The sequence below is a fragment of the Dromiciops gliroides genome, chromosome 5 (genome assembly GCF_019393635.1).
Source record: "Dromiciops gliroides isolate mDroGli1 chromosome 5, mDroGli1.pri, whole genome shotgun sequence".
NCBI classification, from domain to species: domain Eukaryota; kingdom Metazoa; phylum Chordata; class Mammalia; order Microbiotheria; family Microbiotheriidae; genus Dromiciops; species Dromiciops gliroides.
The window spans coordinates 267,327,715-267,399,803 of NC_057865.1; the positions used below are offsets into that span (position 1 = coordinate 267,327,715).

General features: G+C 38.3%; 1 protein-coding gene and 1 pseudogene across 1 annotated transcript; both read right to left on the reverse strand.

Moving 5' to 3' along the window:
* Nucleotides 1-4,993: 4,993 nt before the first annotated feature.
* Nucleotides 4,994-37,569, reverse strand: EPYC (epiphycan). The gene is made up of 6 exons (XM_043969166.1): nucleotides 37,405-37,569; nucleotides 12,523-12,685; nucleotides 10,273-10,431; nucleotides 7,907-8,109; nucleotides 6,948-7,043; nucleotides 4,994-5,211 (listed from the first exon to the last, which is right to left on the reverse strand). Exons 1-6 carry the CDS (start codon nucleotides 37,567-37,569, stop codon nucleotides 5,041-5,043), a joined length of 957 nt encoding a protein of 318 aa, XP_043825101.1. The 3' UTR covers nucleotides 4,994-5,040.
* Nucleotides 37,570-68,607: 31,038 nt separating this feature from the next.
* On the reverse strand, nucleotides 68,608-69,113 carry LOC122729031 (annotated as a pseudogene).
* Nucleotides 69,114-72,089: the final 2,976 nt, after the last annotated feature.

The window sequence follows — 72,089 nt, forward strand, 5'->3', positions numbered from 1 at the left end:
ACATTACCTGGGAAAGAACAGCTCATGCACTGGATGATAGAAGTCAATATTTCAGGTACTTTGAATAAGTCAATGCAACATTTTCAATATCACACATAATATTCTTGGACATCGTAATTTTCTTTGTTGTTTTCCACAGAATAATCATGCAAGATATATGGGGTTTTTGTGTGTGAATGAACTATTCTAGTGAAAAATTGTCTATATCTTAAGTAAAATCTTTCCAATGGATCTAAAAGTCCCCTACTGCTGATGCATTTCTGTGGATAAACCAACCAATTTATTAAGAAGTTATTTTGATGCAATTTGCATATTTTAACCCTTCAAGCTACAGTTTGCTTTCCCATCAGCAAAGTGATTACCTCATACAAATAGAGGAAAGGACCCTAAATGGACATTTGTACCATTTATACAGATGAGATCATCTCATCGTGCTCTTAGTAGACCACAGAGGAACTTTAGGTGCTGACTCATAACCTAGCCCCCTTCTGCCTTTCCAATATTTTTACACCAATGTACTCGCGGATCTAGTACCACTGGCCTTCTGACTTTCCACAAAAAAGACATTTCATCTCTCAGGTCTGGTCATTCTTTTCTGGTTCTTCCTCATGCCTGGAATTTTCTCCCTTCTCATCTCTGTCTACTGGCTTTCCTTTAAGTCCCAACTAAAATTCCATCTTCTACAAGGAGCCTTTTCGAACCCCTCTTAATTCTAGTGCCTTCCCTGTGTTAATTATATTTTATGTATCTTGACTATAACTTGTTCCTACTTATTTATTTTCTTGTCTCCCACATTCGATTGTAAGCTCCTTGAGGACAGGGACCATCTTTTGCCTCTTTTTGTATCCCCAGTGTTTAGCACAGTGCCTTCGTGACTTTGTGAGAGTAACTTAACTTTTCTCAGCTTCATTTTCCTCATTTGTAAAATGAAGGGTTTGGAAGAGCTGAGAAGATGGAAGATGAAACCTACCACTCTTCCACTTCCTGACAAAGAGAGATCGATAGAAAATGAAAAGTGAGACTTACAGTTTTGGACTTGGACAATGTAGAAATTTGTTTTGATGAACTTTGCATACCTGTTATGAGGATTTTAAAAAAGACTATTAGGGGCAGCTAGGTGGCGCAGTGGATAGGGCACCAGCCCTGGATTCAGGAGTATCTGAGTTCAAATCAGGCCTCAGACCCTTGACACTTACTAGCTGTGTGACCCTGGGCAAGTCACTTAACCCCAATTGCCTCACCAAAAAAAAAAAAAAAAAGACTATTAATGGGGAAAGGAATGTCAATAGGAGGGAGAAATAATAAATGCTTATAACATATTCACCAAATATAATATGGTATGATTTGGGGATGGTGTGGTGTGGTGTGGTGTTGATGTGGTATGAGGTGATGTGATGTGATATGATATAATATGGCATCAAATCATATCATATAGTATAGTATTGTAACATATTTTTGTATCATATCATGCATGCTATATCATATAATAAAATAACATGCCATGTATATTATCAATATATAATATTGATATAATGGCTATATCAATTACTAATATATTTAATATATTACATTTACTTTGTATTATATTATATAACATTATATTATATCACATTACAGTATTATATTGCATTATACTGTTATGTTGTATTATATGTTATATTACATTATTGTAAAATAGAAAATAGGTCATCCCATCCCATCCCATCCCATCCCATATGGTAGAATACAGAAAGGGTTAGTCTAGTTGGCCTTTGAGATCACTTCTAACTCTATATCAAGGATCTTATGTTATCCAGTCTCTTCCAATGCTCTATTCAGGTCCCACTTCCTAGGGAAGGACTTTTCTTATAGCCCACTTCAAATTATGTCAATATTTTACATACTATATTCTTTTTGCAGACCCTCAGTAGAATTAATAATAATTATTATAATTATAATAATAATTATAAACAGATGGGGGAAGAGAGATCGCTTTAAAGTAGGCATAAAATTCCCTTTACCCATGTTATCTCATTTCATCCTCCCAAAACTCTGTGGGGTAGGTGCTATCATTATCCCCATTTTATGGATGAGGAATCTGAGGCTGGGAGACTTGAGCACTGGGGGAGGGGGAGTATCACATAGACAATAATAAGAATATTGAAGTGTATATTTATACAGGGTCCCAAAATTATGAGTGCAGTTTTAAGCTAGTAAAGTTTAAAACTACCTACCCCAAGACTTTGGGGACATCGGGTATAGCTCTTTAAGGTTTGCAAAGCACTCTACAGATGTTGTCTCATTCTCTCCTCCTCACAACCCTGAGAGGCAGGTGTTCTTATTATCTCCATTCTGCAGATGAGGACACTGAGTGCAGAGAAGTGATTTGCCCAGCGTCACACAGCGAGTAAGAATCTTGAGACAGGATCTGAGTTCAAGTCTTCCTGACTCCATGCCCAGGGCTCTAGCTGCTGTACCACTGATGGGCCTCATTTAAGGAGAATGTAAGCTTCTTGCAGGCAGGGACTGTTTTATGTTTAGATTTCTTCTGTATCCTCAGAGCCTAGCACAATGGGTGCTTCTAATGAGCAGGTGCTTCATAAAAATTGAATTGAATGAAAGTTACCTCCCTACTATAAATGTCCTTAAAGTTTCCCCCAAAGAAAGATCCCACAGAAACTGGAGTTGGACAGATTAAATAGGCAAAGCCTATGCCACTTCCCCCTCTGTCTACTGGCTTCCTAATTCCTCTTAGATCATTGAACATGAACCAAGCCGGATCTTCATGTATTCTAAGTGGTAAGCTGATTTGAGTACTCCTAAAATCACAGGATGATAGAATAGGAACTGGAGATCATCCAGTGCAGGGGCTCTTAAGTGTCATATGCTCCATTGGGAGAGTCTAGGAAAGCCTTTGGCCTCCTTGGCAGTCTGTCAAAACCTAAGCATCCCTTCTCAGAATCAGGTTAAAAGCATAACATAAACCACACAGGACTACAAAGGAAACCTATCATATTTAAATCAAAACCCTAAATTCCTTTGAATTAGCTTAATAGAAAATGGTCTGAGGATTGCGTGGGCTAAGTTTAGAGTTAAGAATATCTGTATTTCTATTTTCCTATTTCCTTATTTTTGATTTTTATTAGTTTCACTTTTGTTGTTTAATTAATTCCCAAGTAATAAAACCTGATCCTTTTGTGAACTAAAGCTTAGAGGCTCCTTTCTTATTGGCCTGGGAGAAATATCTAAAAAGGGCAGTTCAGAGGGGAGGGTTAAACCTAAAAGGTCCCTCATATTTCCGGGACCCCAATATTAAGGCAAGTCACCCAAATAATGCTCCATATATCAAATTTTGGCCCTCACAATTTTTTTTCTTATTCTAGATCAGGGACCCCTTGTAGATTCAAGGACACCACCCATTTCCCCTGCCTCTGCACCCCAGCTAAGAAGAACCCTTGATCTAATTCAAACCTCTCAGTTTACAGGTGAGGAAACTGATGCCCAGGTTAGGGAAGTGAATTGTCCAAAGTCATGCATCAAAGCTGGCATTTCACCTGGGTGTTCTGACTAAAGATCCAGTATTCTTTCCATTGTACCATGCTGACTTCCTAATCCTGGATCGAGAGTTGGATGGGTCTTCAAAAGTTGTCTAGTTGTGTAACAATGTGAGAGTTGCAAAAAAAAAAATTGGCAACAATAAAAAGTTATGCATACCTGTTTTATATACCTATATACCTGGGGTGGCATAAAATTTTCTTGGGTAAAAAGGGGTCACGAGTGGAAAAAGTTTAAGAAGCCCTGGTCTAGCCCAACCCTCTTATTTTCTAGTTAAAGAAAATGAAGCCCCGAGAGATCAAACGATTTGCCCAATACATCACTGGGACATTCAATAAATATCCTTTTATAAATGCAGCTACTTCAGCTTTCTAAAATAGTCATCTCTTGAATAAGAATACAAAAATATGATCTTCCTGACTCCTAAGTTGACACCTTTGTAACCACTGTGGCACTCAGCTCAATCAATCAATCTGTAAATACTCATCAAGGGCCTACTATGTGCCAGACACTGTGCTAAGTGCCAGGGATACAAAAAGAGGCAAAAATACAGTCCCCACCCTCAAGGAGTTTGCAATCTAATGGGAGATACAACATGCAAATACATACAAAACACGCTTTGTACAAGATAAATAAGAAGTAGTTAACGGGGGAAGGAAATAGAATAGTGGTCCAGTAGAAGAAGGGATTATTAGTTGAATCTTTTTTTTGGTTTGTTTGTTTGTTTGTGGGTTAAGTGACTTGCCCAGGGTCACACAGCTAGTAAGTGTCAAGTGTCTGAGGCCGGATTTGAACTCAGGTACTCCTGAATCCAGGGCCGGTGCTTAATCCACTGCGCCACCTAGCCGCCCCCTTTAGTTGAATCTTAAAGACAGTTAGGAAGGCCAGGAGGCAAAGAGGAAGAGGGAGAATATTCTGGGTATAGAGAACAGCCAGAGAAAATGCCCAATATCCTTGTCTGGGGGATATTGATGTAGAGTAAGAGTCAATAGTTGCAGTGAGTCACCATAATAATAAATGTCTTCCAAATAAGGCAGAATAATTTTCCAGTACTTTTATTTGTTCGCAACAATCCAGAGTCTAATGATTTGGGTGAAACAAGATAATTGTTTCATGAAGAGAATAGAAAAGTCCGATTATGATAACAAACCGTGGATAAATATTGAAAGTGTATGTGTGTTTTTTAAATCAATTTTCATTTATTGAATAATTAGCTTTAAATCATACATATTGTAAATTAATGTGAATACTTAAGTATAAAAAATGTTACATATTTTCTATTGAAATTTGCTCAACCTGTAAGTTTGATACATTTTATATATGTCTATGCCGACGTCATGTATTTTGAAATTTTTTTTTTCATTTCATCTGTTTGTGGTTTATTTTAACTTATAACAAATTTCCAAATGCAAATTTGCAAACAATACAGGGCTTTTTCTATGCTAGCACATTAATCACAATTCTTTTGCTGTTAGCACAGGGCATTGCCTGAGCCATGAATTTGGCTTAGACAAGGCTACCAATTGGCAGACGAGGTAGACACATGTACGCCTGAGGAGTTTTACTCAAATTGATGGGGTTTCCGTCCAGACGAATGTCCTCCAAAGCCTTGCGTACATAGGTCAAGTTCTTAATGTTGCAGAAAGTATCTTCGTGCATCTCCAGAATGTTGTTGTTCTACAAGGGAGGATACAACCAACCATGTTATAAACTCAATTTTTGTCCTCATCTTTGACAATGTAGTGCTTGTCTCAATTTCCCTTGCTTCTCAAGAAACCATGGTGATTGGGGCACCTAGATGGCACAGTGGATAAAGCACTGGCCCTGGATTCAGGAGGACCTGAGTTCAAATCCAGTTTAAGCCACTTGATACTTACTAGCTGTATGACCCTTAATCCTTATAGACCCACAAAATCACCCAAAATCCTTGAATTTCAGTTTCTTCATCTGCTGAATGGAAGGTAGATGATCTAGCTAATTTCTCCAAGTACTAACATTCTATCATTCTATGAAACAGTAAGATGCTATGGGGCAAAGGAATACGGGGTTTGTGGTCAGCAACCCTGTGTTCAACTCCCAACCCTGTAACTCTCTACATCTGTTACCTTGGTCAAGTGGTAGACTCTTTGGGCCTCAGTTTCCTTAACTGTAAAATAAGGAAACTGGGCTGAATGGCCTCTAAGGTACCTTCTTGACCTAAAACCATGGTCCTATGACATACAGACAGAATTTCTCTGTTATATCAATGCTATCTTGTTGTTATGCCATTTTAAATGTGTCCATTTTTGTTATTATGGGCGTAAATGGAGTCTTATTGCCCACATATCTAATAAATATGATAGGAAGTAATTATGAGGGGAGTGTGACAACCTGTGGGTTAGAAATTCCCCACACTCAAAATGAAGGAATGATTTATTTGATCATGCCTTAAGCCAAAATATTTGTTTTAGATGAGCATGTCTGTTATTCACTTGAGAGGAAACAAATCTTTATTTAGTATCTGTTGGGTCAGTTAACATTTTGGAAAATGTGTTTCTAGTGATTCTCCCAAAGGCAAAGTCATGCCTAACCAAAGAAAGGATGACCCCAAATCTTACCATTATGTCAGTTTGTGAAAAAGGAGGTGGGGATTTCTTTACACAAACAGCTATGGATGGGACTGCTTCTTGCCCTTCCCTCAAAAAGGAAAAGGGATGAGGAGTGAGTGTGAATTCTTGTACAAAACATGAAATGGCATCCTAAAATTGGAATTTATTTTCTAGAAGCAAAATAACAAAATGAAATTGTAAGTTAGAATAATCTCACTGTGTGGCCTCAGCCAAGTCATTTCCCTTCTCTGGGCCTCAGGGTTTTTTGGTTTTTTTTTACATTTGTAAAATATCATGGTTGAACCAGATAGCTTCTGACATCCCTTCTACCTCTAGATCTAAAAAACTGTGGTCCTATGATCTCCTTACCTGTCCCTAAAAGTGAATATCCTTCCCTATTTGACTACCCTACCCAGTGCTGATACAGTTGTTTTGCATGTTTTCCTTCAGAGAAATGTGTCAAATAACAATGGTAGATATAGAGGGACAAATTTATAAGGCTTTAAAGTGTTACTGGAAGTTAACAGATGGACAGAACAACTGTTATGATAACTTCTAGTTTTCAGAATGAAAAGAAGTAGAATCATAGATTTAGAGTTCAAGGGAGCTTTTGTTCATTCAAACACCTTGCTTTTGTCTAATGTAACAAGATAACTATGAGTCTTCTGACTCATAAGTCAAGAGAAAAGAAAAATATAGCATTTCATTCTACCAAATCATCATGGGAAGATTAATATATGAATAAATAAGTCACTTTGCCATCTGTTTTCTCTCTGAAATGGGACATCATTCTTTGTCCCATCTATTTTCTTGCTAAAAGCCTACCTGAAGATGGAGAGCTCGGAGGTTTGCAGGCAGTGGTAGTGGGATGTGGTCCAAGTTATTATCCGTAATGTAAAGATGATGGAGATCATACATATCCTATTAGAAAATTATAGACAGGAATTTGGTGAAAAGTGAGAGCTATTATAATTTGACTTTTACTCTCATTCCTCATTAAATCCTTTAAGAAGCAAAAAACCAAAACAATGTACACTGCAAATACAAGTATGTCTTAGACTGAGAATTATGGCTAACAGTTACAGCAGCGATAAGGTGGCTTTTTATAGTCAGTGTTCATTTCAGATAAGCCCAGCACTGCCTAGGTGCTTTTTTTTAATTAAAATTAAATTTTTATGTATGTATGTATGTATGTATGTATGTATGTATGTATGTATGTATCTATCTATCTATCTATCTATCTATCTATCTATCTATCTATCTATCTATCTATCTATCTATCTATCTATCTACCTCTATCTACCTACCTACCTACCTACCTACCTACCTATCTATCTATCTATCTATCTATCTATCTATCTATCTATCTATCTATCTATCTATCTATCTATCTAATATCTATCTATTTATTGGCTAGGTGCTTCTTGATGATGATCACAACAATTGTTTCCCAAGACTTTCAGGAAGACCTCCTTCTTTGAATGTTTACTTTTCTGAAATTGGGGGAGACACATAGTTCTTCTTTCTTAAAAAAGAATAAAACAAAACATCTATAGGTTATTTTATTTTTCCAAAAGATGTTTTTAAGCTAGATAATATATGAGAAAAAGGAGAGGAAAGAGAAAAGGAGAAGAGAGAGGAGGGGAGGGAAGTAGGGACATGGAGATTGGAGAGGAGAAGAGAAGGGAGGGGAAGAGCATGGGAAATGAAGAGAGAGACAAACGGAGACAGAGACAGAGACAGAGAGAGACAGACAGAAATAGAGACAGCGATTCTAAGCTTACTTTAAATGCTTCTTGTTTTATCCCTTTCCGGCCCAGCCTATTGTTGCTGATGTCGATGAATGTCAGTGTGGACGGTAACTCTGGGAGCTGCCTGATTCTGTTGTCACGAAGGACAAGTTCCCGAAGCTGGGGCAGTTCTCTGAAAGCATCTTCATCAATCTCAGATATTAAATTGGATGTCAAATCAATCCTTTTTAAATCACCTACAAGAGAAAGTGAATAGAAAATATCCGTGCATATTCTCCCTTTTTTTGCCTCTATAAAAACAAAGAAGAATTCGAGAGATTATGATTGTTCTTAGAGATGGGCAATTAGTGAATTTAGCCTTCTGTCTCTAATGAGCTATCATTCAAATGCTATACTGTTTTCTGCAATATTTAGGCTTCCCTCTGGTATTATACATATTTATGCAATTATAAGAACATTTAATTTCAGCAAAGAAATGGGCCTGCTATCTTTTAAAATAGCCCATTTATTCTTTCATATATTGCGTGAATATCCTTGGGCACTGCTCTTCAAAGGAGCCTTTTCTCAGCAATCCTCTGACAGTCAAATTTGCAGAAAGCAAAATCTCTCAACAAAAACATTTCATGACCACAAAAATGCCTTCTTGTTAGTTTGAAGAACTAAACAACAGCAACAAAAACAACAAAAATGACAAAAATAATCTATTGGAAGGCATTCAGTATGGTGACTACAAGATTTACAGGAGAGTGTTGCCAAGAGGTACACAGGTGGGCAAACATGGCTGGGCTACAATCTGCATCCTCCTGGAGGCTGTCGCCCATGAAGGAAATTACAGATGCATCCAAGAATCAAAGGTGTTTTGAAGGAAGATCATCAGTTCAGGTTTGACCTTGGCAATTGTGGTATGTAGAGGTTGGCCATACACACACACACACGTATGCGCACACACATATATGAACACATACACATGTGCACATACACACAACACACACATACACATGCTTATGCGTTTATATGTATAGAATGAATATGAATATATGTATATGCATGCATATATGCATGCATATATGCATATGTATGCATATATGTACACATAATTCTATACCCATATTATATTATAGTATATTTTCTTTCTTTCTTTCTTTCTTTCTTTCTTTCTTTCTTTCTTTCTTTCTTTCTTTCTTTCTTTCTTTCTTTCTTTCTTTCTTCCTTCCTTCCTTCCTTCCTTCCTTCCTTCCTTCCTTCCTTCCTTCCTTCCTTCCTTCCTTCCTTCCTTCCTTCCTTCCTTCCTTCCTTCCTATCTCTCTCTCTCTCTCTCTTTCTATCTATCTATCTATCTATCTATCTATCTATCTATCTATCTATCTATCTATCTATCTATCTATCTATCTATCTATCTATCTTCTATGTCACTGGGCCCAGTGAATAGAGTGCTGGGCCTGGAATCAGGAAGACCTGAGTTCAAATCTAGCCCCAGGCACTTAATAGCTATGTGACCTTGGGCAAGTCACTTAACCCTGTTTGCCTCAGTGTCTTCACCCATAAAATGATTTGGAGAAGGAAATTGCAAATCACTCCAGTATTTCTGCCAAGAAAACCCCAAGTGAGTTTACAAAGAATTGGAAATGACTGAACAACAACAATCTACAATTCACATATGATTTCATTATACCATTAATATATCATGCAACTCTCTAAGAATATTGGTTTTTGTCTCTTATTCCCAAAGAGGGCCATGACATTGGGGTGATGTCATGACTTGCACTGAATTGCATTTAAGTGAGACAGGGCTGTGCAAGATCATCAACCTCACTCCTCCAGAGCCATCTGGCTCCAGTGGCAAGATATATATCAGGACTACTGGAGATAGCCCTGGATGCTTAAGGCAACTGGGGTTAAGTGACTTGCCCAGGGTCACACAGCTAGTAAGTGTCCAAGGTGAGATTCGAACTTGGGTCCTCCTATATTCAGGACCAGTGCTCTATCAACTGCACCACCTAGCTGCCCCCTCTAAAAGTATAAATTGCTGAGCAAGTGCTCATCTCCATTGTTACAGGCTGAGCCTGGAGTCAAGAAAAACTGAGTTCAAACCTGGCCTAGCTGTGTGACCCTGAAAAAGTCATTTAATTCCTATTTTCCTCAGTTTTACCATCTGTAAAATGAAGATAACAAAAGCACCTTCCCCCCAGGTGTTCTTTGGTTGTTGAGGATCAAATGAGATAATACTTGTAAAGAGATTGGCACAGTACTTGACATGTGGTTAACATTATACAATATTTCCCTCTCCACCCCGAGCCAACACAACACTAAAATCACAAATCTCGTACAAAACAGAGAGAGCAAAAACAGCAGCAGCAAGTTAAAGGAAATGGGAACTTCGGTCCAACATCCTTACTTACTCAGGTGCGCAAAGTCATTTTTGTTGATCTTTTTAATTCTATTAAATCGGGAATAGAAATAGGCTGTGTTCTTGGGCAGAGGAGGGACACTATCAAGTTCATGGTCATCACAGTAGACTGTGGTGCTCATACAGGTGCACAGCAGGCAGGTGGGAAAGTCTGAAAAGAGAAAGAAATACAAGGAAGGCAAGTAAATTTTATTATATACACACACATGTATACATATATATACATACACATATACATATGTGTATGTGTGTGTGTGTGTGTGTGTGTGTGTGTGTGTGTGTGTAGTGGGGCAATGAAGGTTAAGTGACTTGTCCAGGGTCACACAGCTAATAAGTGTCAAGTGTCTGAGGCTGAATTTGAACTCAGGTTCTCTTGAATCCAAGGTCAGTGCTTTATCCACTGTGCCACCTAGCTGCCCAAATGCAAGTACTTTTAAAAAATTCTAAGGAAGAATGGGATGGTGTGACATATTGTTACAAGATATAAATAGCTGCACATCTTTGTAGATTTTATCTTTTTTTTTTTATAAAGTCTAGTGTTTAATTTTTTTTTTCGGGGCAATTTGGGTTAAGTGACTTGCCCACAGTCACACAGCTAGTAAGTATTAAGTGTCTGAGGCTGGATTTGGACTCAGGTACTCCTGAATCCAGGGCCGGTGCTTTATCTGTGTTTAAATTTTTTAAAAGGCAAGATCAAAGCATGTTAGAACCAGAAAGGGGTCATCCAGTCCAGTGGTCCTTATATCTTCTGGTCTCAGGACCTTGTAATACTCTCAGAATATTTTCTTTCCATACTTGATGCAGTGGCAAAATTCTGTATTTTGTATCAAAAGATAGTCAGGGGGCAGCTAGATGGCGCAGTGGATAAAGCACTGGCCTTGGATTCAGGAGGACCTGAGTTCAAATCCAACCTCAGACACTTGACACTAGCTGTGTGACCCTGGGCAAGTCGCTTAACCCTCACTGCCCTGCAGAAAACAAAAACAAAAACAAAACAAAAAGATAGAATACAGTTTCCCTTCTAACTGTCACAATCCCTATATGACCTTAGATACTTCTCTGGGCCTTAGTTTCCTCATCTGTAAGATAAGGGGATAAAGAAAATGACCTCTCATATCCCTTCTAAGACAAAATCTATGATTAGATGATTTCTAGAATCCTTCACAATAAGAAAAACAAAAGGGCTAAACTCATCCTGGTAAAGTTGATACGCAAAACTATGTGAAAGCCTTTGTTCCATCTCAGAGATCTAAATCCCAAATACTATGAGGAAAGATGAGAGGCAGCCATGGCAAAGGGAATAGAGGGGCTTTGGAGTCAGGCTGAGCTGGGGCTCTGATGCATACAGGGTGGATGACCTTGGTAAGTCATTTAACCAGTGCCTCAGTGGTCCAAGCAGCTTTCTCAGGCTCTTAAATTGCAAAACACTTGCTGAGCTGTATTGGAAGATGGTGGTTCCTTGCTGGCATTTCCTTACACTAATGAAATCACATATGGGCAATTAATCCATGAATGAATGAATGAATAAACAAAGAATAAATGAACAAGCAAATAAATAATAGATGAATAAATGAATGATTTATAAATGAATGGATAGCTAAGTAAATGAACAAATAAATGAAAGAATAGATAAATGGATAAAGAATAGATAAATAATATATAAATAATAAAAATTAAAAAGGATAAAGAATAGAAAGGATGGATGAAAAATGAATGAATAAGTAAGTGAAGCGATCAATCCATAATGAGGGATGTCTAATGGAAGATAAATAGCTCTATTGAAAGTCATGGCATCAGGGCAGCTAGGTGGCACAGTGGATAGAGCCCCGGCTCTGGAGTCAGGAGTACCTGAGTTCAAATTCGGCCTCAGACATTTGACACTTACTAGCTCTGTGACCCTGGGCAAGTCACTTAACCCTAATTGCCTCCCCCCCCCCAAAAAAAGTCATGGGAACATCTATCTAAATCTGAAAGGAACATCAGAGAACATCTAGTTATCTCCCTTATTTTACATCTGAGGAAACTGAGGCCCATGGTTGAGAGACCTAGTAAATTATCAGAAGCAAGATTACTAACATTTTAGAGACAAATTACCTATTTGAAAAAAATATCATTCTCATCTCTTGCTTCTCTTCTCTATTCTGAAACTCTTACCCTATTCTTCTTTCCTCTAGAACTCAAGACCTCTAGCATCAGTGGGGGCTAATGTGATGTAATCTAGAAGTTGGCTCCATCTACCAACCTTCATTGGTTTGAGGACCAAGGACACCAATGAAATCTGGCCCATGTGGGGAGGAACCATCAATCAGTTTGGCTGTAGATTCTTCCTCCTCTGGCTCCTGGGGCAGCGGTGGTGGGCTGGGAAGCTCCCTATTCCCAGAAGGCATCACAGTCACGATTTCAATCTGAGGGGAAACAGAGGGGTGAGTGCCCACCCTTCATCATTCAGAATCATCAGCATCATAGACATCCATGTCTCACTTGTAGCCACAAGAGGGCGCCCTTGCCCTGGGGTTCTGGGTGATTCCACCAGAAATAATTCTCTTAGAATCATTTTTTTACTCAATTTATTTTCATTATTGAACTTTAATATTTTCTCCCCTAAAAACAACTTCCTTGTTTTCTTCTAATTGTCCCTCAGTGGAAAATGCTGTATTATATTTTATATATACATAGGTATAGACACACATACATATATACATATATATGTGCGTGTGTATATACATATACATACACACATGTATGTGTGTGTGTGTGTGTGTGTGTGTGTGTGTGTGTGTATATAATATTGACTTGAAATCAGGGAAACCTTATGTTTCAAACCTGATTATGACCCATCCATATTAGCTGGGAGACTCTAGTCAAGTCACTGAGCTATAATTTCTTTATCTATGAAATGAGAATAATAATGTTTGTGTAAGATAGCTCAAATAGTTGTTCAGAATGAAATTTTTTGTTTTGTTTTGTTTTGTTTTTTGGTGAGGCAATTGGGGTTAAGTGACTTGCCCAGGGTCCCACAGCTAGTAAGTGTCAAGCGTCTGAGGCCGGATTTGAACTCAGGTACTCCTGATTCCAGGACCGGTGCTCTATCCACTGCGCCACCTAGCTGCCCCAGAATGAGATTTTAAATTAGAGACAAAGCAATTTACAAGCTTTGAAATATGATTTAAGTATACATTATTATGTTTTTGATGACTACTGTACAAGTCACAGGGATGTTATGTGCAAAGTGCTTCATAAATGTTAAGGTATTCTATCTTAGAGATAACATGGAGTGGTAGATAGAGTTCAAGACCTGTCTTATGGAAGACCTGGATTCAAATTCCCCCTCTGACATTTTTTGGTTGTGTGATCATGACTGATCCAGTTCACTAAGTGTACAAATCTATAAAAAGAGAATGATAATACCTAGAATAAAAATACGTTGGCTTGGGAGTTCTATTTTGAGATCCAAATAAGACAGTGCATCCAACTGTCAGTAATTATATATAAATGTGAGTTTCTGCTTCTCTTTCTCTTTTTTACAGTATATGCGTTTCTTTGATCCATCCCTTCTATTTCTTGCTAAACAGTGGCATTTCCTTTTAAAAGACTTTTTATGGGGGTACAGGGTAAGGGAAATACCTTTTCTTCCTGCATAAAACTTCTATACAATCAATACTCTTAATACTTATTGAAGAGAGAATGACACTAGTTAGCAATAGAAAATAAACATAAATATTAAATGATAAATAACAAAATAAATGATAAATTAAATAATAATTAAATAATGAATAATAAGTATATAATAATAACATTTGTATAGTGGGTTTTTTTGTTTATAAAGTATAGGTTTCATTTGACCCACATAACAGCTCTGGGAGGTATTACTATCCCCATTTTACAGATGAGAAAAGAGGTGATGAGGCTAAGAGGTGAATGACTTGCCCAGAATCACAGAGCTAGTCAGAGGCAGGCTTTCATCTTAGGTGTTCCCAACAACAGGACATTGTGTATGCCTTAAGGATCTCCTGACCTCAAATTAATACATACATATACACACAAACATACATACAGAGAAAGGGACAGAGAGGGGAGAGAGAGAGAGAAATTAAGAAAAGTCTCCAGCAGAAGGTGGGATCATTTATATGGGTATGTATATGGGCATATGTATGTATGTGGCAGGGGCAATATTCGAACCCAGATCCTTTGAGTCCAAATCCTCCCCTATGCCACAGATGCATAACATTTTTAGGTCACATAACCCATGGTATAAGGAGCAGCATGACCTGTTAGAATGTCCTTAGATCTTTTCTCATTATAAAGATCTATCTATCTATCTATCTATCTATCTATCTATCTATCTATCTATCTATCTATCTATCTATCTATCTATCTATCTATCCATCTTCCTTCCTTCCTTCCTTCCTTCCTTCCTTCCTTCCTTCCTTCCTTCCTTCCTTCCTTCCTTCCTTCCTTCCTTCCTTCCTTCCTTCCTTCCTTCCTTCCTTTCTCTTTCTTTCTTTCTTTCTTTCTTTCTTTCTTTCTTTCTTTCTTTCTTTCTTTCTTTCTTTCTTTCTTTCTTTCTTTCTTCTTCATCATCATCATCATCATCTCTGCATTTCAGCTCTGGGCATTTTGTCCAGCTGTCGCCCATGACTGGAACAATCTTGCAAAATCTCCCTCCTCTGCTCTCACTACTGACTTCCCTGCCTTACTTTAAGTCCCAACTAAAATCTCTCCTTCTACAGGAAGCTCTCCCCAACTTCTCTTAATTCCAGTGCTTTCCCTCTGTTAGTTCCTATTTATCCTGTGTACATGTATATGATGTATATCTGTGTATGTACATGTGTATGTGCGTGTACATGTGTATGTATATATGTGCATGCAAATATGTATGTGCATGTATGTGTGTATGTTAGTACATGTATGTGTACATGTGTATTTGTGTGTGTATGTGTGTTGCATATGCATATGTTTATACACACAAAGTTATATAAATAGTTTACTATATATAAATAAGTCGCAAAAAGTAAACTTTAAATAGGTAATATGGTATTTATATAGTATATAATATGGTAAAGATATAGTAAATATACTATAGTTGATATAGCATAAATACTATAGATAGTAAAACATAAATAGTGATATATATGTGTGTATGGATATGTATATGTATCTATGTTTGTATGGTTTACTTTTATATATTGTTTGTGTGTAGTCTACCCATTTTTATTGTATGCTCCTTGAGGGCAGGGACTGTCTTTGGCTGCTTTTTGTATCCCCTGTACTTATTGTTTTTTGTTTTTTTGTTTTTTTGCAGGCAATGGGGGTTAAGTGATTTGCCCAGGGTCACACAGCTAGCAAGTGTCAAGTATCTGAGTCCGGATTTGAACTCAGGTCCTCCTGAATCCAGGGCTGGTGCTTTAACCACTGTGCCATCTAGCTTCCCCTTCCCCTGTACTTATTACAGTGCCTGGCACGGTGATTAACCTCTCATTACCAGAGTAATTCTCTAAGACAACAAATTGCCAAGGAAGTGGTAATCTGTATAAATAGAGGCAGTTTCCTTATCAGGAGTTCCATACATAATGAAATCAAAAGTCTGGTAAAACAAACACACAAATAAAAAGGTGAGAAGAAATCCTTATTGAGTATGAAGATTACAATCTGTAAGCCTCAAAAATGGACAGGCTAGTTCAGATGATAAAGGGGCTGCTAGAACTCTGGATCTGCATTCAGGATGAATGCTTATTGATTGATAATTAATACTAATAATAGCAGTAAGCATTTATAGACCTCTTTAAGATCTTGCAAAGAGCTTTGCAAATATTTTCTCATTTGATCCTTACAACAATCCTGAGAAGTAGATGCTATTATGGGGGTACCTTAGAGGGTGTAGTGGATAGAGCACTGGGTTTGGGATTAAGAAGACCTGGGTTCAAATTCAGTCTCAGAAACTTCCTAGCTTTGTGACCTTGGGCAAGACACTTAACCTCTGTTTGCCACTGGAGAGGGCAATGGCAAGCTTCTCCAGTGTCTGCCAAGAAAACCCCATGGATAGAGGTCCACAGTGGACATGGCTGAACAACAACAAGAACAAAAGATGTTTATACTCTCTCTCTCTCTCTCTCTCTCTCTCTCTCTCTCTCTCTCTCTCTCTCTCTCTCTCTCTCTCTCTCTCTCTCTCTCTCTTGCAGGGCAATGAGGGTTAAGTAACTTACCCAGGGTCATACAGTTAGTAAGCGTCAAGTGTCTGAGTTCAAATCCTCCTGAATCCAGGGCCAGTGCTCCATCCACTGCGCCACCTAGCTGCCCCAAGATGCTATTACTTATTCCCCTTTTAAAGGCTGACTGAGATGAAGTGATTTTTCCAGGATCACACAACCAGTAAGTATCTGAGATGAATTTTGAATTTGGGTCTTCCTGGATGGAGGTCCAGAGCTCTATCTGCTCTCTTACCATTTGAGTTAGCCCATCCATTTCTATGGATTGTAGATCATTCACATTCAGTGTGGATTTGTCCTTATTGTTTTTGTTTGTTTGTTTGTTTTTACCAGACTTGAGATTCCTAATGTATGGAACTCCTGATAAGGAAACTTATTTATGAAGAATAGCACCTCCTTTGCAATTTCTTGTCTTAGAGAATTGCTCTGAACACTAAGAGACTAAGGTCAAGGTCATTGATTTGCCCAAGGTCACATAGATGGTTCTGTCTTCACTATACTACAGTTGTTACCTTAAGAAACAGATAAAAAATGTCACTTCTGATAAAAAGTAATCTCAAAATGAAGATCATCATTTCCTGTATATTGAATGCCCTTTCCCTGTTGACTGTAGAAACATCAGTCAGCTTAAGCACAACTGATTATTTAATTATCAGTATCAGCATTTACACTTCAGAAATCAGTAAACAGGACAAATCAGGGCTTGGTTTATTATTTTCTTGATTGTCTAGATGGAAGAAAGTGGTAGATAAAATGTCAATAACTCTGGTTAAATTTAAGAGTGTGTCGGCAGCTAGGTGGCGCAGTGAATAGAGCATTGGCCCTGAAGTCAGGAGGACCTGAGTTCAAATCTAGCCTCAGACACTTAACACTAACTAGGTGTGTGACCCTGGGCAAGTCACTTAACCCCAATTGCCTCATGGAAAAAAAAAAAAAGAGTGTGTTGTGTGTACGTTTTTTCCCCTATGATTGCCATGCAATTCCCCAAGCTTGAACTCAAGTCTATGCTGATTTTATAAGGCTGGGGATGGTATGGTATGCATATGTGCATAAAGGTCTAAGCCTATGAAGGGGGAAAAATAAGGAGGAGAAATTATACTCTTCTTCATGCCACTGTGTTAAATTAATTTTCTTCATAGGTGATTGGAATTATGGGATGGTGGTATTGATTGGCAAATGGGAAGGCAGATTAAGTTACTAACTCAGGAGGCAGAAGCCTCAAATTTGAGTTCTTGTTGCCCTACTTACTAGCTATGAAACCTTGTTTAGGCCTCATTTTTTTTTCACTTGTAAGATGGGGCTAAGTGTAATTTTAAGTCCTTTAAACCTTTTTTCTAAAGTTTAAAACTGCAGTAAGATTTTTCAGGATCCTTGTACATAATTCATTAACCAGATCAGAACTGACGAAGTCCTACATAGAGCTTTGTAGAAATTGTTGGTGGCATTCCTTATGCATTGTTTATTTCAAATCCAAAGCACCTCAGAGGAAAAATCGCACAGTGTGTGAGGCTACATTGTGCAGCCTTCAAAGGCTGTTTAAAAAGGAATGAGGCTAGAAATAATCTGGTAAAACTGGAAGTGGGTGAACTCCCTTTTTACAGAGAAACAGACTGTTTCCATCTGTGGGGGTCTGTGAGTCAGATTAAGGAGGACTAAGAGTTGGGAAGAAACCAAAAGGAGGCAGAGGCCACAGAGGAAATTGAGACAGATGTGCTCTGGAATGGATGGAACCTAAAGAGAGAAGCACATTCCTGAGTCACTAGCTTGTGTCTCTAGGACTGTAGTGGGGGAAAGTATTTACAGATCCTCATGAAAGAAAATAGTCTTTTCATTGGTTTGGTACAAAAGCTGTATAGCCTCACTTGCCATCTGATAAAATCAGGGAAATTAGGGATGACGTCCTCAACTGTAGAGATACATAGAAAGATGATAGATAGATAGCCAGACAGACAGACAGATAGATAGTCAGATAGACAGATAGATAGACAGATAGACAGATAGATAGATAGATAGATAGATAGATAGATAGATAGATAGATAGATAGATAGATAGACAGACAGAAAGATAGATAGATAGATAGACAGACAGACAGACAGATAGATAGACAGATAGATAGATAGATGAATGGATAGATATATAGTTTGATGGATGGATAGGCAGATAAATGGAAAGATAGTTTGATGGATAGATGGATGGATAGATAGATATAGATATATGTATGTATATATATGTATAGGTATGTATGTATTCACTGCATAATAACTTAGAACAACTTTAAAAATTTAAAACTTTACCTTAAAATAAACCTTAGGAAATGAAGTTATTTTAATACCATAGGGCATTAGCCTAAAATTAATGAACTTAGGGCAGCTGGGTGGTGCAGTGGATAGAGCACCGGTCCTGGAGTCAGGAGTACCTGAGTTCAAATCCGGCCTCAGACACTTAACACTTACTAGCTGTGTGACCCTGGGCAAGTCATTTAACCCCAATTGCTTCACTAAAAAACAAATAATAAATTAAAATTAATGAACTTAGAAAGTCACGGAACAATTTATTTCCAGAAATCAAATATTTGATTTAGATTTCTGCCTCATTCCCAATTTTTGGCAACTTATTGTATTATTAAATATGAGTTTGAGTTGAAATTATCCAGCAACACCTGAGACGGCATAGCATAGCATATAAACTGGATGTGTGGTAAAGGCATCTGAGCTGGAATCACATCTGTAAAAGAAGGAAGGATCTCCGGTCCTTTCCAGAGGTACACTCCAACCTTTTGACACTGACTAGAGATGATTGTTACATTCTCAGCCTTAGCATTTACACTTTGCAAACTGGCAAACAATGAATGCCAATCAGGGTTTGGCATATTGTTTTGTCGATGGTTTCAACTTAAGAAAGTGATAGGGAAAATGTTAATAATGCAGATAAAACTTAAAAGTAAGTCCTTCATTTTAGGAGAGATGCATGGGGAGAAACTTGAAGGCAGCAGAACCACCAGGATGTGGGGATGAGGACCTCGTCCCCTCACTCCAGGACAGGTTCAATAACTTGCTCCTGGGCCTGCTTGCCTCAAGTGGTAGAAGTGTTAGAGTTAAGTTCCTAATAATAAGTAAGTTTTTAAATAAGTTAATAATAATATTTTAAACTAGTATTAGATTGTAAATCAAAAGACTTGTGTTCTTATTAAGTTCCTGATAATAAATAATATCTATTTATATATTATACAATATAATTATATATAAATATAATTCATATCATATCAGTTTGTCATATCATGTCATATCACATCACATCACATCACATCACATCACATCACATCACATCACATCACCATATGTGATGTTCCTTTCCACAGAACTGAATTGAAGGACATAGCACTTGTGTAGGCTTTCAGCATTTCTTGAAGAAGCAAATGAAAAATAAACTAATTTATCTTCGGATAATACACTTCAAAATTGAATGATAACTCTTCATCTAGTTCAAAGATCATAGGATTAGGGATTTAGAGCTGGAAAGGGCTTTAGGAACCTTTAAGTTGACGCCTCACATTTTATAAAAAAGACACTGAGTCCTAGGGAGATAACTGATGTACCCAGGGACCCACAGCTACTATCTAAAGCAGGATTGGAACCCAGGTCTTTCTCACACCAACTACTCTTTTCCAAAGAGTTTTTCAGAATCTTAGAGGTGGAAGACACCTCATGAACCATCTAGTTAGTCTAATCCTTTCCTGAAAAGAAAAATCTCTTTTACAACCTGTCTAGAACATATCCATCAAACCTTTCTTGAAGATGCCCAGTGAAAGGCAGAAGGTGACTCATCACATTCACATAGCCCCAGTGCTTAGGGATTCCTTTTGTTACCCCTCAGCTCTGTCAGGTGTTTACCTGTGTAACCTTGGACAAATCACCTAATTTCTCTTGAAGATTAGGATTCCTCTTCTGCAAAATGAAAACATTGAACCAGATGACTTCTGTATCCCTTTCTAGCTCTTGACCTGTAATCCTGACAAATTTGAATCCACTTTATAAAACTTCTACCCTTTTCCCCTTTTTCTGCTTTCTAGAGTCAAATAGAACAAGTCTCATTGAATTTCTGGATGAGAGACTTTAAAACACCAGAAGGTGGGGCAGCTAGGTGGCACAGTGGATAGAGCACCCGTCCTGGATTCAGGAGTACCTGAGTTCAAATCCGGCCTCAGACACTTGACACTTATTAGCTGTGTGACCCTGGGCAAGTCACTTAACCCTCATTGCCCAGAAAAAAAAAAATATATATATATATATATATATATATATATATATAAACACCAGAAGGTGCCTGTTATGTCTCACTTAAGAAGTCTTCTCTTCTTTGGGCTGAACATTCTCAGTGCCTTCAACTAATCTTCATGTGGCATATACCTGAGGACATCTACTTCCCAGTTACATGGTTCTTTCTACATTCATTAATTCATCTATCTATCTATCTATCTATCTATCTATCTATCTATCTATCTATCTATCTATCTATCTATCTACCTACCTACCTATCTACCTATCTATTATCTATCTTCCTATCTATCCATTTATATATTTATCCATCTATCTCTATTTATCCATTCATCTACCAATCTATATCTATCCACCTATATCTATACCACCCATCTATACCTATCATTCTATCTATATTCATCCATTCATCTATCCACTCCCATCTATCTTTCTATCCATCTATCTACCTATATATATTTATCCATTTATCTACCTATCATCTATCTATATTTATATATTCATCCATCTTTCCATCCATCCATCTACCTATCTACCTATCTCTATCAATACATTCTGCCTAGCACTACCTATCCATTTATCTGTACCTTTGAATCCATCCAAATATCTATCCATCTTTTATCTACCTGTTTATATCTATTTCTCTATATCTATCAATCCATCTCCCTATCTATCCATTTTCTATCTATCCATCTACCTATCTATGTATATATATCCATCCATACATTTATCCATCTATCTATTCTGTCATTTGTTTATTCATTTATTGATTCATACATTTATTTACTTATTTGGCTATTTGTCTTGTGTTTATTTATTTTGGAAAGGGAGAAAAATCATTCAGATCTTGTTTTCTTGTTGTTATTTTAGTTCCTCCAAGCAAACAAGTTACACATCAGAGAGTATCAAAATATGTGCCATATTTGCATCCCTGATTAGATGACTCAGATACAGCTAGAGCTTTCTGATTGCAGTGAGACAATTATAACACCAGTAAATAACATTCACTGCAGCAATTCATGGAATTAATATGTATCTGCACTTTGCCAAATGCATATTTCAGAAATAGCTGTGCCTTCTAAGCACTTCACTCTGTGATTAGCATGGGGTGTTTCCCCCCTTAACTCTATGGGAGAAACAAAGAGGAAGCATCTCATTGAATCGCATCTGAGTGTGCTCAAAACCAGAAAAGCTGATGCTGTCTCTAGAGAAAATTAATTAGATCATGACAAACAGGACACTTGCTGCTAGAAGCACAAATTCATAGAAGTAAGAAGTTCATTGAAGATGGACCTATGGGATGCAGGATAAGATCTGCAAGGCCATATTAGAGCACTTTGGAGCACACACTGATAACAGACCACCTTCATATAATACTTTGCCAAGTGAATGGCACAAAACAATCCAGCACAGGAGGGAGTAAAAGTATGATTATCTCCATTTTACAGATAAAGAAAACAAGGCTCAGAGATGATAGGCAACTTGTCCATGGTCAGACAGCATCAGAGCTGGGACTCAATGTAGGTTGTCTGATTTAAAATCCAGGTTCTTTCCATTACACTATACCATGATGCATGCCCTGATTTTTGTCCTAACACAGAAAAGGAACAGAGTTTTACCTCCCTCCTCTTTTTTCCATTATCCCCATCTTATTATCTCTATTTGACCTTTAGGAAATAGTAAAGATCTATCTTATTATCTCTAAAGCAAGTTCATCTCAGGACAAGATCTAAACATAGCAGTAAGATTGGAAATAAAAATAAGTTAGTCCCAGCACTCAATGAGAGCTATCAAATATTGATTTATATATTGATAGACATTAGAATGTATGAACAAAAGCATAGATGTGGGAAACAGTAGATATGGAATGTAGAAGTATAAACAGATAATAGCAAATAATCTAACTAGATGATATATTGAGTACATGGAAGGTCAAATTTGGAGGTAAAGATGCAAAGATAGAATAGTGTCCATTTTTAGTTAGCCTTGAATGCCTGGATAAGTAGTTAGAGCTTTGTTCATTAAGCAACAGGGTGATAGTAAAGGGTTTTGAATAAAAAAGAGGGAAATGACTAAATATAAACATAAAATAGATAAATCTGCTTGGGTAGGACAAAATAGATTGAAGAGTGGAAGAAAATTGATATGGGAAGATATGGAGGCAGTTCAGTGGAGCAGTGGATAGAGCAACAGGCCTGAAGTGAGGAAGACTCATCTTCCTGAGTTTAAATCCAGCCTCAGACTCTTCTAGCTTTATGACCCTGGGCAAGTCACTTAACCCTGTTTGTCACAGTTTCCTCCTCTGTAAATTGAGGTGGAGAAGGAAATGGAAAACCAGCATCTTTGCCAAGAAAACTCCAAATGGGGTCATGAAGAGTCAGCTATGACTGAAAAATGAAACACCATCATTTGGAGGCTATTACCTTTGCCCAGGCAATTGATATAATGAAGGTGTGTGATGAGGTGATAGAAATGGGAACAGAGAGCCATGGACTGCATTAGAATGTTGATGTAGCAGGATAGAATTTGATAACTGATTTAACATGAAATATGAGGGAGAGGAGTCAAAGAAAAGCCCAAGGCTTTGAACACTGACAGAAACTGGCTGAATCAGGAGCATGTTTGTAAAGAACTGAATAATTAGCTATGCTTGCTTTGAATATGTTATATTCAGTGGATCCAGGAAAGGTCCAGGTATAGAAACCCTGTAGGTACTTGGAGGAAACAAGAAAGCTCAAGACTGAATATTTGGATTAGAAATGACAATTAATGGAAGTGTGACATTAGCAAGGGAGAGAGTCTTAACAGATAAGAGGACCCAGGACAGAGCCTTGGCAACATTCACTTACAGGGTTTAGAAAAGTATCTAAAGCCATTGAAAGAGACACAATTTTACAGGGGAAAAAAGATAAGATTACCAGATTACATAAATGCTATGTTGCTAAAAGAGAAAATATCCAGGACAAGTGAGTGCCAATGCTACAGAGAGGTTAATGGAGTTCAAGTATTGAAAAGGGAGCCATTGAATTGGAGGATCAAAAGGTAACTGGTAGCTTTCAAGACAACAGTTTCAGCTGAGTGGTGGAGATGGAAGCCAGATATCAAGAGGCTGTTGAGTGATAGAGTGGAAGGAAATAGAAGCATCAAGTATAGGCAACATTTTCCAAATGTTTGGCCATGACCTGGAGGAGAGAAGGCTGCAAGATTGGAGTCAAAGAAAGACAAATCTTTTTTGTTTGTTTGTTTGTTTGTTTGTTTTAATCTATGAGATTAGCTGCACATGTTTGTGGAAAGATGGGGAGGCAGAGAGGAGGACTATTGGTGCCAGTTCTTTTATCTTTTTTGGTGAGGCAATTAGGGTTAAGTGACTTGCCCAGGGTCACACAGCTAGTAAGTGTCAAATGTCTGAGTCTGGATTTGAACTCAGGTCCTCCTGAATCCAGTGCCAGTGCTCTATCCACTGCACCACCCGGCTGCCCCTGGTGCCAGTTCTTGAAGAAGGCAAGAGGGGGTAATATTGGAGAGGCAAGTTGAGGGATGACCCTTCCTCTGAATTAGAAGGGAAAGGAGAGAGAATGAATGGCTGAGGATGCTGAAAAACATTGAAGAGTGGAAGATTCATGGATTGGAGAGAGTTCATCTCAGGTGACCACAGTCTTCTCAGTGAAATAGAAACCAAGTTGAAATCGACCAGTGAGGATTGGCTCCCTGATACCTGTATTCCTGATTAGAAGTCTAGCTTTTTATCCACATTGCCTCTTAGATACAGATCTAGATAGCGATGGTTTAGATTTTGATAATACAGATATAGAGGATAGAAAATAATATAATACCCCTCTGTCTCTCTGCCTCTTTCTCTCTGTCTTCTCTAAATTTGTGTCTCTATCTCTGTCTCTCTCCTTAGTAAAATATAATTAACCAAATTAAGATAGGAATAAAGGGAGCTTCAGAAACATAATTAATGAAAAATATGCACAGCTCATCCATATTCAGTCATCATCGATCTCAAGATGGTATGAAAAGGAAACCCTCAAAAGAGTAAATTTAGAACTAGTCTACTCTGTAGCTAGAACAAGTACATCATCCCACAGTGGGACCTCATGAATGATTAAGTTAATGATCTGGCATGTTCACTATCAGTGAGGGAATGATTTCATGTAGACCATTAGAAACTTATAACTCCAGGAGTCCAAGATTGTCCATTCTTTTCCTATTGGTTCTATTATTCCTATTGATGCCATTCATCTCACTGTGTGACACTTTTGATCAGCCCTTCCTTTTCTAGAAGAGAAAAACAATATTTGACAAAAGGAAAGGATACAGCTAGATGGAGGATAGCTGATTGATCAACAGACAGACTGACTTAAGGACATATAGATAGGCAGATAGAAAGATAGAAGATATGTTCATAAATAGACACAAATGCTTGCTAGACATATGAGAGCTAAGACAAATAGAGGATACATATTTGGATAGATAAATGATAGAGGATATATATATGTGTGTGTGTGTATGAGTGTGTGCATACATATATATACGTACATATACAGAGAGAGGTAATATCTACATACATAGATAAATGCTAGCTAGACAGATGAGAGATAAGACAGACAATAGACAGATAGATATATGTGCAGATAAATGATAGGGGAAATAGATGATACCTACATTGTTGTTGTTCAGGGGTTTTCTTGGCAAAGACACTGGAGAGGTTTGCTATTTCCTTCCACAGCTTGTTTAACAGATAAGGAAACTAAGGCAAACAGGCTTAAGTGACTTGCCCAGAGCTATTAAGTATCTAAGTCTGGATTCGAACTTATGTCTGCCTGACTCCGGGACTGGAGCTCTATCCACTGTGCCACCTAGCCACCTGGTATCCACATATATAGATAGATCAATGGCAGCTAGACAGATGATAGATAAGACACACAGATGATATGTAGTTGGACCGAGAGGGAGAGAGAGAGAGTTCTAAAATCTATAGATCTCTTCTCATATTCATGTTTTTAAATACATAAGAAAACATATAGGATTACAAAGGAAATCAATTATATTGAAATACAATGATGAAAATGTTTTTTTTTAACTCAAATTGTCAGATATCAGGTTAATAATGAAAAAAAAATGACAGGAACAATTCGTTTTAACTCATTTCCTAAAGCAAATATGTAGGAATTTTGCCCAAGACGGAACCTAAGAATACCAGAAGTAGAATGTTTGCTTGATTTTTGTGTGTTGTCAAATTAGCAGATCAGAGAAAGACAGAGAAACAGTGGTACAGACAGAGCCAAAGATTTTTTTTTAAGGACCATAGTGTTAAACTTAATTTTATAAACTTGTTTCTGAGCTATAGAGGAGTAGATGAGAAAAAACTAAATTAACAAGAATTCAAAACATGGTAACTTATTTTTTGCAGAAGCTGATATTTTAAAGCACAAATTCACTATCACTATAAAAATAATAAACCTAAATTTCTCTACCCTCAATCCTTTGATTTCTAAAAGTGACATTTCTCCACAAAAGCCATATGATTAGATGGAGTGTATTCAAGTCCATTTCTCTCTATCTCCGTTTCTTGTGGAACGTCACTATTTTGTTTCCTTATCCTTGTGTTTATTTTTCCCCTTTTGTTTATTGTTATTATCTTAGGGTGGCAGCATTCCATTTAAAATTATCAGATAAATGTTCTGATTCAGTTACTTTTCAGCTTGCTGGCAGCTCTACTCAAAGCCATGCCCTCAAGCTGTAGAGAAAATAGGGTTTCATATTTTGGCTCCTATAGAATTGAGCATCCACTCCAGATAGGATAATGTCAATTAATATTGTTTAGCATCCCTGACAAGGGGTTTTGATATGATATTCAATACTAGAATATTTGGTTTCCTAAGGGGGATGGATCATATTGTGACTTTGGTTGACTTTATTCTTTCAAACCAGATGGTCAATGGAGGCCATCATCATGATTTAAATTGTATATATAGATATACACACATATATAATATAAGTAATACACATATTATATGTGTGGGTTATAGTTGCTGCTACATACTGATAGTGTAGGGTAGACCCTTAAAATTCCTTGATGTTGCTATGGTTCTCTCTCTATAACTTTCTTTGCTCTTGCAACAAATATTTAAAGAAAATCATCTTTCTTTTGGCACTATCAGGGAAATGATTCACTTGTACTTAGGCCCCAAATGCACCAAATCTAAGCTCGTAGTTCCTAGAGATAGGAACAACAAATGGCATGTATCATTGAATTAAGATTTACAAAATACATCCAATGACCATTGCAATGATCCTATGAAGTGAGCACTAAGGGGATTATCACCTTCATTTCATATTGGAGGGAACTGAGGTTCAAAGACATCATTTGAATTCACAGTTCTAATATGTTTTCTCCTCCATTGGAATATGATTTCCTTGAGAGTAGGGACCATCTTATTTTTCTGTTTATATTCTTAGAGCTTAGCATAGTGCTCTGTATATAGTTAGTGTTTACTTAATAAATTCTTCCCTCCTCCCTCCCTTCCTCACTCCCTCCCTCCCTCCCTCCCTTCCTTCTGAGCTCTCAAATTCAGTTATTCTGATCCTGTAATTCTGTGAAATCCCCCCGCCCCAAAAGGTGAGGGAGTGATCCTATTAGAATGGATTATTTGGCAGCTGCTTTAAACATATATATATATATATATATTCATTAACTAAAAGTCATATAAACTGGAGAGTGGGCAGCACAGCTATGTGGTGCAGTGGATAGAGTGCTGGTCCTGGAGTCAGGAAGACCTGAGTTCATTATGACCTAAGATTCTACCTAGCTGTGTGACTGTGGGCAAGTCACTGTTTGCCTTACTTTCCTCATCTGTACAATGAACTGGAAAAGGAAATGGCAAACTCCTCTAGTAAATGAGGTAAAAAATAATCAGACACAAATGAAAAAATTCAACAACTATATATATATATATATATATATATATATATATATATATACATGCATATGTATGCATATTTTTATGTATGTATGTGAAGTTAAAGCTGGTGAAATTAGGTGAGGTAAGGTGAAGATGAGGTGAAATGAGCTTTGTCTGTCCACAAAGCAAATTTATAAGGTGAATTATAAAGTCCTATATTTTTACATATAAATGATAGTGTTAGTTAAAGTAATGGAAATAAATATAACTTTGGAAGAATATATATATATATATATATACATATATATACACACACACACATACATATATATATATATATAAAACCTCCATTTTACAGATGAAGAAACTGAGACCCAAAGAGGTAAATGACTTGACTAAGGTCATGTGGGCAGTCAGCATCAGAGATAAGATTTGAATGTAGGTCCTGTGACTCCATAATCATTTTTCTTTTCCTTCTTCCATCCTGCCTCCTCTGGTAGTACATTTTGAATTTATTTTTCACTCTAATAGAGTTAGTGTTAAAAAGGGATCTTGGAAATCATCCAGTTTAATTTTTCTCATTTTATAGGGGAAGAAATTGAGAATTTGCCCAAAGTTTGCCAAAGTAACTTGCCCAAAGTCACATCCAGAATATGTGGTAGAGGTGGCAGTTAGGTAGCACAGTGGATAAAGCACCAGTCCTGGATGAAGTAGGACCTGAGTTCAAATCCAACCTCAGACACTTGACACTTACTAGCTATGTGACCCTGGGCAAGTCACTTAACAGATTGCCTTGCCTCTCCTCCCTCCCCCACCCCAACAAAAAAGAATATGTGATAGATTCAGAATTTGAACTCAGGTCCAGAAGTCAGCATCCTTTCATGTGCATTAAGTTGCACCCTGATGCCATCTGTAAATGAACTTCTAAAGCTAGTACCCTTAGCTGCTCGTTATGACTTGCTGAAGATAGGGATGGGGGAAAAGGACTTGGACCTGCCATTTCATTATGTAATAAGGAATTCCTAGGAGAGCAAATTCCTTCTCCCATTGCTTATTGCCACCTACTCTGCAACTTACTGTCTCAGGGTATTGCCTAGAGCAACTTAGAGTCTTAGCTTGTTATATAGAACATTGAAAAGTAAAGAAACTTGGGGCAGCTAAGTGGTGCAGTGGATAGAGCACCAGCCCTGGATTCAGGAGACCCTGAGTTCAAATCCAGCCTCAAACACTTAACACTTACTAGCTGTATGACCCTGGGTAAGTCACTTAACCCCAATTGCCTCACCAAAAAAAAAAAAAAAAAAGTAAAGAAACTTGTCCAGGTTCATGTCAAAGATCAGTCTGGAACCTAAGGTTGACCTGGACTATCCACTATTCCACACTCCAGATAGTTGGGGGTGTTTTGCTTTTTTTTTTTTTATTTAAATTTTATTTTTTGTTTTGTTTTGCTTTTTTTTTTTTTGGTTGGTTGTTTGGTTTTTGTTTACATTAAACCAATTGGCCTTAAGTAGGTGAGGATAATGAAATCATATTCAACCTTAGCCTCTGTCCTCATCTGCACGTTAAGTGATCCTGATTAGTTATCTAAAGGAATGTGAACACGGTCACGCGGCAGTGCAAGCTGGATCTCATTTTCTGGTTTATCTTGGAAACAGTTGAGGTAAAAAAAAAATGCATTTGGCAAAATCTGTAGAACTGCTGAGGATCCAGACAAAGAGGCATTCAACGTGTATTAAGCCACGATATCAGAAGATTATGTCACCTTGCCCATCAGACCTTCTCCAAGAGCAGTGAGAAGTCACAAACGAGTCCTTGCTTATTATGCCAGTTGTGGAAACTATGATTTTAATTAATCGTCTCAGGGGTCAGGCATGGGTTAGTGGAAAGAGAGAAAAGGACTTGGAGTAAGAAGACCACTATTCTGCTGGTTCCAACGTTTACTAGCCATGTCCTCAATTTTCCTTTGGCTATGATCCTTTGTTCATTTTGCAACATCCCAATAGAATGTGAGCTTTTCCTTTTCTTCCTTAATTTTTTCTTAGTAGCTCAAGCCCCAAGTAAAGTGCCTACTGTACAGTTGTTGAATTGAATCACGCAATTTACCGGCTGTGGGCAAGTCACCCACCTCTTTCTTCATATGAGAAAAAGGAGATAACCATGCCAGCATTATCTTTCTTACCAAGTTATCAGAAAAGTGAAAAAAAAAACATACTTTAAAAATTGTCAGGTGATGTTAATCAATAAGTGACCGAAGCACCATTTATTGAGTGCTTACTCTGTACAAAATGCTGGAGTGTTCTATGAGAAAATCAGTACAGTCCCTGCTTTAAGGGGGAAGAAAACACACATAGGGAGTTTCTGCATCAAGTTATGTGAACTCTACTAGGCTAAAGAAAAAATTAATAATAATTTTGTGTTCTGCTAGAAGAAAAGATTAAAGACTTAAAAAGCTGATTATCACAAATGGATATTTATTAGATGTCATATAAGATCCTACGATTTATTGGTGAGTCTTGGTGGCATAATGGATAGAGCACAAGATTTGGATTCAAGGGACCTGGGTTCAAATCCTGCCTCAGATACTTACTAGCTATGTGACCACAGGCAAGTCACTTAATTTCTCTAAGCCTCAGTTTCCTCATCTGTAAGATGGAGCTCTTAGCTCCCTGAGTTATTTTGAGGATCAAATGAAATGACTTATAGCAAATGTTTTTCAAACTTTAAAGTGCTTTATGTGATTAGCTATTATTACTTAAAAGTGTATTTTGAGGGCAGCTAGGTGGCTCAGTGGATAAAGCACCAGCCCTGGATTCAGAAGGACCTGAGTTCAAATCAGACCTCAGACACTTGACACTTACTAGCTGTGTGACCTTGGGCAAGTCACTTAACCCTCATTGCCCTTAAAAAAAAAGTGTATTTTGTCTTCTGATAGAAGGTAAGGTCCTCAAAGACTAGAACTGTTTCATTTATTTTTTTACATCCCTGCCATGTAGCACAGTGCCTGCCACACAGGCGATATTTAATAAGTGCATATTGATTGATTGACCAATGGAATATTTATATAAATTTCTGGTAGACCCAGTGGTCTACTGGACAGAATTTTGTACCTAGAGTCAGGAAAATCTGTGTTTAGCTCCTGCCTCAGATATTTATTTGATGTATGACCCTGGGCAAGTCACTCAACTTCCCTCTACCTCATTTTCCTCATCTGTAAGATATTTGGTAATAATAATACATCTCACAGACTTGTTACAAGGCCCAAATGTGATAATTTTTTTAGAGAATTACCTTGTACAAATACAAGTACTCTATAAGTGACTGCTATAATCATTATTATTGCTGTTATTTTTTAGCATTGACATGGTAACATTCTACAAAATACATTTAGTATATTTTAGTTTTTTTTTTAATAAGGGGGATAGAATTGCTTTTAATAAAGACTATAAAAGAGTTAAAATGTTAAGGAAAACAACACACAAAAGAAGTTAAGTAGAAAAACATAATTAAGCACCATCTGCACAATTCTTCCCCTCCTGACTGAATCTCTTTCTAATGAATAGAAATAGAGGGTGTATATTCCTTAGCTTGAAACTAATATCCTAATCAGCTGGACGATGAATTATTTCTCCAGAAATGGTGCCTTGTATAATATGTTCGTAGATAGTTTTAAATAGACATTTATGCGTTTGTGCATGTAAAACATGAACTAACACTCTGTCACTTATTAGAAATGGACAGGTCCCACAATCTCTCTGAAACTCAATGTCTTCATGTCAAAAACTGGGAATAATATCATACTATCAACCTCACAGGATTGTGGGGAAAAGGCATATATATATATTTCAAGGGCAATGGGGGGTTAAGTGACTTAAGTGACTTGCCCAAGGTCACACAGCTAGTAAGTGTCAAGTGTCTGAGGTTGGATTTGAACTCAGATCCTCCTGAATCCAGGGCCGGTGATTTGTCCACTGCGCCACCAAGCTGCCCAAAGGCATATATTTTTAAACTGGAAAGTATGATGACAATGTGAGTTATTTTTAAAAGTACAAAAAAAATTTTAAATGCCAATATTGGATACTCTTAACAAGAGTGAAAATTAAGCTATGTAGGAAGAGAAATACACATGATGGATTCTCACCAACATATTTTAGGAAATATGAATATCAAATTTACCAAGAATTCCAAATCTAAATATAAGTATATGATAAGCATTAGGGTGAGGATTGATTGCATTAATTGATCACTCCACCCCACTTAAATTATCTAGAAAGATACTATATCCCTGATACTTTATCAATAGAAACTATTTCTATTGCATGTTTCAGTCAATGAAAGTCATTAAACTAATGGATGCCATGTCACATATTTTATGTCTTCCAAAACAGGGCTTCTTAAACTTTTTCTGCTGGCAACCCCTTTTCACTTGAGAAACTTTTACTCAGCCCCAGTTACATAGGTCTATAAAATAGGTATACATAAACTTTTACCGTTGCCACATTTTCCCCAACCCCCCCAGATTCAATTACATGACCCCATATGGGGTCCCAACCCACCGTTTCAGAAGCTAGGTTCAATACAACATTAACATGATGAGAACCAGTTATTATTCCAGAGTCTGGCACCCAAGGGGAGAGAATTGGTTCTAAGAGGGAATTACTAGGGGAGAAAAGAAGAGGAGAGACTGTTTCCTCCCCGCCCCTTGACCAGAGGACAACCTTGTGAACTTCAGAGAGTCAAACGATTTGGCCTTCTCATGGGCATGCTAACACTGTCCCAGGACCTTCTGTGTCCATTCATCACCAAATACAGACTAGACACAGTGAGGAGAAACAGCTTCACAACTTTCCATGGGGCTCAGAAGGAAGCTATATTATCCTTAAGGAGGACTATGTGAGTATCTCTTGAAGAGAAGAAAAGGTTTTCAAGCAAGCAGGAGATGTGAGTTAACCCTTGGCTACATGTGCTTTCTAAGCGTGAACACATTTTGCCTTGGATTCCATGTATCCTGTGGGAGAACATGTCCCAGAATTTGGGAAGGATGTTTTGCATTAATTGCTCTTCCCAACTGCTTTAGCGATATCCTTTTCTAAAAGCTAATTAAGTCTGGCTGACTAATTGATGTCAACCGATAAACATGGGAATTGGGTAGAATATACCAGTTGGGTCTCTTGAGCTGTGGTATTAGAAAACAGCTTCCTTCCTTCCAAGCCCTCAGAGTCCCCTAGAACCCTAATGAGGGATTACCTTGCTGTTGGGAGCTGCCTTGACAATCAACATGGGAATCAGGACAGTAGCCCCCTAGCCTGTACTACATGAAGTTTATTTGTTTGCTTGTTAAATAAAGGTGTACCAGACCTTCAGTAATAATACAAGTTAAGGTCCTCTCTGTGTTGTGATTTAAGAAGCTCCAGGAAAGCATTCCTTCCCCCAAAATATTTTATCCATTGGTGATTTAAATTCCACCATTAGAGATTAAGTCCTTTGGAACAACACTTCATTTGTAGGTTAATTCTTCAAAATTTAGAGCCAGAAGTAGTATGTTATATTAATTTTATAATTCCTATGTAACAACTTGGTAATATATTTATGTCATCTATAAAACAATAACATGATCAAGACCAGTTATGTGTAGATAGTATCTATATGTAATAATATCCAAATGCTCTGAAAAGTTAAAGAGATGATTTTAATTTTGTTTTTGTTTTTTGTTTTTATTTTGGTGAGGCAATTGGGGTTAAGTGACTTGCCCAGGGTCACACAGCTAGTAAGTGTTAAGTGTCTGAGGCTGGATTTGAACTCAGGTCCCCCTGATTCCAGGGTCGGTGCTCTATCCACTGTGCCACCTAGCTGCCCCTGATGATTTTAGTTTTAAAAGGAATCAATAATTTAGTGGACATTAAGACAGCAAATGGTTTAATTTTGGTTTTCGATGAATTCACAGCTCATACTTTTAAAATATTGTTTGCTTTTTAGTATTTATTTATTTTGCATACAATGAGAATTATAGTAGAATTGTTAAAAAGACATATAAAATCTTAGGGATCATCTACACCAATTCCCTCATTTTACAGATAAACAAAGTAAAGCCTAGGGAAAGGAAATTATTTGTCCGAGGCTCAGTAGGAGTTAGTGCCATGCTATTGGTCAGTTTATTCCCCCAATACCAATCTCAACCATAGCTTCCATGCTTCTTTCCTGAATGGTAAGTGGTATAAGCTTAATAATGGGTATATGCTAGGCAAGCATCCTTGGTATACTTATGGATGAGCAGAATTTTTTTGGCTGTGCAAATATGCAACTTGTAATTAAACAACATATCTCAACGTTAATTATTTTCTGTACCTAATTACCTCCTTTGACTTTGATCCTCCTAACAACACTTGTAGGAGGGTGAACTTCATGCCCCATAAACAGCCCAAAAACTGAACTCATCAACATTCTTCCCAAGCCCTCCCCTCTTCCTAACATTTACTGCCGAGGGCTTCACCACCCTCCCAGTCACACAGCTCTCATTCTTGACTCCTCATTCTCTTTCATCCCCATATCCAACCTGTTCTATGGAATCTGCCTTTATAGCAATGCATATGCCCCTTCCTCTCCTTTGACACTGCCACCTCTCTGGTACAGCCCCTCATCTCCTCACACCTGCATTATTTCAAAAGCATTCTGGTTGGTCAGCCTGCTTCAAGTCTCTTCCCATGTCAGCCCATCCTCAACTCCTAAAGCCCAGGTTTGACCAAGTCGTCACCTCCCTCTTCCCACTCTATTCCATCAACACCCATGACTCCCTATTATCTCCAGGATCAAATATAAAATTCTCTGTTTGTCCCTTCATAACCTTGCCCCTCTCTAACTTTCCAGTCTTCATGCACTTTGCTGCCTCTCCCCACCCCCGCCCCATGTCCTCTGCTATCCAGGGCATTTTCCTCCTTGCTGGTTCTTTGAAAGACATTCAGAACTCCCTGCATCTTCACTCTCCATCTCCCATTCCTGGGATGAAACTTTGTCCTCATCTACACATGTTTCCTTCAAGTACCAGCTAAAATCTCACCTTCTGAAAGAAAATTTTACTGGTCCCCTTTAATGCTAGTTCCTTCCTTCTGAAAGTATCTCCAAATTTTCTTGTATAAATCTAGTTCTAATTTGTATATAGTTGTTCTCATGTCTTCCGTTTAGATTGTAAACTTCTTGAGGGCAGGGAGCTTGGAATATTTTTGCCATTCTTAATATTCTCAGGGTTTAGTATAGATTCTAACACACAGTAGGTGCTTAAGGAATTCTTATTGACCTGCGTTGACCTGATTCGAGTGTAATTCTTGTTCACATTTTATAGAAGAGGAGGAGAAGGAGAAGGAGAAGAAAAGAGAAGAAGAGGAGGAAAACAGGAGGAGAAAAAGAAAAAGGAGATAGGGAAGGAGATGAAAGAAATAATGCTTTGATCATAGTAAGTACTTTAAAATTTTTATTAATCATGTTCATCTGTGTTTTGCCTAGTCACACAACTAGAATAAACAGAGCCAAGCCTAGGACCCAAAGTTTCTAACTCTGTGCTCATAGCTTTGTCCACCCCACCATATTGTAGCCTCCAGCCCATAGAACCATAACGGAAGTTTTTTTTTTCCTCATGAAGAAATCTTCGTGAGGATGGAGAATTTAAAATAATATTTTTGCAGTAGTGCACTTGGACACATGGAAAAACACAAATAAAATCTGAAAATTATGTATTGCAGAGTAACAAAAATCAGAGAAAAGAATATGTGTCATCTCTTTTTTTTTTTTTTTGATGTGGGGGTAGGGAGCAGGACCTGACTTGTGACTTCATCAGTGGAGGAAGCTCCCTATGACCTTGTAACTTAATTTTGCCTGGGGAAGAGTTGGGGAATATTTTTGGGGAGAACTAAGAAGCTAAATGACTTGTTCAGGGTCGTAAACTAGTTATACACCAAAGATGTAAACAAGAGGTCTTCCTGATTCTGAGGACTATCCACTGACTTCCTAGCTCCTTAGTGGATATAAATATCAGATGCCCCAAATTAAAATTTATGTGATTCCCTAAAAGTTACAAAATCCTGCTTAATAAAATTAGGAACACTTAACACTGCATTTTTGCTCAAGGAGAGAGGGGTTTTATATACTTTGCTCTAAGAGGAGGATTGCAGGGCAGCTAGGTGATGCCGCGGTGCATAGTGCTAAGCAGACAAGAGCTGTGTTACCCTGGGCAAGTCACTTCACCCTGTTTGCCTCAGTTTCCTCATCTTCAAAATGAGCTGGAGAAGCAAATGGAAAACCACTCCTGTATCTCTACCAAGAAAACCTCAAATAAGGTCAAAAAAAGTTAGACTGAAAATGAACAGCAACTACAAAAAACCAAGAGGATTATTATTTGCATTTGGAATTTCACTTAATTCATTTTTTTTATTGGTGAGGCAGTTGGGGTTAAGTGACTTGCCCGGGGTCACACAGCTAGTTAAGTGTCAAGTGTCTGAGGTCCAATTTGAACTCAGGTCCTCCTGAATCCAGGGCCAGTGCTTTTTGCACTGTGCCACCTAGCTGTCCCCACTTAATTCATTTTTTATGACAATCATATATGAGTTACATAGCCTCCTACCTGAGGAACTGGATTCAGAGAGATTACTATCTTCTGGCTATTTAAAAAGCATCCAATCTTTTTATTAAATGGCTGTATCTGATTCATATAATAGGCTCTAATGACCTTGCTGTTGAAATTACTCTTTTAAAGTAAATCAGAGTACATTAACTCTGAGACAGTTTCTAATGCAGCAAACCACCAGTCTTGTCTCTGGCATCTACTCATTCTCTGTCTCTTTATGTCACATTTTCTACTTTTTATTTTTTCCCTTCTCCTGTTTGTCCCATACTCATTTTCCCTCCTCTATTATGTCACTCATCCATGAAAACTTCAGACTCAATCTCTGTTCCAACTAAAAATATAATTTGGTGGTTTGGGTAAAAAATGTAGAGGTTAGAAAGATGACATTCACCTGCCTAGTGAGGAAAAAAAACTTGGGGAATGAAGAAAGGGAATGAATTTTACCTGTGTGACTTTAGACAAGGCACTTCTCCTGTCCCTCTCTCTGGGCTTTTATTTCCCTAAAATGATGCAGTTGGACTTGATTAACCTTGAGATCCAGGGATGATATGGAGCTAGCTGAACTAGTTCAGGAGAGCCAATAATTTAATATTCAATATAAACACTTACATCTCAGATATCAGCAAATCCTACACATCATGGTTTGATTTATTGTTTTCTGGATTGTCTAGGCTTAATAAAATGATGGAGAAAATATTAATAATTCTGGTTGAACTTTAAAGTATCTTGTGTTTAAAGTTTCTGCTTGTTTTTGGAAATCTGGTTGTTAAACATTTACCAGCACACCTCTTGATGCTCTAAATTCATTATTCAGATAATACTTTCTTATTGTTCTCCTTGAAAGTGTGAATAATATACAACCATGTGGAGGAGAAAAGGAGATACAAATATGAAATGATTATAATACATAGAGAACATGGTAAGCCCAAATGATCCTAATATGAAGAGAGTATATATATATATATATATATATAATATATATATATATATATATATATATACACACACACACATATATACATAATTGTGGTTAATACAAAAATTGAGATAAACCAATCTAAAATACTTCATTTACCGCCCAGAAGTGCCTTAAAATGTTCTAAAGTGGGAGAGTTGTCAGTTACCTCAGATTGATCAATACGTGAGTTTTCATAGTTGTAGAAATTATCCAGGTCTTCCAATGTTGCATCATAGGTTTCAGAGTCATAGTTTATGGACTCTAGAGTAGGAGCAGTCAAGACAGCATCAAAGACAAAAAGTCCCAGGAATATTCTTGCTAAGGTTTTCATTCTTTAACCTTGGATAAATTATTAAAAAATAAAAGTGATTAGCATGTATCAATACATAAATGAAGTTAAATTGTGAAATTCCTGGTCTACAAAAATAGGAATATTAAGTGAGGTACAAAGCTGAATATCTTTTTTTTTTTTTTAAGTGAGGCAATGGGGGTTAAGTGACTTGTCCACGGTCACACAGCTACTAAGTGTTAAGTGTCTGAGGTCGGATTTGAACTCAGGTCCTCCTGAATCCAGGGCCGGTGCTCTAACCATTGCGCCACCTAGCTGCCCAAAGCTGAATATCTTAAGCTGGAAGACTTTCTATTCACAGGTAATTAACACTACAAATAACATCTTTGGTGGGGCAAACCATTTCCCACCTCCATGCCTTTGTACAGGTTGTGTACCATTCCTAGAATTCATTCCTTCAAGTCTATCTCTTAGATATAAAAACAAACAAACAAACAAATACATGATGTTTGCCCTCCAAGAATGTGTGTGTGTGTGTGTGTGTGTGTGTGTGTGTGTGTGTGTGTGTGTCTATGTGTATGGATCTGGATTGGGGAGGAGTAGAAACTAAACAGATAAGTTCAATATGTAGACAAAATAAGTAATAATCAATGAATAAGCAGTTAGTAAGTATCTATTCTGTGACAGGCATTTTTCAAGGCATTGGTGGTAAAAAGAACAAAATGAAATAGCCCTTGAATTAAAATCTGGGCAGACATCCTATACGTATATAAAGAGTTGCAAAATAAATATATAAGAAATACTCCCAAATTGTTAAATACAAGGTGGTTAGGGAACAAGGACACCATCAGCAATTAGGGGGATTGGGAAAAATCTTTAGATAGACAATGGTCTAAATCCAGAAGAGGGATTCTGTGAGCCAGACATGAGGAGAGAGTGTATTCCAGGTATGGAAGATGACCAATACAGTTTTTGAGAGGGAAACTAGAAATGGGAAATCTTTGGAAGGTCTTCATGTATGGAACAGCATTTGAATTGAGGCTTGAAGTAAGCTATAAGTCCTAGAAGGAAGAGGTGAGGAGGGAGACATCCAAGGAATGGGAGTACTATTTATTTGAAGATTGGGAGATGGAATCAATAATCAACAACCACCTGAAATAATTGCATAGTTTCGGCTCAAACACTTGTAGTTATGGGAGCCCTAATGGTTCCTAAGGCAGCTACATTTGTGGGGAGAGCTGTTGTTATTAGGAAGTTCTTCCTAACCACTCATAATTTCTTTAATTGCTACTAACATTTTTGGGGTGGCAGGGCAATGAGGGTTAAGTGACTTGCCCAGGGTCACACAGCTAGTAAGTATCAAGTGTCTGAGGCCAAATTTGAACTCAGGTCCTCCTGAATCCAGGGCTGGCGCTTTATCCACTGTGCCACCTAGCTGCCTCCCATTACTAACAATTTTTTTTTTTATCCTAGTACATTTGCTATCTCACATGATGCTCAGAAAAACACTGAGAGGTATTATTATCATCCCCATTTTTACAGGTGAGACCAAGAGAATTTTAGTGACCTCCCCCCCCAAGTCATACAGCTGGTGTCTGAGGTGAGATTTGAACTGAGCTCTTCCTCACCTTCAAACCCAAGACTCTATCCATTACACTAAGCTTTGTCCAAGAGTGGCTAATCCTTATGGGATATAGCTTCATATCACTTCACTGTCTTGTTCCTCCTCCTCTGTATATCATCCTTTCTAAAATGTCTCTCCCAGGGCAGCTAGGTGGCACGGTGGATAAAGCACTGGCCCTGGATTCAGAAAGACCCGAGTTCAAATCCGGCTTCAGACACTTGACACTAGCTGTGTGACCCTGGGCAAGTCACTTAACCCCAATTGCCTTCTCCCTTTCTTCCTCCAAAAAAAAAATAGGATCAAGGGATCCAAGCTTTAGAATCATAAGATATCTTAAAGTCCATTGAGCACAATCCCCCTCATTTTACAAAGTAGGAAATAGGCAAGAGGGACCAGAAGTTACGTAACAAATAGTAATTAAGTGTAAAAGGGAGGATTTGAACTCAGGGTTTTCTAATTTCAACCATAGCACTCTATTCCTGGCCTAGCCATATGAAATCTCTGAAAACCATATGAAACCACCTCTGGCTAAGCTCCCAACATCCCGTAAAAACCTGGAGGTTTTCATAGATGAGGAAATCAGGTACTTAAAGGATGTGACTTTGTCACAGGCGGCTTATTACTATATTTAACTGCATGACTATAATTTATGCTTTCATACCACTAAATATCGGTAATTCATAGAATCATAGATTAAGAACTGGAGAGGACCTTAGAAGTCATTTAATACAAGCCATCTCCTTTTAGAGATTGAGAAACTGAGGCCCAAGGAGGTCAATTGAGTTGCCCGAAGTCATGCAGGTAATTAATGATAAATCCAGGATTAAAACTCAGATCCTCATTCTCCAAATCTAGTATACTTTCTCTTGAAAATAGATTGAAAAAAGTTCCTTAAGCACATCCAGGGTAAAGAGGGAAAAAAAACCACCATTATGCGTTTTGGCTTTGGAATGCAGTATTCTATCTGAACTTTGATAGAGATCCAAGGTTTGCATTTTTCCATCTCACAGTAAAAAGGTAGCACACATTTCCAAAGGTCATACCTGGCATGGTTCCCTATGAATAAAGCATGAAATGAGGACTAACATTTCAAAAATAAATCCCCTCTACTAAGCAAAGCACTATATCACTATCATTATTGCTGTATAATGTCTTGGCTAATCGCTATCTTATCTCTTTCCCTATTTTAGGACCCTGCTGTTTTTAAAACACCATCACCAAGAAAAAAGGCTACATATTTGAAATTCTGTGTTTAGGTTAGTCTTCTCAGATGCAAGATATATCTACACACAGAGATACAAACATGCATATATACGTACATATGTGTATTCACACACACACATATTTGTCGAGCATCAATGTGATATAACTATTGAATTTCCCTTCTCAAGGACAGAGCATTCAGAACTCATCATAGGCAATTCTACCATACAAATATCATACCCCACACAGAAGTCCATTTATTAAAAAAAGCAATCAGAACAATATCTTTCTAGAAAGTTGCAATATGCATTTTGATTCATTATTTTCTCAGTTCCAATGAAAATTAAAATCTCCTGTGGCAGTTTATAGATATATACATACACATAAAACAGAATCCATGAGCCAATGTTCTTTCCAAACTTGAGTGTACAAGGCAGATAGACTGACCCTCAGAAGGCCTTGAAAGAAGGTCTTTATGAAGTTGTTTTATGCACAGGGATATGAAATTCCTCTGGGAATGGGGAGCAGTACAATGGACTCATTTTGCAACCCTTCCATGCTTTCTTCAAACAAACTTTTTTTTTCCCCCTCTTGCTGGATAAACCAAGAATCTGTTTCCTTTTCCTTTGCTTGAGGTGTCAGTAGAATACAGTGATTCCCAAGTTGGATTTGAAGTTTGCCCACGAAGTCCCATTTGAAATAAATGGTTTTATTTGCAAATTCTTTAAAAATATATTCTGCCATATTAAAATGAAAATCATTCCACCATGACCCCCACCATTGTTTTACCTGACTCCTGACTTGAAATACATGCATCTGTAAATTTTAGGCAGCAGTTTTATTAGTTAGTGAAACTATCCCCTTGCTAGTAATTAAAAACAACTTTTTTTTGTTTTCTCACTTTATATTTTATATTCTGTGTTCCTGTGGAGTGCACATAGCTCTAGTTGAGGATTTGTTTGGACTTTGGCACATTTCCTAAGGGACTAACAATAAGGCATTGTGTGTAACTCTTTAGAAATATACTAAGAACCAATAACACCCCTCCCCTCATCTGTTTTTAGTTCTCTTCTTTTTTAAAAAAAATTATTTTAATATTTCTATGGATTATTTTGTTCTTTAATTGGAAATTTGTAATTGTCTTCTTCTTTAAGAAATTTCTTCTAATATATTTGTTTTCAAACTTGCTTAAGCTTTTAGAGTTTACAGAATGCATACAGCTTCGGGAAGGAATTCTCAGTGTATTATGGTGTTTCATCAATTAAAAAGCCTAAAAGTCAACAAAACAAAAAACATCCTGTATCCTAATTTATATTTTATATTCTTTCCTCCCTTCCACCCCAACTCTTCAGCATTTCTGTAATGAATAGGCATCAGGCAGAGCTGTCAGTGTCTGCAAAGTATAGGGCATAAGCTTGGATACTGGCTTCATCTAGGATATATTGGAACTTACTCTACTTATTCTGGCATCTATTACTAGAAGATGAAATATTTTGCCATGTATTATATATACATATATACATGCATATATATGTGTATATTTCTATGCAAAGTCGTGCCTTAGAAATATCCAAGAAAAATATAAAGTCACTAATAATATTAAACTACATCTATTGACCAGTGAGCTCCATGGTATTTGAAAATAAATAGAATGAAGAATGTTGTCATCTTAGGGGAAAAAAAGAAAACACACACCACACACACACACATATAACCAAAGAGGAAAGTAAGTTCAAAAACTTACCTTTGGCTCTGTCTCTCTGAAATGGCATGAAGAGACTGAGGATACAGAGCCAGTGGTATTTGCCCTTGACCAATGGAAGTGAATTTTGGGTCTGTGGGAGGTGAAAGTTGTAACACTCAATTTGTTGCTTGGGAAAACTAAACCTGAGAAGAGCTTCCCAAGTCTTTACAACCCACTGAATTAGTTTATCTTCACTAAGGCTAAGTAAGACACTCAATATTTAATAGCTTACAAAGCTTTTTGAAAATATTCTGTTCATATCCCTAACTTCCAGTATGCCATTTAAATTGTAGAAATGAAGTTGGTTTTCACATTTAGAACAAATTAAGCAAAGATCATAGAAATATGTTTGTTGAAGTTCCTCAAATAAAGATTTGGGCATTTTTTTTAATAGGAAAAGCTTTTCAATGCCATAAATATTTAGCTATGGACATCTTTCTTCTGAATTTTTTTACACACAATAAACCAAAATTAATGGATTAAATTAAAAGTTAATTTAATTAAAAGTTAATCAAAATTTGTGTAACCAAAATTAAGGAATATGAGGTATTGTAAAATTTTACCCCAAATTTACTTGATAATAAAAGGATGAGTTGTCTAATATAAAATTAAAAAAACAACACTCAGAAGTGATATTAAAATGCAAATATTTTATTTGAGATTTAAAATTTTCTTTCCACAAATAAAGTACAGTACTGATATTTATGGTATAGATTTGATCTCTGAGTGAGTGATCTGTAGGAAATTTTTTCTCTTATATTTATGAACACACTCCAGGAAATTTTAATTCATTAAGAAACATCTCAAAAAAACAAGAAAAATATCACAAGATGAATGATTTCCTTCTTGAATCTTAATAGGTAGCAGTGTTTATATACTTTGAATTTATTAGCTATATTAATATTTATTAACATTAATTTTAATTATCAATAGCAACAATTATAATAATATACCTTTACACAGCATTCTACAGCTTATAAATTGTATATCAGTATAACATAATACATTTAGAGCTGGAAGAGCCACTGGGAGATCAAATGATTTGCCCATAATTACTCAGGTAAGCTTGAGAGGTCCAACCTGAACCAAATCCTCTGATTCTAAAGTTAGTTCACTTTCCCCAAACCACAAAGTGTAATATTGTGACAGTTTGATGCGTTCTTTATTATATGTCATGATTTTGGGGGGGGGGGAGGGCAATGAGGGTTAAGTGAATTGCCCAAGGTCACACAGATAGTAAATGTCAAGTGTCTGAGTCATATTTGAACTCACGTCCTCCTCACCTAGCTGCCCCCTTTTTTGTTGTTTTAATAATTTAATAAGCTTGAGGTCCACCTGTATATGCAGTTGCATGTCCTTCCATACAATGTTGGTGCTACTGCATGGAGTCTTGCAAACAGACTAAATTTAGAGTTAGAGAGCCTTGATTTAAATCTTTATTTACCACCTATGTCATCTCAGGCACATCCTTTCCTCAAGGAGCTCACAGTCTAATGGGGGAAACATCATGTAAACAGCTATATACAAATTAGATATAGAGAAGAAGAATTCAGGAAAATCTCAATGCTAACATTACAGAAAAATGTGAGAGGCTTTTTAGAGGAGATGGGGTTTCGGGTTGACTTGGTTTGTATGAATATGGACTAATCACTTATTTTTCAGTAGTGTAAGACTATGAGTATAGATGTAGTACACCCTCAGGGCTCATTTCCTAATATGCACTAACACTAAGGTTAACCATGAGATGGTAGAGTTTCTGGTCCTGTTGCTTTTGAGCCCTGACCAATGTTCTTCCTATTAACAATCAACCAGTTGAGTAGAAAAGGGATTTACTAATAAGGCATAGAAAGAATAGTTTCTGTAAAATACTCCCATCAAACTGGACGTATATTCTCTCTTTGAACAAACAAATGAGCTCAAAGTTAAAGGACAAAGGTAGTGATTTAAACATGTAGAAAACAAGTGAGTCAGAGGGATACCACATAACCCCTTATACATAGAGTCTTTTGCTTCTTTTATGGAGAATTTACCAAGTTCCCTTTAGGTATATCCCCCTGCTAGGTGGGCAGCCCATCTGGACTCTAAAGATGTATGTTTCTTTTGAGTTCATAATCATAGTTTATTGTGGAATCTCTCTGAGCCTTAAATGGGCAACCACAGAGTCATCAGTTTTCTGGATCCACAACCAGTTTGAGCAATTTTTGTCATCACATAATATCAATCCTTTAATATTATGTGACCAGAAACAGGGTTTCCATGTTCACACACGATCCTTTCGACTGGCAATAGGCAGGAAATATCTTTACATGCTTTGAGGACTAAAAGAACATCCAGGTGCCAGCCTGTATGGGTAGACAGAATTTCATCCTTCTCAAGTTTCTTATACCAGTGAAATTGTAGGTCAATAGTCTTTTAATTGGTCTCCTTGATTCAATTTTTTTCCACTATTGGAATTAATCATTCTCTACACAGCTGCCAAAATGATTTTCCCATGGTGTAGATATGACCAAAGTTAATGTCCCACTTCTGAATACACCAGATGACCTTGAGCAAGTAGGTTAGTATCTTTTTGTATCCCTGAGTAACTCTAACATTGTAAATTACTATCTAATTGATGATATGGGTCCTCCGCACTAACTCCTTCCCCCATGCTAGTGAAGTCATAAATCTAGATTTTTAAAAATGCATAAGACTAAAAACACCATGGGAGAGAACAAATAGGAATAAGGCACTTCTTGAAATTTCAAATGTCTTCCAACTTAGTAGGTAAATTTAGAAAAGTGCACTGATAAGAGAAACACAAAATGCTATTAAAGTTTTGAAATGGAGACTGTCAACTGAACAACTTTGGCAGTAAGATTAAACCGGTGCCCAGGTGAGGAGGGGCTACAAAGAACCACAAGGGACGTTGGAGACAGATAAGCATCATAGTCCTATGCACATCTGAGCTACTAGAATGGGGGGATGGGGGAAGAACAGGGCCTAGAAAATTGTTGGGTCCTAGTATCAGAGTTGGAAACGACCTAATCCAACCTTTTAGAGAGGAGAATATTACATACTAGATAAGTTTAGTGACTTGCCTAAGGTCGCACGGAAAGAAGAAAGTGCCTGGGTAAACAGCTGTGTCAAATAAAATGAGCACACATATGAAAGCAGGAAGTTAAGTAAGGAAAGAGTTCTGGGTTATTGAGGGGAAGAGGTGGTAATTATCGATGTCCAGTTTGAGCTCCAATAGACTGAGCTCTGGGTGTGGAGTCAGGAAGACCTGAGTTTAAATCTGTCTTCAGACATGTATTAGCTGTGTGACCCTGGGCCAGTCAGTTTACCATTGCCTCAGTTTCCTTATCTGTAAGATGGGGATAATAATAGCATCTACCTCCCAGGGTTGGTAGGAAGATAAAATGAGTTGATCTGTAAAGCTAAATTTAGCACAATATCAGGCACAACGTAGTTGCTTAAGTGCTTATTCTGCTCAAACCCGAACCGCCACTTACTTAGAAAAAGACCTACAGTGAAATATCACAGATATCTTTGTTTGCCTTAATTATCTTGGTTGTTTAACTCTTTTGTCAATGGCTTAGATAAAGGCATAAAACAGAATGCTTATCAAATTTTCATACCATGCAAAGCTGGGAGGGAAATACTAGCACATTATAAAATATTGCACTAGAATGAATAAGATTAAAGTGAAAAAGGGTAAAGGACTACATGTGGGTTCAAAAAAACCAACTTCATAAGGGCGAGACAACAGAGAAATGCTCAGATGATTGTTTATTTGACCCCTTCCCCCCAGTAAAAAAAAAAAAAAAAAAAAAAGATCTAGGGGCCTTAGTGAACCACTAGTTCACTGAGTCAACAGTATGTTATAGCAGCCAAAAATGAAAATGCAATTTTAGATTACATTAGAATGAAACTAATTGTAGGAATAAGGAAATCGTAGTCTTGTTGTATTCCATCCTAGTTAGACCACATCTACAGCACTGCTTTTAATTCTTTATATCACATTTTAGGAAGGACATGGAGAGCCACTTGTCTATTCACTGGGCTGCTATGTCCCTGACACATTAAAAGGCCTTTTTTTATTCAATCATTAAAATTTTAGTCCTCTTTTATAGAAAGGCCATTTTAATGTTGTTTTATTTTTCCTAATTTGAATTAAATCATAATAGTATTTATAGATTTTTTCCAGTGTTCAAAGGTAGTACGATTGAAATATCATTGGATCGGGGGCAGCTAGGTGGCACAGTGGATAAAACACCGGCCCTGGATTCAGGACACCTGAGTTCAAATCCAGCCTCAGGCACCTGACAATTACGAGCTGTGTGATCCTGGGCAAATCACTTAACCCTCATTGCCTCGCAAAAAAAAAGAAAGAAATGGCATTGAATCTAGTAAAAAAATCCAGGATGAAATCTTAGATCTAATGCTTATTTCCTGAGTGACCTTGGACAAGTCATATTGCCTCCCCAGATTTACAGTTTCTTCATTTGTAAAATGAGGATATTAGACTAGAGATCCCACCTAACTCTGGGATCCCATGAAATACATTCAACTCACATCATTTAACTTCATTTGTTTTCTCCATCACAAAACCAGGATCACATCAGTATCTTGCAATCATTTCCCATATGCTAGAGAACAAGAAAAGGAATAATAACATCCTGAAGGGTATCTTGACCTTCCTTCTGATCTCCTTGCATTGTCCAACCTTCAAGTCCAGTGAAGAAGGACTCAGGAACATACCTGACTAAAACTGACCTATTGGATCTAGTCCCCTGTCCTCAGGCTGACAAATGCCTAAATAAAATATTAGGATCAAAGATATAGAGGTTGAGGAGACTGGAGAGCTCAAGCTCCACCATTTGCCTTTACAGATGAGGAAACTGAGGCATGTAGAGGTTAAGTGACTTTTCCCCCAGGTAATTAATAATCAATTTATTAATTAAGCTAGCCAAGAGCCAATAAATTGATGGTCAGTGGTTTCTCTTGGCAAACAAAGACAGCAAGGGAGACTCTGAAACACCTTAAGTTAGTGGGTGCCTTCAGATAGGGGATTCCCCCTGAGAAGTGAAACTCAACTCTTATTGGTGGACATTTAATGAGTAAGTATCCTAAAAGTCTTCAGCTACTCGTGCTGAGAAGATGGTTTGGTCATGAGGCTCAGCAGCTTCAAGGCATCTGGATGGGGGAAGCCATTTCTATCTGGTCCTCATTGGCTGATTTTCTCCTTCATGAGGTAGGTAACCCTAAACTCTAATGGAGAACATCAAGGATAAAGAGCTAGGTCCTGGGGCGGGGGAACAATCTAGCTGAGTAAACAACAATAACAACAGAAAAGCTTTAGCAGAGTAAACAAAAAGTCAGGGTCCCTCACCTTAAAATAAAAGTAAGGGTACCTGCCCAGGTAGATGCTTTGGGTGTGGGAAATTTACCTTACCCAGTTAGAGCCTTAATAGACTGACTGACCTTTTCAGGAGTGGGCTCTTAACAAAAATAGGAGGAAAAGGATGGATCACAAGTTAATAACGAGTTATTACTATTATCATATAATATTAATTTCTCTCAATATATAATATAAAATTTATACACATAAAACAAAAAATATGCATGCATACCTAGGTATAGGTGTTTGTGTATGTAAGTGTGTATATATGTGCACACATGTGTGTATATGCCTGTATCTTGTACAGATACACTATTTGTAAAAGACACTCATTTCTATGGGCCTCAGGAAAGTAATAATTTCCCAAGGATGGGTTACGTTGTGACAGCATTGTCAATATTCTATATGAGGTATTAGTGAGGGGAGGCCCACTAGTGTTAATAAAAGGCAATTTTATTTGGTAAAGACAATTTTATTAGGTAAGGCAATTTTTTTTCTCATGGTAGTTGATTATCATCCATTATTTTATTAACCTAGTTCACATGGGTTCTAAGGAATGGAAATCCTTTTTAGTTGTCCTTTTCAGTTGCTTGAAATTGAAAGTGTCCCATGGTCATTATAACTATTTATCATCCATCTACTGATTATTCCTGGGGCAGATAATGAGAGATCCAGGGGTACTTTCTTTATTGGGAAGGTAAGGAGAGAAGCAAGAATGAAGAGGCCCTTGAAAGACAATGTCTGGGGCACTGTAAATAAGAAGTCCGTCTATGGCATTGTAAAATGCTACGTGTCACCTTTCGTAATCAAGGAAAATGCCCACTTTATGTATAGGTTGGCTTGCATGATAACCATATTTTGAATTCCAGAGAAAGAAATGATTTCCAGATTTGAAACCTGTTAGGGTCCTTATATCCTCAGGTAGTAAGCAGAATCTCCCCTTTCTGCAGACCGAATCTTCACAGATGCCCACTTCCCACTCTGTCTTATCTCTAACGTCCACTTCCCAGTAGTATTTGCCTGAGGTGAAGGTCTGGGGTCCCAGTACAAAAGGAGCTTGGTCAAATCTTTCTTTGTTGTCAGGCAGGTCCTGTTGGACACTTCCATACTTGACACTCTTCAGATCTTCAGACAGGATGAGACAAGGATTAGCTGTTTCAGGGTCCAGAATTATATCCTTACAGAAGCTCATGAGCATTTCTCTCAAGCCTGTGATGGGGCAGGTGGTCCTATCAAAGGAAGCAACCTCTGGTTCTTGAAGTAGGTCATTATTCCTTTCCAAGGTGCCTTTCATGTACCGCAGCATTTCCAAGGATGCCTCATCCACATTCTCCTCCACTTCAAATGTTATTTGTTGAAGTTTTTGGATTCGTTGTGACAGGTTGGCTGCACTCTCCTTGAGTTTTGCCAGGTTGTTTCTGAATTTCTGATCCAGTTTTTTCACCTGTAGATTTTCTTCATTCCATAAGAACTGGTAGATTTTCTCATATTCAGACATGAGTAACTATTTAAAAACACACGTTTCCTCCATAAAGGATGCTTTTCTTTCTCTCTAATGTTCCAGTTTTATTTTAAATTCCTCCTCTTTTCTCTGTAAGATATTCAACATCTCCTGGAATTTCTCCTTGCGCTTGGCAGCAGCCTCTTCCAAGGGAAGCACTTGATGATCCTTGTGCTTGGGGGCTAATAAATATGACTCACAGAGGGGTCTCTGGTCTTCTGCACAGAAGAACTTCTCTTTTTCTCCATGTTGATCACAGGTTGTCAGATCCATATGTTCTGCAGAAAATGAGGCCTGAGTGCCAGTGATAGGTTCTGCAGGTTAATGTTGGGCACAAAATTGCTATATTTGATGACTCTGTACTTTGGACAGGTTAATGTTGCATCTGTTCACTCCTTCTAATTCCTTTCTTCTCAGATATTCCTTTCAGCATAGACAATAATGCTAGCTCTTTTCCTTGAGCTCTACCAGCAAAAGTGCTTAGGACCTGAGTTTTCCTGGTATTTTAAAGGGTTCCTCTTTTTGGCCCCTCACTTTGCCCTGCCAACAAAAGGCGTGAACTCCTGTGTGCTCATAGTGTTTTCAGTATCTGCCTTGGAACTAATCTCACCTTTGTCCTTTCTTAGAGTTCCCAACTGTGTTCCTGCCTAGGTACTTCAGGCCAGAGTTGGCTTGCCCTCAATTCAAGTCAGTGGGGCCTGGGTCCAAATGATTCAAGTTGCATTGTAGACATTGTTAACAATATGAGCATTGTTTTAAAATGGCTTTGATGTGGTGGCTCTCCTGTGTATTTGGCCAAGAGGGAGAAGTGAAGGAGGGGCTCATAGTGAGTTCAAGAGCTATCTAGGAAGAGGTGTTAAGTGACTTGTGCAGGGTCATACAACTATTAAGTGTCTGAGGTTGGATTTGAACTCAGGTCTTCCTATTCAAAGTCCTACACTCTATTCATTGAGTACCCTAGGTTTCTTTTCTTTTTTTGGGGGGGGGGGTGAGGCAATTGGGGTTAAGTGACTTGCCCAGGGTCACACAGCTAGTAAGTGTTAAGTGTCTGAGGCCGGATTTGAACTCAGGTCCTCCTGAATCCAGGTCTGGTGCTCTATCCACTGCACATTCTAGCTGGCCCCAAGTGCCGTAGGTTTCTTAACAAATGTCTGTTTTATTTTTTAAAAAGATCTCCAAGAATGGATATTCCAAAAGTTCACTACATAAGCTATGATTGTGTTTGTTCCCCACAATAGTCAAAGATTTTTCCCCATAGGACTAAGAAAACACTCCTCTGCTGATTTCCAACCCTATTTCTTCTTTCTATGTCTTCTTCAGAGATGGAGAAATCCGATTCACTGTCCACCCACACCTTAACTAGGTCTCTTCCAGGATAAACAAGCTCAAACTGTTTTAATCCTTCTAAAAAGAGCTCTATTAATTTTCCTTCAATCATTTTGGACAGTCTTCCCCAGACCATCTCCAATTTCTCAACAGACATTTTAAAATATGGAGAGAAAAACAGAAAATTGTATTTTCATAAGGTCTTCTCAATGCTGAATGAAGGAAAAGGATTAATTAAGTTGTACCTTTTCTGCCTTGCTTAATATCTCCTGGTAACACACTTAGCAAAGGTACTGGAGGGGTTTGCCATTTCCTTCTCCAAATCATTTTATAGCTAATCAAACGGAAGCAAACAGGGTTAAATGACTTGTCCAAGGCCATCCAACTAGTAAGTGTCTGAGGCTAGATTTGAAATCACAAAGATGAGTCTTCCTGACTTCAGTCCTCTATCCACCTAGCTGACACTATTCTCATTTTACAGTTGAAAAATTTGAGGCAGATAGAGGTTAGGAGATTTACTCAGGCTCACAGAATTAGTAAGTATCAGAGGCTGGATTTGAATTCAGATCTTCCTGCCTCCAGGTCCAGCTCTCTATCTACTGAACCTTCCATTTGTAAAATGAAGGAATTATATTGGATGATCTCTAAGTTTCCTTCAAGCTGGCAGAAATATGTCGGAGAGGTTCAAACTGGCCTCCAAAGCAAATTATTAAATTTTCGGTGTGAGCCTCAGAAACCAATAAATGGGAACAAATCTGGGATTGATTTGTTGCTTTGTTGGTTTTCCAGACTTAAGAAAACAAGGGACAAAAACTTTAATAATACAAATTAAACTAAAAAGTATGTTGTATGTGTACCTTACACCTATACAGATACCCACCTTACACACACAGAAAACTTGGTGTTAAACATTTTCCAGCATAATTCTGCTTCAGACCGAAGATCTGGCAATCTATCAGTTTTCTGGACTTCTGAGGGTATATCATTTAAATATCAAAACACTTAAAAAACATGATGAATAGTGAGCTTTTTGAAAAAATGGATTATGTAATTCTTTAAACAGAATAGACTAAACAAAGTGTGACCTTTCCTTAATAATACAAATTTGTCATGATGAACATCTTTGAATTATAAAACAATACAATAATTGAGGTTCCATGGGCCTGTTGAGATATTTAAGTCTTTTTTGTCTACTATTCTCTCTCTCTCTCTCTCTCTCTCTCTCTCTCTCTCTCTCTCTCTCTCTCTCTCTCTCTCTCTCTCTGTCTCTGTCTCTCTTTGGCCTACTATTCTCAATGTTATTCAGTTATTTCAGTCATGCCTGACTCTTTTTGACCCCATTTGGGAATTTCTTGGCAAAGATACTAGAGTGGTTTGCCATTTCTTTCTCCAGTTCATTTTACAGATGGAGAAAGTGAGGCAAACGTGGTTAAATGACTTGCCTGTGGTCACACAGTCAGTCTGAGGCCAGATTTGAATTTAGGTCCCCCAGACTCCATGTTCTGCACTCTATCCGCTGTGCTGCCTAGACGCCCACTATTTTAAATAGCCCTTGACTACAACTTAAAAATTTAAGGTTAATAACCCAAGTTTCTATGCCTTTAAATAAAACCTTTTGTTTGATTGTATTTGAGTGTGTGTGGGGGAAGAGGGTTTGGAGAGGGGTCAGATAATAGAAAGAGCATTGGATTTAACGTTAGAACACCCTGAATTCACAGCCTTGAATCTACTACTGACTACCTGTACCTATCATTTCACTCTCTTGGCTTTATTTTCTGCATCTTTTAAATGAGAAGACTGGACTTGGTCTAAGGCCCCTTCGAGTTCTTGATCAGCTGGGTGGACAAAGGCAGAAGTTATAAACCTGCAGATTGATTTCTTGTGATGGATGTGCCTTGTATCTATACGATCTTTGTTTGGTCTCCTTTCAACATGGGCATTGAAATTTGGACAGCCTTGAAAAGTGTTTTGTTTTTTTTTATAAGTTTGTTTCCTTCCCTAGTTGGGTAGCTTCTTCTTTTTTTTTTTCCTTTTAGGCAATTGGGGTTAAGTGACTTGCCTAGGGTCACACAGCTAGTAAGTGTCAAGTGTCTGAGATCGGATTTGAACTCAGGACCTTCTGACTCCAGGGCTGGTGCTCTATCCACTGCGCCACCTAGCTGCCCCTGGGTAGCTTCTTTTTAATCACTGTCTATTGCTGTCTCAAATCAACAAACCTACTGTGTGCTAGGAAGTATGCTAAGCACTGCGCATAGAAGCAGCCCTGCTCTCCAAGGCACTAACAGTCTTCTATTGGAGGAGACGACACGCAAACAACTTGGGAGGTTTTTTGGAGTGATCGAATCGCGAGTTCTCTATAGACAAGATATATACAGGGTAAAGTGAAGGCAATTTCAGAGGGAAGCATGGAGCATGACACAGAAAACCCCCTTGCAGAAGGTAGGATTTGATCTGAGATCTAAAGGAATCCACACAATGAGGAGAGAAAGTATTTTAGGCATGGGGGACAGCCAATGAAAACGCCCAGAATTGGGAGATGGGTGTGGTTTGACCCCAGATGACGCTAATAGCTCAGACTAGAGTTCTCATCCTAGGAAGGAGTTTATAGTTCATCTCATCCAATTCCTTCATTTTACAGATCACATAAAGGAGTCCCTGATCTGAGTGACTTACCCAAGGTCATTCAGGTAAGTGGTAAGTGCAAAAACTAAAATTTGAACCCGCTTTCTGTGACTTTAGGTGGAGCCTTCTCCATTATGCCCACCTCTTCATTATCATTCTCCAGAAAGTTGTAAAGTTGTCTCTCTGCACCATGAAAATGGATTAACTAACCACTAAGCCAGAGCAACTAGGTGGTACAATGAATAGAGCACTGGTTTGAGAACCAGAAAGACTCATGTTCATCACTTCAAATCCTGCCTCAGATACTTAGTGACCCTGGACCAGTCACTTAATCCTGCTTGCTTCAGTTTCCTCATCTCTAAAATGAGCTGAAGAATGAAATGGTAAACTGCTTCAGTATCTTTGCCTAGAAAACTCCAAATAGGGTCACAAAGAGTCAGACGTGACTGAACAACAACAAAACCCTTCCCATTAACTAGTTTGTTTATATTATAGACTACTGGACTTTCCCAACTAACTAGGTAAGTTGATATTAAATCTATTCTCTAATACCGCTGTATCATAGTCAGTTTATGGTCCAGTATGCCTCCCTGATCATTCTCTTTCCTACCTGTCTATTTTTTTTTATTCCATATAGTATCATGATAATTTAGGCTTTATCCCAAGTGTTTAACTCCACATCTATCCCTGAAATTTACCATTTTTATCATTTAAAAAATCAATTTCTTAATTCCTATATTTCATATTGTGAATGGAAATATTCAATAGTCCAAGTCTAGGGAATGGCACATTATTGAATGGTTTTTCCTAATCGAGTCTTCGATAACCACGTAATAAGTTCAAATCCACTGCCCATCTTAGATGTCATTGTCTTGTGGAAATCTTTCCCGAGGCAAGGTATTTGAAGTCTCAAATTGTTCTAATCATAAAGCAGGAAATAATAGTATCAGACAGATGTGCAATCTCCTAAATCCAGAGTGTTTTCTTCCTCCAAAATTTCAGTGTTTAATGTGGACACATGGAGAGCAAAAGCTCTGGTATTTCAGTCCAAAATATTCTAATTCTGTTTGTCCTTGACCTTGCTGTAATTAATGTCTAGGGTATTCTTGGCTGAATTCTTTTCACGTTGTCTAATGTCGTTAAATCACTCGTTCTGGGTTGAATAACTTAATTCATTTTCTTGTTTGCAAGATTTTTTTTTTCCAGTTTGACTTTTCCATTTGGTTTTAGTGAATAAAATTTTGGCTCTAACCTGGAATCCATTGCCCAAGACCAGATCTGATTTTAATTTATTCCTGTGACTATGGGGTTTTCAGCTTGAGATGTCCTTTAATATCCACTTAAAGAAAGGCCATACTTTATCTTTCCTTTACCTATTCAATATCCTCCCCAACCTTCCTTGGGCTTCATATTAGATAGCCAAAATAATGTAAATCTCTGCCAGACAGTGGAGGTAGATTGTGAAGGAAGAATAATTAGAAACAATAGTGGTAGGAGAAGGTGGGGATCCAGGGGAATTTTATAAAAACGCCTTCAAGTAAGCTCTTAGGAAAGATGACAGCTTGCAGCCTAGAGAGCCAAGGACAAAGGTGAAACACATATAGCCCCCTTCTCAGATGTGGGAACACACAAAATAGGGCAGAGTGGAAGAAATGCTACTGTCTGCCAAAGGAAAGAGGTAAAAAATTCAATATGACAAGTCTCTGATTTTTTTCATTTCTCCTAAGTAAGCTCAGACAGGGCTCTCTTATGTTACATACTGTATGGCTTTGTATAATATTTTACTCCCTAAATTCATATTATGTGGTTTCTCAGGCTATCTTTATTTGTGTTATGAAGGCAATTTACATTTACCCAGAAGTATCAAAGTCCCTCCTCAATGCTTAAGAAGACTTCTCCATTGGGGGTAGCTAGGTGGCACAGTGGATAAAGCACCAGTCCTAGATTCAGGAGGACCTGAGTTCAAATCTGACCTCAGACACTTGGCACTTACTAGCTGTGTGACCCTGGGCAAGTCACTGAACCCTCATTGCCCTAAAAAAAAAAGACCACTTCAAATTAAAAAAAAAGTTTTAAATTTATTTAATTTTAAATTTATAGAATAAAACAATCATTTCCATAACAGCATAATGAAAAAGATGATTGTACATGAAACTGCAAATCTATTATATACAACTTGCCATTCCTTTTAAATATATGCTAGTTATCATAAATTCATTTTTATATAAATTTATTTTTCCCTTTTTTGCTTCCCTCCCCTCTCTTAATAAATTTAGATAAGCAGAGGTTTCTACTTGAAAACTATGGCATACCTCTGTCACTTAGTATAGTCCTTGACATTCAGTAAGTGCCTAAAGAATTTTTTTTAATTCATGCATTAATATATAACACACAGAGAACTAAGATACTAATAGACTACTTTAAGGAAAACTTAACTCAAAGAGAAATATGCCAATCAACCAAATAACTTTTTCATTGGGGATTTAAGGTGCCTAACAAAGCTCGCCCTAATATTAAGAAGGAGATTACTTCTGCAGTCCAACCACGCTGTGTATTGTCATGATGGCTGAGTCTGCAGCAGGATTCACTCAAAGCCACACTAAACATCTGGCCGACAGGCTGCATATATTAGTAGCATTTACGTGGCAGAGAAAGAGAACCAAGAAGAAAAGAAAGTAGAACACGAGGGCTCCATTCTTATGATAACATGTGACTAGAGGATCATAGATTTCAAGCTGAAAGGGACCTCACAGGACAGCTAGTCTAAACTCTTCATTTTTGAGATGAAGAACACTTTAAAAATGTGTTCAATGGGAAGATCAGGAAGATTCTTTCTGTTTCTGTGTCCCCCTCCCTCTCTTTCTTTCTCTATTTCTCTCTGTCTCTGTCTCTGTCTCTTTTTGTCACTGTTTCTTTCTTTTGTCTTTCTGTTTCTTTGTGTCTGTCTCTGTATCTTCGCGCTCTCTCTCTGTCTCTCTCACTTTTTGACAGTCTCTGTCTGTTTCTTCCTCTGTCTTTTTATCTTGTCTCTCTCATTTTCTTTTTCCCTTTGTCTTTCCCTCTCTTTCATTTTGTCACTATTTCTTTCTTCTGTCTGTCTTTTTCTGTCTCTGTCTCTTGTTTCTCTCTCTCTCTCTCTCTCTCTCTCTCTCTCTCTCTCTCTCTCTCTGTCACTGTTGCTTTTTTGTCTTTCTCTGTTTCTTTCTGTCTGTCTCTATATTGTCTCTCTGTCTCTTTCTTTCTGTGTCTTTTTTATCTTTCTCTCATTTCCTTTCTCTCTTTGTCTCTCCCTTTCCCTATCTCTCTCTTTTTGTCACTGTTTCCTTCTTTCTTTCTGTCTCTGTGTCTGTCTCCATACCTTCTCTCTCTCTCTCTCTCTCTCTCTCTCTCTCTCTCTCTCTCTCTCTCTCTCTCTCATCGTGCATACACATACACACACACACACACACACACACACACACACATGAGTAATAATGGTAATACATCATGGAGACTCCTTAGAACTGCTCTCCCTACTTCTGGTTGACTATGTTTATTTGCTTATTCCTTGAAGACCTTGGGCACCGTGGTAAAACAAAGTAAACCCCTTAGCCCTGTAATGGAGAGGGAGGGCATTCATTAGTTTAAAAAGGAGACATCCCTTCCAGCCTGTTCTCTATCTTCCTGCTTCTGAAACATGTATCCCATAGATCTCTCTCCTTGGGATTCCCATGGAAATGGGGACAGGATGACTTGCCCTTTCTCCACCCCAGCTGCATGACAGCTGTGAACAAACTGAGTGCATATCCTGCTTAGGCAAGCTAAAGAATGGGTCTCAAAGCTTTGGCTGTCTTGGTCTGTCTTATGTTTATTTGCTGAGAGAGAGAGAAGTTTGAATAGCTAATCTGAGATGGATATGTCCAGGTTTGAAATTCAGTAATGGGGGCAGTGATGTGGTGAAGTAGATAGAATCTCAGGCCTAGAGTCAGGAAGACTTGAGTGCAAATACAAGCTTAGACACTAGCTACATGACCCTGGGCAAGTCACTCAACCCTGTTTCCCTCAGTTTCCTCATCTGTAAAATGAGCTGGAGAAGGAAATAGCAAACCACCCAAGTATCTTTGCCAAGAAAGACCCAAATGGGATCACACTCAGACATGACTGAAACAACTTAACACCAACAATATGGAACTTGTCACTTCAAAAATTTGTAAACGTTGGATCTTCGGTCTGTGCAGTAGCTATTGACTATAATACTTCTCAGAGGAGAAGATGACTAGTAACTGGAAGGAGAGTGAGCCCAAGATCTGGCCTGGATTGCTGGAAGACATGGTCTGGTGGGAAATTATTTAGATCAATCAACATCTATTAATTATTTATTATGTACTGGCCCTGTGCTAGGTGCTAAGAATGCAAATATAATTACTGAAATAATCCCCACCCTTAAGGAGCTTATTTCCCCATAAAGGAGAAGATACCATACCCATAAAGCACATATACAGTGTTAAGTTGAAGGTGATCTCAGAGGGGAAGCACCAGCAGAGGTGAGGGAGCTTCATGGGATATTTCTCTTACAGAAGATGGGAGATAGGAGTCTTGATTGAAGTCAGGAAGCCTTTGTCATCTCACCCTTCACTTTTTTTTCTTATTTTGGTTTTGATTTTTTTTTTTGGTGGGGCAGTGAGGGTTATGTGACTTGCCCAAGGTCACACAGCTAGTAAGTGTCAAGTGTCTGAGGTTGCATTTGAACTTAAGTCCTCCTAAATCCAGGACTGGTGCTTCATCCACTGCTCCACCTAGCAGCTCTGTAGGCTAATTCTTTCTCATAAAGGTAGAGAATCTATCCCTAAGACTAAGACAAAAAAGGTAGCCCACAGGCAGTGAGTGCCTTTCAGACTCTGGAAACTATACCATGATTCCAAGAATAACCACCCGCCTGCCCTCCTGACCTCCTGACCTGACATTTTTCTGTGTATAGATAAGGAGGGTCCAGTTCTACCTGGACTATGGAGGAAGGTAGAATTAGACTCTATGAACACCATGATGAGAAAGGAAAGTGAAATAAGCATTTACTAAGCATCTTTTTTTTTTAATCAGGCTGTAGGTTAAATGTTTTATAAATATTACCTCATGATCTTTGTAAAAACACTGGGAAATAGCTGCTGTTTTTATCTCCATTTGACAGTTGGGGAAACTGAAAAAGATAGATTTTTTTTTAAACTGACTTCCCTGGGGGAAAACTCATTCCCTTATATGGCAAACAATTCCATTCATGGACAGTTCTTGTTTTTAAAAAATTGCTTAAATTCTAAATTTGATTATTTGATTCCTGATGTACAAAGTGTAGCAATTTTTTAGCAGCATAGAGGTCACCTGCTCCAGGCTGTCCCTATAGTCACAATAAGTGAAACCTTGAGGGAATATGCTGGATTAGGAGTTAGACAGACTCCAGTTCAAATCCTGCCTCTGACACTTACTGTTTGACCCTGGGCAAATCACTTAGTGTCTCCATTTCCTCATTTGTAAAACGGGATTGCTTTTATCTCATAGGGTTATTTTGAGGCTCAAATTAGATAACAGAGGTGAAGCAATTGATAGCTATTGTCAATATTATCTATAAGTAGCAATTAAAACTATCCATGATTGGAATTGCATGCTTTATGAAAGAGTTTCCCATTGAAAGTGGTCAGTTAGAGCCTAGATTGTCCAAGTGTGTTGGGTGTTGTCAAGGGGATTACTTCATGAGTTAGAAGGCTATAGAGGATGACCACTAAGGTCCCTTCCAAGTCTTAAGATTCCATTATTCTCTGAGCCTATGAATGTCTTCATGTTTGTAGTATTTGCTAAATCAAATTAGCTTCCTACTGTTTTCATTTATCTTTCCCCAAACACACATGCCCAAGCCCCATCTGACATGGGTAATATAGCTATTTTAGAAACAATTTTCATCATATGTTTTATTTAAAGGATCGGCTTGCTTTGAGGATTTCTGGTTTGATTGTCTACATATGTTGTCATTTGATTACAATGTTGAGTGTTAAACTCGGAACAATTCCTTTTGGACCCTTGGGGGAATGTGTCTCATGAAAGCTTTCAGTTAACCCTGTCTGTCCATTTATTTTGATAAATAACTCAACCTACTCTGAGAAATAGGTTTAGTTTTGGCCATGAAAGCCTAATGGCTTTACAATTGGCTTTGAAAATTGAACATATAGGTCACTTAATAAAGTTGGATAAATATGGTATTGGGCGTTTTCTTGGTGCCTGGGAATGATCATGGTAGAGTTTTAAAAATAACTTCACAAGAGATTTTTAATTATAGAATCATAGACTGTTCAGGCTTCAAGGCATCTTAAAGATTGTACAGTTGGGGCAGCTAGGTGGAGCAGTGGATAAGGCACCAGCCTTGGATTCAGGAGGACCTGAGTTCAAACCCAGCCTCAGACACTTACTAGCTGTGTGACTCTGGGCAAGTCACTTAGCCCCCATTGCCCTGCCAAAACAAACAAACAAACAAACAAACAAACAAACAAACAAATGTATGGTTGAAGCCTATTCTTTTTATGCTGAGGAAACAAAAATCCAAGGGAGATAAGTAACTTCTATAAAGTCACAAATAACTACGGTTAGTTATCATGTCTTCTAACAATCTCAATCTCATGTCCCTTTAACTATAATGTCCTATCCCATTTGATAGAGTCTGGGGCTGATAGATGGTTTCTCCCAGTACCCTCTCATTATTAAAGTTGGGAACTTCCTTTTAGGCCAGGCTTAGCTTTAACGGCTTTCCAAAGTTCTTTATTCCACTAACACTGGCATCTATAGCACTGGTGATCTGTGAGCTTGAACTTCAGGGGTCAAGTGGACATAGCATGCAATGCTACTTCCTCTCTCTGAACCCAATGGGACATCACTGAATGTATAGGGGTGGGGTGAGTGGGAGGCAGTATCTAGCAGTTCACAATCACCCAAGAGAATTTTCTGGGCAGATCCACTGATTTTTCCCAGGTCTGTTGCCTAGTTAGAGCAATTTACGAATTTCCACCTTAGGGAGTTCCTCTCCATGAATGTTATAATAGGAAACTCATTCCTTCCCAAGGCAGCCAATCATATTCATGGAGAGCGTCTCTTTCTTTCTCTCTCTCTCTTTTTCTTTCTTTCTTTCTCTTTCCTTCCTTCCTTCCTTCCTTCCTTCCTTCCTTCCTTCCTTCCTTCCTTCCTTCCTTCCTTCCTTCCTTCCTTCCTTCCTTCCTTCTTTCTCTCTCTCTCTATTTCTTTCTTTCTTTCTTTCTTTCTTTCTTTCTTTCTTTCTTTCTTTCTTTCTTTCTTTCTTTCTTTCTTTCTTTCTCTTTCCTTCCTTCCTTCCTTCCTTCCTTCCTTCCTTCCTTCCTTCCTTCCTTCCTTCCTTCCTTCCTTCCTTCCTTCCTTCCTTCTTTCTCCTTTTTTCTTTCTCTTTCTTTGTTTATTTCCTTCTTCCTTCCTTCCTTCTTTCCCGTCTCTTTCTTTCTTGTAAAAGTGACTTTGAAGGTCTAAATTTAATTTCTACTATAGAAAGAGCAGGTTTTTTTTTTAAAAGAGTTGAAATGCAGGACACATATTGTCAACCCAAGTGTGCACCTACAGTATTATTAAATGAAGTATTGGGGTAATTGGCAAGGCAAAACCAAAATGTGGTATTTATCTGACTTTATAACATGGCCTCTATTTTCAATTTCAAGAACTATTTATGAAGCTATTAGACTTCCATGGTTGAAACCAATTCCATTTCTCAGTTTAGGTACAGTTTACTTATCAGAGTAACTAGACAGGTTTAAAAGAGAACCTTGCTTGATAGTAACAAAGACTGGAACAATAAACTCTTTTTCCCCAAGTAATTTCATTTATGACTTCTTGAAATGTATCATTGGAAAGCCAGGCTTTGATAAAGCCCAGTGGGATTCAAATGCAACTACTTCACCATGCCTTAAACCCAAATCACACTGACTCTCCCTGATTGATCAACAATAAGTCCTAACCCAAGCCTTGGTCATAGTTTGGATTTTGATGGCTCAAAGTGAGGGTAAATAGCATTTGTTTCTGTTTTGGTCTTAAGGGTCTTTCCCTCCCAGACTGATTTTTCTTTTTTTTGACCAGGTAAAAGCAGCCATTCTTTGCCTCATTTCTTACCTAGCACCTTTTTTTTGTGGGGCAATCAGGGTTAAGTGACTTGCCCAGGGTCACACAGCTAGTGTCAAGTGTCTGAGGTCCCATTTGAACTCAGGTCCTTCTGAATCCAGGTCTGATGCTTTATTCACTGAGCCACATAGCTGCCCCCTCTTACTTAGTCTTCATCACTGAATGGGTGTTGGCTTAGAGAAATCTATGAAAGGCCTTAGCCTAAAAGGTCAAGGTCACTTGCTGCATCTCAGGCCATCTCCCGTTGTCCCTACACCAGATGCTATTACTTCCCTCAAATGAAACTCTTACACGTCTGCAGATTTAAACTGGAACGTATCTTGGAGACCATCAGACCCAACCCCTTAGTTTTAACAGGTAAGAAAACTGAGGCAAAGGGAGGTGAAGTTATTTGCATAGAGTCACAAAGCTATGTCTGAGTAAGATTTGAACTCAAGTCCTCCTGACTCAGAGTCCAGCACCCTCTCCATTATGCCAACTATTGGCCTATTGACCAACAGAGTAGATAGATGCTTCATCAGGTGGGTTACTAAAGACATATGAGAATTCCTATCGGAAGCCTATAAAGTTCTGTAGAAGGGGTAAATGACTCATCAGGTATGGACTTACTAAAAAAAATAGCCTTGGTTCTTCTTCTTCTTCTTCTTCTTCTTTTTTTGCAGGGCAATGAGGGTTAAGTGACTTGCCCAGGGTCACACAGCTAGTGTCAAGTGTCCGAGGCCTGATTTGAACTCAGGTCCTCCTGAATCCAGGGCCAGTGCTTCATCCATTGTACCACCTAGCTGCTCCCCTGGTTATTCTTTTGAAAGACTCAGTTGAATGAGGAAGTAAAGACTATCCAAGAAGATGTGGCCCCTAAGGAGGAGAGTAAAATCTTAATCCTTTGTTGAAAGGCTCTCTGTGTTGGCAATCAAATATTCACCATCTTGACATCTTGGCTGCTGGTAGAAAGTAGCACAATTTTTTTGGTGGCTATCAATAATTCTCAAAGGTGATTACTGACTTTAGGAACCAAGGTGTAATGGTTAAATGTGCTTTCAAAAAGAAAGTGAGGGGGCAGCTAGATGGTGCAGTGGATAAAGCACTGGCTCTGGATTCAGGAGGACCTGAGTTCAAGTCTGGCCTTAGACACTTGACACTTACTAGCTGTGTGACCCTGGGCAAGTCACTTAACCCTCATTGCCCTGCAAAAAAAAGGAAAGTGAGGCTATCATCCAGGTAAACTACTAACTTTCTATCCAGAAGGCATTGGATTTACAAGTTCATGAAAAGCTATAGGAGGTGGCAAGACTGTGCTATCTGAAGAATGTAGCTCTTACAGGCTAAACTCGTCTTTCCAATGGTTGTCTGTCTTGTGCTGCCCAGGGACAGGAAAGTATGGTTTTTCCCATGTTTTCTGGAGTAAAGTGTCTCATTGTGGGTCCCTGTTATCCAAAATATCCTACCAAACGTCAGTGGTCCCCAGGGTTGCTTTTAATGGAACCACAAGGTCCCTGGTCTGTGATTCACCTCAGACAAATGCCCAGTATGGGACAAGGCCATCGGGTACCCTGCTTTTACTTGATGAAAGTCTGCAGTAGAATCAGAGAAGCTACTAATCTGTGCAAAACCTTTTGCAAACATGGTTCATCATGCTCTTCCCTGTGTAAGAAACTATAATAATTCCCTGTTGCTACTTGGTTCCAACCTAAACTCAAAATCTTGGCATGTGGCTATACATAATCTGAACCAACCAATGCAGTCTTTTCCCTTACTACTTATACACTATATGCACGTATAAACCAGAACACAGGAAAGTTTCAGTATGGAGAGAAAGCAACCATTCATCTGACTAAGGCGTAAAATTTGGCTTGTGGATGGATACCAGCTGTCAGGAGGTGAATTAATTATACCTTGATTATCACACCCCAATTCAACAAGTCATTATTGATCTGACAACCCTTTTTAATTAAATGACTACTGACATATTACAAATCTCCATTTTTAGAAATACACTCTACCTTTTTTTAATTTGTGCTGAAGATCAGACTGTGCCTGATCTTTCCTGTGTAAATTTATCAATGGCCTCGGGCCAAAACCAATAAAGTTTAAGCCATGAGTGGTAGAATCTTCCAAGTTCATAGAGAGAAAGAGTTAGATGAAACAGTGCCAATTTAGTAAGAGCTTCAGAGATTTATAGAATGGAATCATGAAGCAAATTTTAGAAGCCAAGGGACAAAGGTAAGGAGCTGTCAATGGTAGAACAATTAATACTTAACTGTTGTGCTCAAGCTTATTAATGAGGGGAGGGAAGGAAGGAAGGAAGGCGGGAGGGAGAGAGGGAGAGAGGGAAGGAAGGAAGAGAGAGCCATTTATTAAGTATGCCAGGATCTTGGTTAAATTCTGGGGATACAGATACAAACCAAGAGAAAGACAATGTCCTCAGGGAGCTTCTACTCTAACAGGGGAAAACAACATATAAAAAGGAGGGGAGAGTAATGGAAGATGACAGTGCCTGGGCAGAGGGGCATTTCTGAAGTCCAGAGAGAGTCAGAACCAGGACCAGGAGGAACATGAAGGCAGACCAGCCTTTGCCCCTCCACAATATCAAGACTCCTGGAGGAGAGCATCAATGGGAGGAAGAGAAGGGTCTTGCAGAGGGCTAGTCCATGGTGAGTAAACTTTGGGGAAAGTAGGTTTGCTCCAGACTGAGGAGGTCCCAGACACTGAGGGACAATTCAGGATGAGGCAGCAGTAGAAAGAGCATCATTTTGAAGCCCAGAGGAAATCCAGAACAAGGTTAGACCTAAAATGAGATATGAAGGAGGCAGGGCATTCCATGTTCCTGTATGATATTTGTCAGGATTTAAGGGGTAAGAGGGTATTAGGTAACTTCTTTTAACCTGAGTTTTTTCACCTGTAAAATAGAGGAAATAAAATATGTAAGGCCCACCTCACAGGGTGCTTCTAAGATCCAAATGAGACCTGTGGAATGTGCTTTATAAACCATAGGGTACTGGATAAATATAAATAACCAAGGCACCTTAAAGATCATCTCCACCAACCTCTCATTTTACAAATGAACAACTGTAAGTCTAGAGAGAGGGGAAGTGACTTGCCCAAAGTCACAGAAAATTAGGAGCAGGACTAGGATTGAGAACCTGGTCTTCTAAACATCCAGACGTTCAGACATCCAGTCTAATGTCTTATTTTCAGGAAGTGATGTTTGGATCCCTTCTGTCTTTACTTTGTCCTCTGGTTTTAATTAATCTGGGCCGTTCAGATGTATGATTTTTAAAAAATGATGTCTATCCTTTAAAAATACATATTTTTTAGAGAGTGCAGTGATTCTCAAATGATCTCTTTCCTTTTCTTTCTGTAATTTCTTCCTCTTCTTTCTTTCTTTCTTTCTTTCTTTCTTTCTTTCTTTCTTTCTTTCTTTCTTTCTTTCTTTCTTTCTTTCCTTTCCTTTCCCTTCCTTTTTCTCTTAAATTTCTTTTTCTTTCTTTCTTTCTTCTTTCTTTCTTTCTATCTTTCGTTCTTTCTTTCTTTCTTTCTTTCTCTCTCTCTTTCTTTGTCTCTCTCTTTCTTTCTTTCTTTCTCTCTTTCTTTCTCTCTTTCTTTCTTTCTTTCTTTCTTTCTTTCTTTCTTTCTTTCTTTCTTTCTTTCTTTCTTTCTCTCTTTCTCTCTTTCTTTCTCTCTTCCTTCCTTCCTCCTTTCCTTCCATCCATCCTTCCCTGTTTCTCCATTCAATCTGGGCCTTTATGTGACTTACTGACCTACTGTCCTCCACCTCTTGTGTTCCCTGGTTCCTTGCAAAGCACAGTTCAAGGGCGACTCTCTAGCCCTTGCTGATCCTACCAGACATGAGTGACCTCCTCTCCTCTCAATTTCACTGTGTTTACTTAGGATATATTTTATAATATACTTACCTATCTCACATGTTACATTCCCTACTAGACTGTAAGCTTCTTGAAGAGGTGATTTCTTCGGTTTTTGTTTTGTTTTGTTTTATCTGGAGTGATTACTAAAGTGGTTTGCACATTCAGGGAGCCCCAAAAGTCAACATCATTTTTAAAGCTTCTAACTGTACTCAGATCAGCAGGGCACCCTGTAGTACAGTTTGTTCATTGATTGGACTGTGCTCCTCAGTTTCTAACTTCTGTTTCTGAAACCTACCATTAGGCACAAGTTGACTCCACCCTTCCCCTCCTCCCAAGCTGGTCTTAAAACTTATTTTGGAAAATGCTTTTATGTTATTGGAATAAGACAACTTTTTGCTGAATTACATTGTGCAATACTTACCATCTGTGAGTGAGATACTTGTCATTTTAATAAAGGAGATAAAGCACAAGTACATTTGGAAATTGTTACCAATTTGCATGTGGTACAAGAGAACTAATTGCTACAAAAGAGATGTAGAAACACAACTTTATTTTTTGGCCATATTTTTTTTCCCTCTGCCCACATGAAATATGAGAACTTTTATATAGAAAACTGGGTCCTTTTGCAAACTTTTCCTTTCTTCGTGCCAGTAAGAAATGATATAATTTCTTCCAGATCTGCATTTTGTTTAAATCTAATTTCTTTTGTGTAGAAGAGGACAGGATAAATGGGTAGGATAGACTTTAGGAAATCCATTGTCTTTATATCTGTTTACAACTTAATTTAGTGGGATTTCAACTCATGCCTGGCACGGAGCCCTCACACTCGATACTTGGTTTTTAGTTGTCAGCCAGCTGGGGAAATTCATGTTAGCATTTTTAAGAGACACTTTTCATTGGGCCTGCTTTTCCCTTGGACATGAGTTCTGGTTGAGATTCCAATCTCCATTTTGAATACTGTAGGTACATTTTTTTTAAAATTGTAATCCTCTTCTCTGGGACTCCTCTGCTCCAGCTGTTGATTGCGCAAACACTTAAGCTCTGGGGTAGCAGCCCTCATTTTATTCTCTTGAGCTCTCTCCTGAACAGCTGGAAACACCAGTTTACAAGGCTCCAAGAGATAGCTCATGCTGTTGCTGTTTAGTCATTTGAGTCTTGTCTGACCCTTTGTGACTCCATTTGGGGTTTTGTTGGCAAAGATACTGGAGTGGTTTTGTCATTTCCTTCTCCAACTCATTTTACAGAAGATGAAACTGAGGCAAACAGGGTGAAGTGACTTACCCAGGGTCACGCAACCAGTAAGTGTCTGAGGCTGGATTTGAACTCAGGTCTTACTGACTCCAATCCCAGCACTCTGTTCACTATACCACCTAGCTGCCATATTGGCAGTCCGTATTAATTTTTTTGTTTGTTTTTTGTTTTTTGTTTTTTGTGGGGCAATAGGGGTTAAGTGACTTGCCCAGGGTCACACAGCTCATAAGTGTCAAGTGTCTGAGGCCGGATTTGAACTCAGGTACTCTTGAATCCAGGGCCGGTGCTTTATCCACTGCGCCATCTAGCCGCCCCATGTCTGTATTAATTTGCTATTGGGCATGCTTCATTTCACCAGGCTATCATTTCTTTAGCTATTTTCTGAACAGCAGCTCCACTACTGTGTTAATCACTAAGAAATGGGGGCAGCTAGGTGGCGCAATGCATAGAGCACGGGCCCTGGATTCAGGAAGACCTGAGTTCAAATCCAACCTCAGACACTTAACACTTACTAGCTGTGTGACCCTGGGCAGGTCACTTAACCCCAATTGCCTCACTAAAAAAAAAAAAAGAAAAGAAAAGAAAAAGAAAAAAAAAAGAAAGAAATGACCCTCATTCACTGGCCATGATCTTGACAGTAGGAAACAATATTTTCCCCACAAGGCTTAATTCCTGCTGAAGGGTGACATTCAGTCTGGTCTTCTTTGTTCTTTGTCTATTCTTCTGTGCCCATTAGTTTTGTTTGTTTGTTTGTTTTGCCTTGAGGATAATCCTTTGTAATTTTGTCCCTTTCCATATATGAGAAGACAGTTGTACAACTGGAAGGCAACTGAAAGTTCCATTGCTTCAACCCTGTCATCATAGAGATGAGAAAACAAAGGTCAGAAGGTATAAATTGCTAAGTATAAGTAGCAGAGATGTGATTCAAACTGACATTCTCTGACTCCCAATGCAAAAATCTTTCCACTAGATTACAGCTGACTCTAATTAATCAGATCCATGATGCTACATATCATGGACCAAAGGCCTGACTTAACTTCTCCTATTAAATACTATGCCCTTTTTTCTTCCTTCCTTCCTTCCTTCCTTCCTTCCTTCCTTCCTTCCTTCCTTCCTTCCTTCCTTCCTTCCTTCCTTCCTTCCTTCCTTCCTTCCTTCCTTCCTTTCTTTCTGCAGGACAATGAGGGTTAAGTGATTTGCCCAGGGTCACACAGCTAGTAAGTGTCAAGTGTCTGAGGTTGGATTTGAACTCAGGTCCTCCTGAATCCAGGATTGGTGCTTTATCCACTGTGCCACTTAGCTGCCCCAACTATCATATAGATAGTTGCTCATTATTGTCTAGAAAAAAAACTTTCAGAATGAGACTGAAGGTCAGAGACAGTGTCACAGAAAGACACAGAATGAGAAGTAGCTGAGTCTGATAATGTATGCAGTGTTGCATACAACTAGTCCCCCACCACCGCAGAGAAGAGAAGCAGGAGCATTTATTTTCTCATCTCTTTTTCAAGGTCAAGTTTGATCATTATAATTATACAACATCCAGCTTTGCTTTGTGGTTGTTCTTGTTTATATTTTAGTCACTCTTTATATTATCTCCTTACTCTGTTCACTCCATTAAAAGTAAATTTTCCCATGCTTTTATGTATTTTGCATATTCACTTTCTTGCAACACAGTAATGATTGCTTATTTAGCACTTATTTTATATTCATAGCAGCTCTTTTTGGAGCAGCAAAGAAGTGGTAATTGAGAATTTAATCATTATATTTATTGTTCCCCATGTAACAGACATTTATTTTGCTACTACTGTGGGCAGAATAAGTCGAGTTTTAAAAAATGTTTTACTGACATTTGTTATTTTCAGGTAATCTATATTTCCCCTTGTAATTTCTCTCTTTTCTCCTCCCCAGATATACGTCTTTTAGAACAAGAAACAAAACTAAAATAATAATAATAAGTCAATAATAATAAAAATAATAAATAAATGAAAACAATAAAAAGTGAAAGAAAAGAAAAAATAATCAATGCCCTTTAAAAACAATCTGATGTTTTATGCAACATTCTAGACCCATGGTCCTCCATTTTTGCAAAGATCAAAGGGAGGTGTCATTTCCTATCTCTTCTTTGGAGCCAGGCTTAAGACTTTACCATTTCAAAATACTCATACTATATTTTTATTATATACATAATATATACAATAAACATATATTCATGATATCTATAAATATATAGATATGTATGTGATATATTTATGCATTCTGAATGTCACCTCTTTATCAGGAATTAAAATTGGTCATTACATTGATCAAAGAGCTTAAAGTTGTTTTTTGTTTTGTTTTTGTTTTTGGGTTTTTTTTTTGGTGAGCAGCGAGCCTGCTTTATTCTTTATCATGGGCCCCGTTGGCTTCCTCCTAGTCGTGCTTCAGGCTCAGCCTTAGGTATTCTCCCAGCCCGGACGTGGGTCGGCCTGCACATGGTGCAGGGTGGTCAGGGGGTCGCCCAGGCGCTTCAGCAGCCTCACCTCCTCTACCATGTAGTGGCTCTCCAGGGAGTCGCAGAGGTGCGGATCCCCTTGGCTGGAGCCCAGGGCGTGCAGCTTCAGGAGGGCCTGGTTCAGGGCAGCCTCCATGGCATCCAAGCTGTGGTCCCACTCGTCTGGGGCAGGTTTCTGCACAGCCTGGAGGAGGACCCGGCCCCGACGTTGGTTCTGGAGCCGCCTAAGGCGCTCGGCGCCCTCGAGTTTGTCCTTCGCCGGGTCACGGAAAAAATGCGACGCCCTCAGCAGAGCGACATCGTCCCGTTGGAACTGGAAACCCAGGGACAGGTAGGCGTGGGAGGCCTGCTGGTAGAGGTTGCCCGGGCGGCTGACCGCGGTCTCAGAGGAGAAGTTTTGGCGGATATGTGAGGTGGAGCTCATGGCACCGATGGCAACGGGAGGAGGCGGCTGGTCCGGGGGCTGTTTGGTCCCGGAGGCTGAGGGTCTCGAAAGCGGGGGTCGGTGGTCCCAGGGGCTGGCGGGCTGCAGAAGGGCGAAGATCTAGCGCGAAGGAAGCTGGGGGAAACCCCGGGTCTGTTCGGTCCAAACACTGTTGAAGCAAGAACCAGAGCCGGGAGACGAGGTCTCCTTCTTCTCTTTCTGTTCAATTCACTCTGCATCAGTTCATACAAGTCTTCCTAGGTTTCTCTGAAGCTAGCTTCTTCATCATTTCTTTTTTTGTTGTTGTTGGTTTTTTTGGGGGGTTTTTTTGAAGGGCAATGGGGGTTAAGTGACTTGCCCAGGGTCACACAGCTAGTAAGTGTCAAGTGTCTGAGGCCGGATTTGAACTCAGGTACTCCTGAATCCAGGGCCGGTGCTTTATCCACTGCACCACCTAGCTGCCCCTTCATCATTTCTTATAGCACAATATTTTTTAATTGAATTGATTTTTTAAATTACATTTTAAGTTCTAATTATCTTCCTCCCTTCCTACCAATTCCACATTAGAGAAGGTCTCTTTCTCTCTCTCTCACACACACATACATATACATGTATATACATATTTGCATACATTTGCCATACTATAAATACTTCTATTTATCAATTCTTTCTCTGGAGGTGGATAATATCTTCTTTTATAGGTACTTTGCTATAGATTTGAGTATTTTTTTGTTTGTTTGTTTGTTTTGCAGACAATGGGGGTTAAGTGACTTGCCCAGGGTCACACAGCTAGTAAGTGTTAAGTGTCTGAGGCTGGATTTAAACTCAGGTACTCCTGAATCCAGGGCGGGTGCTTTAACCACTGTGCCATCTAGCTGCCCCCAATTTGAGTATTTTTAATAAAATAACTTCACAGTTGTTCTCCAAACAATATTGCTGTTACTGTATACAACATTCTCTTGGTTCAGCTAATTTTACTCTTCCTTATTTCACGCAGATCTTTCCATGTTTTTTCTAAACTCAACCTGCTAACTCATTTCCTCCATCACAATCATATATCACAACTTGTTCAGCCATTCCCCAATTGATGGACATTCCTTCAATTCCCAGTTCTTTGCCACCACAAAGAGAGCTGCTATCAATATTTTTATACATATAGATTCTTTTCCTTTCCCCCTTTCTTCACCTCAGAAAACAAATCTAATAGTAGTACTTCTGGGTCAAAGGGTATAAACAGTTTTATAATTCTTTTTTTTTGTTTGTTTTTTGTGGGGCAATGGGGGTTAAGTGACTTGCCCAGGGTCACACAGCTAGTAAGTGTCAAATGTCCGAGGCCGGATTTGAACTTAGGTACTCCTGAATCCAGGGTCAGTGCTCTATCCACTGCGCCACCTAGCTGCCCCCAGTTTTATAATTCTTTACACCTAATTCCAGATTTCTTTCCAAAATGGTTGGATCAGTTCACAGTTGCACCAAGTCTATTAGTGCCCCAACATCACAGTATTCCATCATATTATATACCAACATTTGTTCAGTCGTTCCCCAATTGATGATTAGATTCTAATTTTCTCAATCTCAAAAAGAGCTATAAATATTTTAATGTCTTTATAACTTGTTTTGCTTAAGACTGATCTCTCCTTTGATTCTTCCTTTTCCTTTCCTTCTCCTATTTGACTGTAGAGTGAACTATATTTCTTTCCCTAACAGTGTATGTGTATTCTTTCCTTCTTTTATTCTTTCCTCCTTTGTCCAATTGACCAGTTCATATGAGAATGATGCTCAAGTGACAACCAACCCCTTCATCCTTGTTTATATACCTATTCTAGGGGGCGGTTAGGTGGCGAAGTGGATAGAGCACCAGCCCTGGATTCAGGAGGACCTGAGTTCAAATCCGGCCTCAGACACTTGACACTTACTAGCTGTGTGACCTTGGGCAAGTCACTTAACACCCATTGCCCCACAAAAAAAAAATTAAAAAAAATTTATATACCTATTCTACTTATATACCCTAATTATATAAGATAATTTTCCCTAATCTTCATTTCTCTTCCCCTCCTAATAGATTCCTCTCCCCCTCTCCATTTTTTCCTTTAAGATCAAGACATAACAGAAACACTAGCAGGACTTTTGTCTAATTTGACTCTTTCTATGACTCCTGATTATGATAGGGTTCATTTAATAGGGTTCCCTATTAAAGTGTAATCAGTTTAGCCTTGTCTGTTCCATTAAGATTGTATTTACTTTTTAATGTTTTTCATAACTTCTGATTTCAACTGTACACAACCTACACAATTTTGGTCTTTTCATCAGGAATTCTTAGAAGTCTACAATTCCATTAAAAATCCATTTCCCTCCATAGCATTCATTACACATTAGGTTTTGTTGGGTAAGTTATTCTTGGCTGTGGCCAAGCCTTCTGGAATATGGTCTTTCAAAATCATTTATCCAAGGGGGCAGCCAGGTGGCACAGTGGATAAAGCATCGGCTCTGGATTCAGGAGTACCTGAGTTCAAATCCGGCCTCAGACAATTGACACTTACCAGCTGTATGACCCTGGGCAAGTCACTTAACCCCCATTGCCCCACCAAAGAAAACAAAAAAAATCATTTATCCTTTATAATGGTGGCTGCTAAATTGCATGTGATCCTGACTAATACTTCTAATTGAATTTTTTCTCTCTGGCCACTTGAAATAGTTTTCTTTGACCTGGGAGGTTTTTGGCTGTAATGTTCCTGGAAGTTTTCATTTTGGAATTTCTTTCAGGAGATGACCAGTGGGTTTTTTCTGTTTCCATTTTGGTCATGGTGTTCTGATAGTCCAGTGATTTGTATTTTTTTCCTTCTCATTCTCTGTTCCAGGTTACTTTTTCTTTATTTTAGTAACTAGTTTCTTCTATTATTTCAGTCTTTGTTTTAAGATTTTTTGTTGTATCATAGAGTCATTGATGTCTATTTGGTCTGTTCTAATTTCCATGGA

Bases quoted from the DNA above. Each gene is read 5' to 3' on its own strand.
- EPYC (XM_043969166.1), bottom strand. From the start codon at position 37,569: ATGAAAACCTTAGCAAGAATATTCCTGGGACTTTTTGTCTTTGATGCT. The intron at 10,432-12,522 runs GTTGGTAGATGG...TTCTCTTTTCAG, and splicing joins TGGTCCTCAAACCAATGAAG to ACTTTCCCACCTGCCTGCTG. The intron at 8,110-10,272 runs GTAAGTAAGGAT...TTTCTCTTGTAG, and splicing joins AAATGACTTTGCGCACCTGA to GTGATTTAAAAAGGATTGAT.